The sequence below is a fragment of the Chanodichthys erythropterus genome, chromosome 15, assembly GCF_024489055.1.
Source record: "Chanodichthys erythropterus isolate Z2021 chromosome 15, ASM2448905v1, whole genome shotgun sequence".
NCBI lineage: Eukaryota > Metazoa > Chordata > Actinopteri > Cypriniformes > Xenocyprididae > Chanodichthys > Chanodichthys erythropterus.
The window spans coordinates 3,526,235-3,596,362 of NC_090235.1; the positions used below are offsets into that span (position 1 = coordinate 3,526,235).

General features: G+C 39.5%; 3 protein-coding genes across 27 annotated transcripts in view; 2 read left to right on the top strand and 1 right to left on the bottom strand.

The window, feature by feature from the left end:
• The window catches only part of grb10a (growth factor receptor-bound protein 10a), a 76,854-nt gene extending 75,140 nt beyond the window's left edge, over positions 1-1,714 (bottom strand). For 5 of the 6 annotated variants that reach the window (XM_067411011.1, XM_067411006.1, XM_067411009.1 and 2 more), the window contains exon 1: positions 1,522-1,714. The gene's annotated coding sequence lies outside the window, so the exon portion shown is untranslated. Of the gene's footprint in view, positions 1-454; positions 595-1,521 lie in introns of those variants that run through there. The other variant, XM_067411010.1, reaches the window with a different exon arrangement.
• Positions 1,715-22,453: 20,739 nt separating this feature from the next.
• Positions 22,454-24,806, top strand: LOC137037747 (interferon-inducible GTPase 5-like). 8 transcript variants are annotated; one of them, XM_067411979.1, is made up of 4 exons: positions 22,456-22,935; positions 23,049-23,170; positions 23,315-23,883; positions 24,102-24,806. In XM_067411979.1, exons 3-4 carry the CDS (start codon positions 23,316-23,318, stop codon positions 24,728-24,730), a joined length of 1,197 nt encoding a protein of 398 aa, XP_067268080.1. In that variant the 5' UTR covers positions 22,456-22,935; positions 23,049-23,170; position 23,315; the 3' UTR covers positions 24,731-24,806. The 8 variants fall into 8 exon arrangements, with proteins under 8 accessions (XP_067268086.1, XP_067268087.1, XP_067268080.1 ...); XM_067411980.1 differs by having other exon boundaries at positions 23,108-23,170; XM_067411978.1 differs by having other exon boundaries at positions 23,128-23,170.
• A 5,894-nt stretch (positions 24,807-30,700) lies between these two features.
• Positions 30,701-46,298, top strand: si:dkey-79i2.4 (uncharacterized). 13 transcript variants are annotated; one of them, XM_067412031.1, is made up of 8 exons: positions 30,812-30,825; positions 31,064-31,160; positions 31,914-31,993; positions 36,596-36,696; positions 38,644-41,330; positions 41,485-41,511; positions 41,825-42,392; positions 43,471-46,298. In XM_067412031.1, exons 4-8 carry the CDS (start codon positions 36,597-36,599, stop codon positions 44,094-44,096), a joined length of 4,008 nt encoding a protein of 1,335 aa, XP_067268132.1. In that variant the 5' UTR covers positions 30,812-30,825; positions 31,064-31,160; positions 31,914-31,993; position 36,596; the 3' UTR covers positions 44,097-46,298. The 13 variants fall into 13 exon arrangements, with proteins under 13 accessions (XP_067268127.1, XP_067268131.1, XP_067268129.1 ...); XM_067412036.1 differs by lacking the exons at positions 30,812-30,825; positions 31,914-31,993 and adding exons at positions 37,631-37,764; positions 37,882-37,990 and having other exon boundaries at positions 31,140-31,160; XM_067412038.1 differs by lacking the exons at positions 30,812-30,825; positions 31,914-31,993 and adding exons at positions 37,631-37,740; positions 37,962-37,990 and having other exon boundaries at positions 31,140-31,160.
• Positions 46,299-70,128: the final 23,830 nt, after the last annotated feature.

The window sequence follows — 70,128 nt, forward strand, 5'->3', positions numbered from 1 at the left end:
TACACCTCCTTTGTGTTAGCGTGTGAGAGAGAAAGAGAGAGTTCTCGCACAAGAATATTACGTAACTTTTCTGGACAATTTCTTTGGGCAATGAAAAACTGCTCATTTGCATTTGTGACATGCAAATCAAACATTTGCACAATGCCACAATGTAAGATTAATTATGTTTAAGTTGATAGTCTAATAGCACACTGTAGAACAATATCAAGCATGAGACTCCTCTCATATGAGATTATTAGAACTATAATCTTAAAACCAAATATAAAAGTCTGAAACACGGGTAAAAAAAAACAAAAAATGGTCAAATGTGCCATTTCTGCATCAACATTCAGAATAGGAATCACAGGACTTACCCATGTCAGATTTCAACATGAATCAAATCCGAAATATACAATTCATTCACACAACCAGTCAGTAACTAACATTCTCACACGTGCCCGCCATAACACAGTACCTTTTCTTGCTTCTTTTCGAGCACGACGAAAGTAACAACTGTTCAGTAAGTACTTCAAAACCACTCAAATTATTCATAAGTACTTTTGAATCACTACAAAAACCGGCTCATAAGAGTCATTCGCTCTGAAAACGGTTACAAGGTGGCGCTCTGATTCGCTCAAAAGAACTGGCTCATGGGAGTCATTCCTTCGTGAATATGAGGGATGGGCGACTCCGGATCTGGAGGGCCACTGTCCTGCAGAATTTAACTCAAACACACCTGAACAAGCTAATCAATGTTTTTAGGAATACTTTTCCTGAGTTTTTTTAGGGTTGGAGCTAAACTCTGCAGGACTGTGGCCCTCCAAGTTGTTCATCCCTGGACTACACAAGTCGTGCTGAATGGTTTTGATTCACTAAAAAACAGCCGGCTCACGGAATTCATTTATTTGGCGAACTGGACTACATTGGTCGCACTGTATGTTTTTATTCCACTGAAAATAAAGTTATACGCGGGGACTACTTTAGTGTTTCGCGATGTTTACCCAGTAGCGGTGCTTTGCGGAGTAACGTTAGTAGTGCGTTAAAAACTGTCAATAGTTCAATATGGTATCCGCATCGACGGAAGAATGCACGTCCGATAACTATTAACAAAATTTAGAAATCATATCATGACAATCATTCGGTTTCAATATTTTAAAATAAATCCGGTTCCCAACCCTAAAGAAAATATAACTTCAAAGTAAGACACAGAAGAGAATCTAAGAATACATCGACTCTTTCAGTTGTTTGTAAACACGCCTGCGCTGAGTTTACCGGTATATTGGCAGCAGAACTGACTTTATTCGAGACCGTTTCACTCATTTCACTCATATGTGTGCAAGTTTACTTTAAGTCGACCCTATTGTAAACTATAGGCTAAGCTACTCATTTTTGTCTGGTGTGTTTTAATGCAAATTACATACAAAACACGTTATAAATGGATGTTCCTAAATCATATCCCCCATATCTCTAGAAAAGCATGAGCACGAAACCATATGTTCTCAAAACATCCCCCCATCCATCCAAACAGTCTGGAATACTCACCTCCAAATTGGTAATCTTCACGGGAAAAGAACGGAGAAGTTGAATTAAAAGGGAGGGTGTTTAACTGGATTGTTTTCTGTACACGGTGGAATGACAAACTGTGCACAGGGTTAAACGTTTTCCTTGTGATCCTGCATGTTGTACGAGATTAGAGCCGCGTCCGCACAAGTTGTGCTCAGCTGACTGCATCAAACACACGAGGGTGAGGAACTCTTCCAGCCCCGCCCCCTTTGCACAAGACACACCTCCTATGTTACAACCCGCCCACTTTAACCCATTGTTCCAAATTTCAGGGGTAGTCTTTAAGATGATCTGTAAATGGCTATTTAATCTGTGCTAGGATGAGCACATCTTCTAAATAAGAAGTAACAAGAAACCAATCAGGAAGAATACTACCTTCAAGTACAAGGTAAAAACAGCACATTTTACGGAAGACCTAAAGTCACAAAGAAATCAAAATTGAAAATTCTTAATTTTTATGGAATATTGCTGTATTTACTATATATTTATGATTAAAAAAAAAATAATGTACCATCATAATTTGGAATCAAAATAGCTTTTCCTCCCTCTTGCAAGGGCACCTCTTCTCTGAGTGTGTTTAAAAGCACAAGGGCGGGACAACCTGTCACTCACATGAGATCACAGTAATAGCAAATGACAGGGATCTAATCAGTTTCAGATAGAAAATTAAGTCCCTACATGTTTTCTTGTAGAAAAGTATTTCACTCAACTTAATTAGGAAACTTTTTGACATTGAGATGACTGGGGAGAAAAAGTGTCCCATTTGACCTGAATTCACCTTATACATCACTATTGGGAAGAAAAGACTGAAACTTCCATTTCATGCTGACTTTAAAGGGATAGTTCAGGGGTTACTCTTCCACCGCAAATCGATGTGTACTGTCATCTGGACCCATCACTTTCCTTCAGAAGGCCTTTACCCCTTAAGTGTCACAGGCCCACCGGTGGACAACTTGGTGCTCTTTTTATTTATTGCCTTTTTTTCATATCACATATTTTGGTAATCATCATAAAGTGGTATCATTCGAAAGCTTACAAACTCAAGATTCAGCCTGTGAAAACCGTTTTGAAATTTCCATGGTAACGGATGTTGCATTACCATGGAAACTGTACTTCAATTTCTTTTAGTGAGCTCCTCCCCTAGTGGGTGGTGTCAGGTTTCATATTACAATATGTATTTTAGCTACTTTATAGTCAAAACCTTTTCTAATCTTGACAAAACACATATCATCAGAAAGGCCTGAGTCTCATGGTTCCATATTTGTCAACTGTTTTGTGATAGAATTGATATTTGGACAGAAATGTATCAATTTGTAACAGGAGAATGCACAAAAAAAAATCAATAGAATAATTATTTTTATAATGGATGAATTCATTTTTTGGGGCTTCAAAATATCGCCCCCCATTCACTACCATTATAAAGTGTCACGATCACCGTCTGTTACTGTCAGTTCCCGGACTACACTTCCCACAATCCTACCTGCCAGTCACATGTTCACGCTACACCAATCACCTGTCGCCACATACAGCCATGCACACACTCCTCACTAATCACCACACCCAGCTGCAGTACGTTAACAGGACTATAAAGGACTCACACTCACACCACCAGTTTGCGAAGTCTTGATTACCCAGTGTATCATTTCCGAGCGTTTCCCTGTGTTTATTGTCTGCCTGTTTACTGTTACTGATCCTGCCTGTTTCCTGTTTATCGACCCGTTGCTGCCTGTCCTGACCCTTGCTTTGCATACCGACCTGTGAGTGATATCTGCCTGTCCTGATCTTTGCTTGTTCCTTGACCACGATTCTGCCTGTCCCTTGCTGTTCCTGTTTGCTCCTGTTTGACCCTGCCTGTACGACCACTCTCACTTTAATAAAAGCTGCACATGGATCTCTGCCTCAGTCCCGCTTCGTTACATAAAGCCTGTTTATATATAAATATACTATCTTCTTTCAAATGAACACAATAGTGTATATATATATATATACAAACCCGATTCCCAAAAAGTTGGGACACTGTACAAATTGTGAATAAAAACAGAATGCAGTGATGTGGAAGTTTCAAATTTCAATATTTTATTCAGAATACAACATAGATGACATATCAAATGTTTAAACTGAGAAAGTATAATTTTAAGGGCAAAATAAGTTGATTTTAAATTTCATGGCATCAACACATCTCAAAAAAGTTGGGACAAGGCCAATGTTTACCACTGTGTGGCATCCCCTCTTCTTTTTATAACTGCCTGCAAACATCTGGGGACTGAGGAGACAAGTTGCTGAAGTTTAGGAATAGGAATGTTGTCCCATTCTTGTCTAATACAGGCTTGCTCAACTCTAGTTGCTTCTAGTTGCAAGGTCTTCCCGGAAAGAGACGACGTTTGGATGGGAGCATATGTTGTTCTAGAACTTGGATAAACCTTTCAGCATTGATGGTGCCTTTCCAGATGTGTAAGCTGCCCATGCCACACGCACTCATGCAACCCCAAACCATCAGAGATGCAGGCTTCTGAACTGAGCGCTGATAACAACTTGGGTTGTCCTTGTCCTCTTTAGTCTGGATGACATGGCGTCCCAGTTTTCGTAAAAGGACTTCAAATTTTGATTTGTCTGACCACAGAACAGTTTTCCACTCTGCCACAGTCCATTTTAAATGAGCCTTGGCCCAGAGAAAACGCCTGTGCTTCTGGATCATGTTTAGATATGGCTTCTTTTTTGACCTATAGAGTTTTAGTTGTTATTTGCAACTTTTTTGGAATGTGTAGCTCTCATGAAATCCAAAATGAGCCAATATTTGGCATGACATTTCAAATAGTCTCACTTTCAACATTTGATATGTCATCTATATTCTATTGTGAATAAAATATAAGTTTATGAGATTTGTAAATTATTGCATTCCTTTTTTATTCACAATTTGCACAGTGTCCCAACTTTTTTGGAATCGGGTTTGTATATATATACATGACTATCTTCTTTCAGATGAACACAATAGGATATATATATCCTATTGCGTTCATCTGAAAGAAGATAGTCATGGCCATGCCTTGAGGGTGAGACCAATAATGATTACATTATGTTTATTCTAAGCATGCAATGCATGTCATCTTCTGCCTTTATGCTTGAGCTCTTTAAAATCAGATGGATTCTAATTGGCTGTCAATGTTCTTAATGTTGATCAACAAGGATCATTGCTGCATCCGACATCGCATACTGAGTAGGTACTACAGTAGGCTACAGTTGAATTTGAATTTACTTCACTGCCATTAAAAAAGTACGCTCTATATAGTATGAATATGGGTAGTTTCAGCTTCTGAATAGGAACACTAGCATACTACTCTTACTACTTTTACCATATCTTTCTATGGCAGAAATAGTAAAAGTAGTATGCTAGTATGTAGTTCATAAATATGAGTAGTATTCATACTACACTTTTGGCGTACTGTTTTTCCTATACTATATAATAAGGATACCATATTTTGTTCCTCTGTGTGCTTTCATTTGGCTACAGTTATGGTGTGGACTTCCCTGTAGAATTACAACGATTATTAAAAACTTATAGCTATAGTTATAGTCATTGGTGTGTGCAGGCCTTTACTCATAAATGTTTCAATGGAGTTCAGTTCAGTTAAAAACAAATCAAAAGCATACAACGTGACCAGAATAGTCAGATTCATGCAATAGATGACTCTTTTATGAATAAATGAGTGAAATAATGTTACAACATATTCTATTTGTTTACATTTATTTAGGACAACTTCTTCCCAGCCAATAATCATGTGGGTAAACCACAACACTGTACACAAAACACATGCGTAAGTGATATGGCCTCATATTCTCCTCTCTTTGAACATTGCCATCACCACCACCAGTACCTTCTGTCTATGCATTACAGCACATGAGACCTACCCTACATCTGATGATTTATGAAATTGCTTGGTAATCAGGTTACAGCTTCTAAACATCTGCCATCTTTCTGAATTTACAATACCAAATCCATCTGAGGTGTTCATCTCTTCCAGAAGCTGAAGTGTCACATGTTGGAGACTGGGAAAGCAGTTCCAGGAGTGGTGGACACTGGGTGTTGACAGGATCAGGGCGGGAGGGTTTGCTTGGATTACACATCCATCTCATGAAATGTGGCCTTCGGCCAAACCTGGTGGGACACGCCTCTGAAATTCCTGGAGAAGCGGTTATAAGATGCTCCTATGGGACTGATACTCAACACTGGAATTACACAATTCAGATTGAGACAGCATCTCATCTGCCTTGTGAAGCCTCATATTTAGGCAAGGTATTTAAAGTTGTTTTCTTGGAGTTTTTTCTAAGTTTTTTGGAAGTGACATCAGTCTAACAGTCTTGTAGAGCCTACATTACATAAAATACTTATTACATTAATTTCTAAGGCTTGTAAATGATTATCATGATCAATACTTTGCTGAAAAACCTGTTGTACCTGTTTTTTAGAAAATAAAAGACCTTTTAGTATAATTCTAAAAGCATCCACCTGCAGGTTGTGATACACGTCTTTTTGCTGTGAAATATTTACTTATTTTATACATTAATTGTAAAAATAACATATTGTTAGTAATATTTCAAGATGCACACTTACTGGACTGAAGCAACTTAGGTTTATTTCAATCACATATGATACAACAGGCACATCTCAGTCATCACTGTATTGCATTGCATTATATGCATTATATCCCCCCCCCCCCACACACACACACAATAAAAATTACAGAGCTTTGATATAAAACTAGCATTTAAATATAATCTTGACATTTACTGTATATGCATTTTATGTAAATAGTCTGTAATACTATTATAAAAAAAATTCTGATCAGAATTTCATATTATTTCAGAAATATAAATAACAGCAACCGCACCAAATCCATAAAAACCGCACCAAACCATAAAAATGTGTTTTTTTTTCCCTTCATCGAGCATGGGCTCCATATTCTCACTACATGGGCATCAGTATACACTGATCAGCCACAACATTAAAGGTACAATTTGTGATGTTTTTTTCCACTAGAAGCCTATTCAAAACAAAGGCGTAGTTTGATGACGCCAAGTTTTAGAGCGGAAACTTGGGACATGTGGTCTCCATTTCAACGGACGGTGCAAAAGAATAGGGATTGGAGTCTGGAAGAACTCATGTTCGTGGATGCGATTATTAACGTTACTTTAGTATGAAGCAGAGCAGGACCGAGTGTTGCGGGAGCTGAACGAGGAGCTGGAGCGATTGATCAACACACGCCTCACGAGCAGCGGGACTTTTATTATGACACAGTCGTCGGCGCCGCTTCCGCTTTTACGGTCATGAGTTTACGGGACCTGTTCTTGTCGACAGAACCAGCGGCAGATGGTAAACAGTAATTATGTTCCATAAATAAGTAACACAATCCAACATAAAACGTGCAAGAATTAAATAAGGAACTGCTTGAAGCAAGCTAGTGGTTTGCTGGACGCTAGACTCTACTTCCGCATTTGTCCACGGCACTGTTGTCATGTGGTTTCTACGTCAGTAAAGGCGGTAACAAAGGTAACTGACGTCATTGTCAGGCGACTGCACTGCCCTGTGTCACTGTTTAGAATGGGAATTTTCTCATGATTTACAAGTAGTTGAAAACATTAGAGATATTGTTTGTAATCAGCTGGACAAAATGTATAACACTAGCCTAGTGGTTTTTGGATATTTTACTGCAAAAATTTTACATGTTGTACCTTTAAAACCACCTGTTGTGCAAGTCCCCATGGAGCTACCAAAACATCTCTTATGCGTCGAGGCACGTACTCCACAAGACCTCTGAAGGTGCTGTGGTATCTGGCACCAATACATTAGCAGCAGATCCTTTAAGTCCTGCAAGCTACGAGGTGGGGGCCTCCATGGATTGGATTTGTTGGTCCTGCACATCCCATAGATGCTTAATCGGACTGCGATGTGGGGAATTTAGAGGCCAATGTAATTCTTTGAACTCTTTATCATGTTCCTCAAACCATTCTGATAAATTTTTACTGTGTGGAAGGGTGCATTATCCTACTGAAAGAGACCACTGCCATTGGGGAACATCAGTGCCGTAAAAGGGTGTACGTGGTCTGCATCAATCTTTAGGTAGGTGGTGCGTGTCAAAGGAATGCCAGGACCCAGGGTTTCCCAGCAGAACATTGCACAGAGTATCACCTCCGGCCTGCCTTCTTCCCATAGTGCATCCTGTCTTCCGCAGGAACATGAGACACACCTGATCTAAAAAAAACAAAAAGGTGATTCATCAAACCAGGTAACATTCTTCCACTGCTGGGTGGAATGTGTTACGGTTCAGTCGGTCCAGTTCCGATTGCAGGCACATTCAAAAGGTTGACAGGGAACATTATGGGCACTATGACCCGTCTGCAGCTGCGCAGCCCCATATGATGCACTGTGTGTACTCACACCTTTCTATCATCATGGCCAGCATTAAGTGCTTCTCAGCCTTTTGAGCTAGTAGCTCTTCTGTGTGATTGGACCACCCCTTGACAAGTGCCATTGTAATAATATAATGTTATTTACTTCACCTGTCAGAGGTTTTAATGTTGTGACTGATCAGTGTATATACAAAACATATATGCGATTTTAATTTTAATATTTTTATCCTGGAGGGCCACTGTCCTGCAGATTTAAGCTCCAACTTGCATTAACACACCTGCCTGAAAGTTTCTAGAATGCCCAAAGGCACATGAAGGAAGGCCTGCAACCTTAGCAGAGAGAAGCATAATGCCTGCTAATGCTGCAGTACACAGGGAAGGAGACAAGAGGCCATTTTTTTAATGGATGTAAATGGAGGAGAGGCTTCACTACTCTGAATAAACCACTTTTTTGAGGAAATAGCTTATCATTTAAGGAATCAACAGCTCATCAGCTAATCTTCAACATGTTTGCTCTTAAACATTAGTTTTGATCTATTTTTAGAGTTTACACCGAAAAAAAAAAATTCTGTTTTATAAGAGAAATCACAGACAATAGCATGACAGCCACTTCTCATTAATTTCTATGCTATCTGCAAACAATGATTGATTCAATGTGATTGGTTACACATGATATAAGTTAGCCGTTATGCTTTCTCCAATGGTAGAGCTATAAACCACATATCTCCCAATAATAAGACCATGTCTGCTTCTCAATGTGCATTCCATCCATCCTAAATATTACAAACCCGATTCCAAAAAAGTTTGGACACTGTTCAAATTGTGAATAAAAAAGGAATGCAATAATTTACAAATCTCATAAACTTAACCTCAAATCTCATAAACTAGATAACATATCAAATGTTGAAAGTGAGACATTTTGAAATGTCATGCCAAATATTGGCTCATTTTGGATTTCATGAGAGCTACACATTCCAAAAAAGTTGGGACAGGTAGCAATAAGAGGCCGGAAAAGTTAAATGTACATATAAGGAACAGCTGGAGGACCAATTTGCAACTTATTAGGTCAATTGGCAACATGATTGGGTATAAAAAAATCCTCTCAGAGTGGCAGTGTCTCTCAGAAGTCAAGATGGGCAGAGGATCACCAATTCCCCCAATGCTGCAGCGAAAAATAGTGGAGCAATATCAGAAAGGAGTTTCAGTATTACAGTGCATAATATCATCCAAAGATTCAGAGAATCTAGAACAATCTCTGTGAGTAAGGGTCAAGGCCGGAAAACCATACTGGACACCCATGATCTTCGGGCCCTTATACGGCACTGCATCACATACAGGAATGCTACTGTAATGGAAATCACAACATGGGCTCAGGAATACTTCCAGAAAACATTGTCGGTGAACACAATCCACTGTGCCATCCGTGCGTGTGGCATGGGCAGCTTACACATCTGGAAAGGCACCATCAATGCTGAAAGGTATATCCAAGTTCTAGAACAACATGTGCTCCCATCCAGACGTCGTCTCTTTCAGGGAAGACCTTGCATTTTCCAACATGTCAATGCCAGACCACATACTGCATCAATTACAACATCATGGCTGCGTAGAAGGAGGATCCGGGTACTGAAATGGCCAGCCTGCAGTCCAGATCTTTCACCCATAGAAAACATTTAGTGCATCATAAAGAGGAAGATGCGACAAAGATGACCTAAGACAGTTGAGCAACTAGAAGCCTGTATTAGACAAGAATGGGACAAAGTTCCTATTCCTAAACTTGAGCAACTTGTCTCCTCAGTCCCCTATACGTTTGCAGACTGTTATAAAAAGAGGGGATGCCACAAAGTGGTATACATTGCCTTGTCCCAACTTTTTTGATGTGTTGATGCCATGAAATTTAAAATCAACTTATTTTTTCCCTTAAAATAATACAATATTGAAATTTGAAACTTCCACATCAATTCATTCTGTTTTTATTCACAATTTGTACAGTGTCCCAACTCTTTTGGAATTGGGTTTGTGTGTGACACTAGTAATATTCAATACTATTTAGGGTGGATATGGTAGATATGCACATTGGGATGCAGGGCATCTCTGCATGACAAGCAAGACCTTGATTACCTGCTTCAGGTGTGTTTAATTGGGTTTAGAGCTAAACTCTGCAGGACAGTGGTCTTCCAAGAGCAGGATTGGACACCCCTGGTCTAAAGGTTCAATACAATGTTTCATATAAAAAGAAAAAATGACTTTTCTGACTATCATTTCATATGTCAGACTTTACAGGGTTAAATAAATGGAACACAGAAAAATCAGTCTATGTTAAAAATGGCTTTTAAATGCTATAATCATGGATATATCCATTTTATCCTAGGAAATCAAAGAAAAAATAATTGAATAGTGGTATCGATATAAGAAATAACTGGCCTTGGTATTGGGTTGAAAATAAAATGTGGTTTCACTCATCCCTAACATAAAGAGTCATTGAAGGTTCTCTGAATTGAAATTTCCCACTGAAAATCTCCAATGAAAATAGTTTAACCACATAAACACACTCATTTCCTACATTGGGAAGCCATGTTATGTAAAAATTCCACTGGTTGACAAATGATTGGAGGATACAGATGTTTTGTGGACCCTGTTTCTCTCTTTTTCCCCTACACGGGAATCAGAGAAAATCTTAAGTGAGTGACTTTCAGTATTACCACAGAGGAGAGCCACAGTCTTAACCTCCCCTGTAAACACAAATTACACATTAGCCATGCTTAAGGGGCTGACAAGAGAACATTTCATGTCTACTTCTACTCTTGTTCTAGTTCTTTCTCAAGTACGCTGATGGGTAAGCCACAAAGGGCAGTGCAGTACCAGAGCTATTCAAGTTATATGGGGTGGTCGGTGGCCCACAGGGATATGTGTCAGCATCTACAAAACGTTTATGAAACATACCAAGGGTGTTGCTATGTGTTACTTGCAACAGCTGTTATTAAGGCTGGCCTTCAGCCAAATATTGGTGTGCTGGTGAAGTGTGCTTCTATAGATTTAGTGTTTGACATCTCAGTTTAATTTTTTAAAACAATTATTTCAATGTGCTAACAATACTTTTGGTGTGTTCAAGTCATGTAGGAAAGATCATATTTACTTGGGGCTGCTCGATTATGGCAAAAATCATAACCATGATTATTTTGGTTCAATATTGAAGTCACAATTATTTAACATGATTATTAGTAGGATATATTATTATATTCTTATTTCACGATATGAGTGATTTTAAATATCAGTGAAATTTTACAATTATCCATACTTCAGCAAAAACTAGGTAAACTATAATGTAAGAAAAAGGTCCTCAAAATAATCACAAGACAAGTAAACAGTCAGCAGTACAGTAAGAACAAAGTAACTTATTACAAACCAAAAAGACATATGAATATACATATTAAATAAAGTGTTCTAAGTTTTTCAGAAAAAAATTTACTAACAGTGGTATTCAGAAAAGTGATAGCCTACAACAAAGAAAACTGAATAATCATATGTACAATAACACTGAATATAGCACTGTGCAGTCTTACTGTAAACATCAAATATAGATTAATCCTTATTAAAGGATTACTTAAGTTAATTAGTCAAGATCAGTGAGTGATTTTCCTTTGTCATTTGTTGTTTGATTATCATTAATGACAGACTGCAGCAGGAATATTAGGCACCTGTCACTTTAAGAGCTAATGCACGGACACAATATACTGTTACATGCGTGCTTTCTTTCTCAACTGTGTTTACTTAAGACATAACCCACAGTGTTTATGTGAATACTCTCCAATTTTACAACAGTATTTTCCAACACTCACTTATTTTGGATGTTTAATTTACTGTGATGCTGGACAGAATGTGGCAGTGGCATATAACCATTTTACGTTGATTATCTTGTTTTCGAAATCAATTACAATTAATTACATTTATCGGGTTCAAGCATTTAAGGCCTTTAAGCACATATGCATAAAAAGCAGCTTTATTTAGCAAGCATGTAACCACCTAAATCAAAGAAGGAACTGACCATTTTCATCCAAAACAGGCAATTTACCATTGAAATATGACATACGGTTTTTAAAGCTTTTTAACAGTTATAGCGCCATATATGGTCCAATCTCCATAAAAGTTGGCATGCTTCTTTAGAGTCAAATGCTGCATGTGCTCACTTAGTTTTGTGAAGTTCTGAGTTTTCCTTTAGGATTTATAGGCTTTTGAGTATATTTTGCCATGCCCATTTTCTAAATGACCCTGTTAGAGCGACCCAAAGGGTAAAGTTTTGATAATTATTGATTTAGAGAGTCCAGAGAATTGTCCTGCACTGGTTTTGTTCCGATTGGGTGAAAAACCTAGGACTACTTTGCAAAAGTAGGTTTTGTACATATTTGTGAATAATTAATGAACGATTTGATTGACAGCATTGGTTCTTGAGGCAAAGTTGTTCAGCATGAGGAGATCTATCAAATGATGTGCATATTGTGTGGATCTGTGAAACACCATGTGATTACAGAGGCATAAAACTCGTTAGCAACAACTAGTGGCTGATTTCTTTCAAAATTCTTACAGACCTCTAGAACCATGAGTTGAACATGACCACCGAGTTTCCTTTTGATCGGCGTCCATTAACCTTGTCTAATAGGTGCTTACACTTCATTGGCCGATGGCAGCCATGTTTTTTGAGATACGCCAATGTCCTCATATTTCAAGTTGATCGGACTAACAGTTGCATAGTTACAGCTGTTTTCATGGTTTTTTTTCAAGTTATAACACCACCTAGTGTCTAATCAATGCATTTTTATCATGATCAAAGATTGAGCCCATACACGTGTACCGAGTTTGGTGCAAATATCTCTTTTCGTTCTTGAGTTATAGCCATTTTAGTAAAAGTGGCTCTGCCCTCATCGTACATTTGGCGCCCCTTAGCGACCGTGAACCTTTTTTTGATAATTATTGATATTTAGACTCCAGAGAACATTTCTGCACTTAGTTCCGATCAGGCGAAAAACCTAGGTTGCAAAAGTAGGTTTTTCAAAAAAAGAAAAGAAAATTTAGCCAGGGTGACGAGCGAATCCGAGACATGCATCTTGGATTCCAACGATATGAGACACTTGAGCCTAGGCCTAAAGGTTCAGGAGTTATGAGCCATTTCGTACTTTTGACTGCTGTAGCGCCCCCGTCAGGTCGATCGAGGCCAGCCTTGACGTTGTAGGCTGTATGAGTAATACCAGCCCTCAAAGTTTCAAGTCTCTATGACTTACAGTTTGGTCTGCCTGATCACTTTTAGTGGAGAATGCTGATCCTTGGAAAATGTCTTATATTTACGTTGATTTGATCACACCTGAATGCCACTATAGTCTTAATTACAAGTGAGAAACTCTTTTTTGGTGCGTTCAAGTCCTCCTGCAAGTTTGTATTTAAGAGCTGGCACATCAGATGCATTCAAGTCACATTGCGCCAGCAAGATGGCAATGTACCAATTCTAAAAAAAAAAAAAACTTTACATTTTCAGCAAAATTTTTAACTCGACTTCTACAAAATGTGCACATCAGGTGTGTTTTTGTTTTTTATTATGTTTTTATTCAATGTATAAGGGTGCTGTTAATTTAATCAATATAAAATTACGATTTTATCGTTATATATTGTTCTATATCATAATTTTATACTGTCTTATTTGAATAAGCAACTTAGATTTATTGTAAATGGGGTTTTTTTTGCATCTGCATCTGTTGCATCCACCCTAATTTCTCACTGACACGCCCCCAACTCAGAAACTCTGGGCTTAAAGCTGCAATATGTAATATTTTACGTCCTCTAGAGGTCGCTGGAGGCCTATTCAAAACAAAGGCGTAGCTTGATGATGACAAGTTTGAGCGTGGTTGCAATTATTAACGTTACTGTAGTATGAAGCAGAGCAGGACTAAGTGTTATGGGAGCTGAACGAGGCCGCTGGAGCGATTGCGCAACACAGCTGTAAGCAGCGGAACTTTTATTATGCCACAGTCGCCTGCGCCGCTTCTGTTTTTCCGGTCATGAGTATAAGGTAACACAGCTCTGTTTATCATATCAGATACATTTGAGTGTGTTGAAAATTATGTTATAATGTTACTCTGTGCGTTCGCTCTGCAGCTGCTGTGAGACACTTGTTACACACTGCAGTAAGCTAGATTGATTTTAGATTATCATATTAAATATTGGATGGCTTGTGTTGATAAATGGCATGCAATTCATTTTAAAATGTATTGTATGATGGAGAAAATTCTGTATTACCGTTACTAAACATAAAGCTGCATCTGACTATGTTAGCTACTTCACAAAATAGTGTTTTTCTCTGAGGCATGGTACTCGCAAAAAATCAAGAAAAATAGATTTAAACAATAAGACTAAATGTATTGCGCTATATAACAATATTTAGTTTTCTGTCTATAAATATATCAAAACCGTTGTTCCCTTGCCTATTAAAATGTGTAATGTATTAAAGCGTCTTTGATGTTTCCATGGTTTTTACAAAACAAAACCGGAAACTGAGGGTAACGTGGGTATTTGACAGGCAATACCTCACACGTCCCGGAGCCTTGGTTAAAATTGCAATTTTCTCATGATTTACAAATAGTTGGAAACATTTGGGATGTTTTAAGTACTTGTGAACAAAATATATAACACTGGCCTAGTGGTTTTTGGATATTTTACTGCAAAATTCTTACATATTGCACCTTTAATGAAAGTTCCAATTTACATGACGTTAAATTTTAAATTATGTGGTGTTCCTGTGAATTCAACTAAAAAATATAGTCTTTCCAACATGACTTGCACCATTTCACTGGACATGATGAATGAAGCATCTGTATTCATGGATAATTTGTTGAAATGAATGAAATTATTCATTTTTATTTAGCTACAATAAAATTAGCTATGTTGCATGTACACAATACTATTGTATTGTAAAGTATTGTACAATTATATAACAATTCAGCTTACAGCACCTTCATAAACTGAATAAAAACATTAAACAAAAACACACCTGAAGCAGAGTTTAAAAAATCTTGTTGTATTTTTTGTATAAAAAAGTACATCACCATCTTGCTCTGACCAAAGTGATTTGAACGCACCATTTGATTATCCACCACTAAACTCAAGCATAAAGGTGATTAGCTGTAAAGATTCGGGGGTGCCTACAATCAAAAGGTAATGCAAATATGCACCACTGCCTTTAATCAAGAAAATAATCCTTAAGGGCCTAATATAATCTCTTTGTTCAAGTTTTAATTAGACATTTGTAGTCAGGAGGACTTGGACACAAGTTAGTGAGTAACGCTAACTGTGCTGCATCATAAAATCCCATATCAGTGTGTGCTGACACACAAAGAGGTTTCTATCTGCTTATGGCCACCCAGCTCCAGACTGATCGCTCTCCAAAATTCTTCCCCCTCCACTAAAGTTTATGGGCTTAAAAATGTGCAGCATACGGTGTTTCCTCCAAGATACAAGACTACTTGGAGTCTGTTAGGAGATCAAAGTATTTTTAGCCGTTCAGCTAATCCACAGAACATGATCTTTCTCTCTCTAATAACTTGGAATTCTTCTCATTCCTGTTGGTGTCTGGCAGAGGAAAACACAGGAGGCTTCAAACCCACATTGTTCTTGTGCTCGGGGTGCAAGGCCCGCAGAAATGGAGACCTATACAGCCGAGGCCCATGTTTGACTTGGCTCATGAAAGGGAGACACTGCACCACCCTGCCTGCCATCTGGCTAAACCGGGCCTTTAAGAATAGAGTACTGAGAAACACAAGAACACCATCACTGTTTTTCTGACAGGACTATAAAATAACACAACGCTCTTTCTCTTGCACCTGCAAGTCATTTCACAACACAGCTGAAAAAGATGCCATAAAAAAAGGACTTGTGTAATAATCAGCTCAGGAATTTAATTTTCACCCGAAAGTAAATTCCTCCATGTATTATGGTCTCCAATTTTTTTTTTTTTTTTTTTTTTGGTGACATATTATCCATCTTTGAAGTTTCACAATGAAGATTTATGGCAGGCATTGTTGGAGTTCTGGCTGTTATTTTAAACATCTAATCCAAGCTAAGTAATGTATCATAGGACATAAATAACTTCTCATGAATTATATAAGCATATTTAAGTTTTGGATTATCTCCACAGTATGTTTTTTTCATTATGGAAATTATATTTATATCATTTCATTTTTAAAGTTGTTTCTCTTGTTGTGCCTGATCCTAGAAATGTCATGATGAATATTTTATTTATCTACAAATCATGCATAAATAACTTGTGTAAAATAATAATAATAACAACATTATTATTATTATTGATGCTGAAGCCTATATCAGAGTCTCAGGACAATAATAATAATAACAATTACTATTTTTGGCCTGAGACTCTGAGATCCTCCAGCATCCCTGCAACCCTAGGACAAGTGCTTTGAAAAATGGATGGATTATTATTTTTAATAATATTTTTAAGAAAATTGAAACATTCATTAATTCAACAAAATTATAACACAAGCAAAGTATGCACATTTAGTATTTTATGTCTAACCAATATATGATAATGCTATTTATATTAAATAAATTAAAAAGTTAAAGATGCAATATGTAAGAATTTTGTTCAGCAATATGTTCAGCTTTATGTTTAGTAACAGTAATACAGCATTTTCTCGGTCATACAATACGTTTTAAAATGAATTGCATGCCATTTATCAACACAAGCCATCCAGCATTTATTCTAAAATCAATCAGCATTGTGCAACAAGTGTCTCACAGCAGCCGCCGAGCGAACGCACAGAGTAACATTATAACATTTTCAACACAGTCAAATGTATCTAATATGATAAACAGAGCTGCGTTACCTCATACTCATGACTGGAAAAGAGGAAGCAGCGCCGGCGACTGTGGCATAATAAAAGACTTTTTGCACACTGCAGTAAGCTAGATCAATTTTAGAATACCATATTAATAAATGCTGTGTGGTGTTGATAAATGGCATGCAATTAATTTTAAAATGTATTGTATGTTTAAGAAAATGCTATATTACTTAGCTACTTGACAGAAGTGTTTTTCTCTGAGGCATATGGTACTCTCAGAAAATAAAAGTTAAAAAAAAAAAGTTAGTTTTCCTTGCCAATGTTCTAGTGGGCAGTAATATCAATACCACAATTAGTTTTAACAGTATGTAAACATTGTATATCGACATGAAATATTAATTAAAAATCACGTACGTGCAATCATCTTCATATTTATACCTGTGAATGATTTGACGCGCTACCACTGTGCATGGTGAAGGGAACGTCTGCCAATTCCACCAAGTGGTTAAAACGTATAATTTGTAATCATTAAAATTACTTAAGTTATAACATTTAAAAACAGACATATTCAAATAAAGTCTTACCAACAGGAACTAACAAGCTTTTGAATTTGAACATGTCTTTTTAAATGTTAACCAAAGTCATTGTAATGAATACAAATTATACGTTTTAACCACTTGGTGGAATTGGCAGACGTCCTCTTCATCATGTGCTTTATCGCGTCAAATCATTCACAAGTATAAATATGAAGCTATTGTGCACGTAGTTGATTTTTAATTAATATTTCATGTCGATATACAATGTTTACATAACTAATCATGGTGTTGATATTGTTGTAAGACTGTCGAGTTTATAGAACAGTGGCAAGGAATACTAATATTACCGAGCTCTGAGAGCCCCCTAGTGGTCGGGAGCATTTCCGTTGTGTTGTGGCTCGATTTCGTTGTGTTGTGGCTTTATTTCGTTGTGTTGTGGCTTGTTTCCATTGTGTTGTGTCTTTATTCCGTTGTGTTGTGGCATTATTTCATTGTGTTGTGGCTTTATTTCATTGTGTTGTGGCTTGTTTCCGTTGTGTTGTGGCTTTATTCCGTTGTGTTGTGGATTTATTTCGTTGTGTTGTGGCTTGTTTTCATTGTGTTGTGGCTTTATTCCGTTGTGTTGTGGCTTGTTTCCGTTGTGTTGTGGTTCGATTTCATTGTGTTGTGGCTTTATTCCGTTGTGTTGCGAAATTATGTTTGCTTTTTTAATTTCCTTGTGTTGTGCACTGCTGGGCCACCGTAGTTTTGGGATATTTTACAGCAAAAATCTTACATATTGTGCCTTTAATGCAATGTGCTAAATAGCAACAATTCGTTCATTTAGAACCATCAAAAAAATTAACTGTTTTTAACCCACCAGATGAAGCCCAATATCAAATTGTGCCCAGTAATCGAATGAATTTCTAATTAGGCAGAAAGTTTGTTTATAGATTGTGTTACTTAGATATCTGATTTGTGAATATCTGCGACAGACAGACGTCATATGCTTTTCCAAAAACTCTTCAGCTGGTGAGTTCACACTGGAGGTTTCCCGTCTTTTCCTCACAGCTCACTCAGAGGTTATCGGCAAGTAAATGAGTGTTTCTTTGCTTGAACTCACTCACGTCATTCACATAAGGACAGGATAGAAGGTTATCGCCTGTTATTTCCTTGTTCTCCACCGGCTGTTGCTGTGCCTGTCTGATCCTTTGGCCTGTTGTGCTGACCAACTCACACATCCTGTGTGCCACTTCATTGAGCATACATTAACAACACAAACTTATGTAAGACTTTTTGTATGACTTTCAAGAATTTAATTAATATTAATATGTTATAGACTAAAGCAGGGATTTTTACAACAGACCTTTCAGTATGGACCACAATAGCACCTCTCTATGGTCAAATGCAGACATTTTTTTAAGCTTTATTTAGATTACAATAAATTGATTTTCCAAACACCATCTTGCTCACTCTCATGAGAATGAGAAGAGAACTCTTATTAATGATATTGAAACACTTTGAGTCGAAAGGGTTCTGTTGTATCCTTTCAACCCCCCAAATATCATCTCATTCAGTGATATTTGTGTATTCTATCTTATCTGTTATGTGAATGATCTGTAAATTAAATGAATTAATATACAGTATATGAATGTGTATGTGTGTGTACAGGTTTGGCTATACTTGTGAGGGTAAAATCTAGTATTTTGCACGTTTCTGTGATGGGTAGGTTTAGAGGGTAGGGTTTGGATAAGGCGATAGAAAATATCATTAACCGGATTTAAAATAAATGAAAATCTATGCAATGTGCTTATTAATATAGTGAAACAAATGTGTGTGTGGTTCAGGTATTCCCTACATTGTGGGTTAGTTTACTGTGGGGGATGTGTTTAGGGTTAGGGTTAGAATATATAGTAAGTACAGTAGGCCTAAAGTCATTATGTCTATGGAAAGTCCCCATAAAACATGGAAACCCAACATGTGTTTGTGTTATATCTATTATTATTCACCTGTAAATACATTGTGTATTTGTATTGGTGTGTACATTGCAGCAGCTGCAGCATATGAAACTGATCTTTGTGAGCTGTATAAGATTTCATGTTACGTGTGTCACGCAGCATGGGGAGTTGGTAAATAGTGCTGAGGCAGGACAGAACATTCTAAAGGGCTGGATGTGCCTTGGAACACAGTGTACAAACGTGTGAGTTTGTTTGTGTGTGGTTGTGTGTGAGAGAGCAATAGGCTTTCAAAGTTGTTTTAATGAGATATCTAAACCCAACTACCCCTAACACTCCCTAAATAAAAACTATAGATTTCAAAATAAAACATAACGTCTACACGATGAATCTGGCACACAAACATACAAATCTCAACTGTGGGGAAAATAATGGGCGGACAGAAGGTTCAGTAAACAGAAACTCCAGATAAGGACAATGCTGACGAAGCTACATTGATTCTAATTCCCTCGTTTCTCTTCTCATTGTTTTCATCAGAGCATTACAGGGTTAATTCAGTAACCATTAAGAAAAACATCATCCTTGAGAGGTAAAGAGACAGAAATAAAGATGTGTTTGTCTGTATTAATTAATCAAACATAAATATCTGAAATCACTTTCAGGATACTACTTAGATGTTATGAGCAAAATGAACTGGTTGTCACAGTGTTACCTTCTGGGGTTTCTTGTTAACAGCAGCAAGCTTTTTGGAGTTATGTTAAAGGGTTAGTTCACCCAAAAATGAAAATTCTGTCATTTACTCACCCTTATGTCATTCCAAACATGTAAGACTTTAGTTCACCTTCTGAACACAAATAAAAATCTTTTTAATGAAATCTGAGAGCATACTCCATTGCCAATATATGCAACTACCACTTTCAAGCCCCAGAAAGGTAGTAAAGACATCATTAAAGTAATCTATGTGACTCCAGTACTTTAAACTCAATTTTATGAAGTGACATGAGTGCTTTGCTTGTGCAAAAAAAAACATACATTACCATTTTATTTACAAAATCCAATTACCATTTACCATTACCATTTTATTTATCCAAAGCATGTTCGCGTAACAATGCCAGCTCTCACGTGAACAAAAAATGTATGCATCAAGATGCTCTCGTGAACACTCGCGCATATGAGTTGTGTTGATGCGCAAATCTGAACACAACACGCATGTTGTGATGCTCTCGTGAACACTCGCACGTGTGTTGAGTTCACGCGCCAACCTCCCCCAGTTTCTCTTGAAGCCAATATGGAAGTGACTTAAACTGCAATTCATCGACTGGCCGCTAGGGACAGGCTCCAAAAGAGAGCAGAATCTCATTGAGCCCCATGTTAAACTGTCCAACTTTACAGCTGTTTACAGTCTGGTACAAATTGTGGTTTTGATCTATACAACTAATTTTGCCCTTCATGACAACTCTGAGCGGGGTGATTTTTTTTATAATTCATCCATTTAAATTATATTAAGACTTAAAGGTCTGCATAATTAAGGGCGTGGCCACTTGAGTGACAGGTGGATTGCTGCTGCTGTCTGTCAGCTCAGCTAATTACAGTCGCTGAACTTGGCATGTCTGCCGTGTTTGTGCTTTTTTCGGGATTATTTCATACAATTATCAGCTTGCTGTGCGGTTAATGGTTGAGACAGATGTACGTCTTTGTACATGTTCACACATGCAGAAGATAAACAGAACACACATTGTTGGATCGTCTTGGCATTGGCTAAAAATTTTGTTTGTCAGATTTACTACAATGACAATGACTGGAGAATATGCCTCTCAAGACACCAAAAACTCCGACAGCACTGCTTGGATATTATAACTAAAACTGCCGCACTATTTTGAAAAATTATACTTTGGACGCGGACTCATTTGTTTGTGAGAGTCCAATGTATATGATCGTATACAGTTTTACAACATAAACAGATTGCTCTGTTTATGTTGGTGCTCAGATTGCATAATTTCTTGATGAATGTTGATGGAGAGCAGATTGTTTAGAAGAATGAGATGCAAACAATGGACAATATATAAATTTTTCATGGATTTAATGCTTTTATGGACAAAAGTGCTGCTGGATGTTTTTCAATGGATGCTCATGGACATTTCAATATGACGGATTGGATTCATCTCATGATCGCTATTTAATTACAAAGGAATGAAGTCCCGTTTTGATTTTACGTGTTGTCATTTGCACACCCGACATAAATTACAATATTACTGTTGCATCTATATCGTAAAACAGACACCGTAGAGTAAACCCTAGAACTTTTAAATGATATAACTTGTTATCTTTAGTGTCTAAGATAGATAGATAGCTCCTTAGCCTGAGCTAACTTGGTCATGTCACGCTAGGCGGGTGTGGTTTCAGCAACCAGCCACCTCAGTTCCAACCACGTACCACCCTTAGCCCATTTTCAGTTATCTGGGAGTGCCAACATGGCGACGGCCCACTTTAGGCTTCAAAAATGCTCTTCAGATACCTACGGATGACGTCACGGACACTATGTCCATATTTTTTTTATAGTCTATGGTCGAGAAGCTCTCGTGAATGTGTGTTGCATATCAATATTTTTGCAAATAATAGTGGCAAATTATGTTTTTTGTATGTTTATGGGTTTTTTTTTGCACAAACAAAGCACTCACAGTATAGTTTATTGTAGTCTAGAGACGCCTGGTCCTCTTGTAATAGAAAACCTTAGCTTTATGTAATCTGGTTTCTTTAGTTTCTACGTTATCTTCTGAGGGCAGTGCATAAAGCGAGCAGCAAATATGGCCTATACTGTATGTCATGCGAATAGATCCAGATCTCACAATGATCTTTATCTTCAATAAAACAGTCGCATCTGTTCCACAATTATCTTTCAACAAAGTAGTCACAGGCTATGACCCCATTTATCCTCCCTCACACTAATTTATGAACAGACTCTCCATTTAACAGGAGCTTTTCAGTAAAGGTCATTGTGTCATCTTTGCTGTAAATGCATAGAATACCACCTGAGCCTGCTAATACTCCAATGCTGCGCGCGCACTTTCTCAAACATCTCTGAGGGGGGAAAAGCAAACAAGACATCTGAAGCGTTCTGACGTGACCGTTTATCATTTAAAACCAGTGATGCGACAGAGACCTCTGGTGGAAAGTTTTGGCATTTTCTAGACGCATTATTGACAGTGAAAGGTGAGAAACATTGATATTATATGACAAATCCCCCAAGTTCCACAAGTAATAGCCCACCATAATAAGGATGCAATATGAACAAGCATCGTGAATGTGCAAGTTATGTGTTTTTAGTTTTACGCACTTAAAATCTGTGCAACGTGTTGCGAAAGAGAGAACTGAACACATCTCTGATTGGTTGGCTGTGATTTGTGACAGATTGTGTCGCGATGCGTCGCTCGTGGACGTGGTGTTTATGCGCGGATATGAACCAGTGGAATCTGGCCATATATAGTCCTATAGCTCTGACAAGTATTTACAAGCCTCTGCCTTTCTCAGTGGCAGTGAAAGTTAAACTATTGTGGAAAACTATTGTTGGTTTGCGCAAACAGTGTTCAAGCCTTGCTCTGTGAATTGCACGGAAAATGTTGGTAAGGCGCCATTGCAATGATCGTCAGCTTAAGTTGGCAGCAAAATACAAACATTTATCAAGTATGTATAAATGTATTTATATCAAGTGTCTAGCAATATTGTTATATGAAATACAGATGCTAGAATACAAGTTTCTTTTAGAAATTAATCAAATGTAATATTTAAATTGCCAGATGAATCAGTTAGGCTTTACATTAGTAATTCAGGTGTATTGAATGAATTCTCACAACAGTGAATTCTACATTTGTGAAGGAAACAACAGCACTCCTTGCATCTTGTGCTCTGAAACATAAAGGTGAGATTTAGGAACTGATCCATGTCTGGATTTTCTTTATAGAACAAAATTCAAAATAAATGACTGTTGAGTTTCAGCTAAATTGTTTTATTTAATTTTTTTTTTTTTTATAACACTGTTGACAGATTTTTTTTTTTTTTTTAGGATGGATATGTTTGAAAATTACTGTATAATAACTCAGGAGGACCTGGAAGATCTTAAAGAATCCATATCTACTCAGGATCTCCCATCAGCAATAAACACAATCAAAGAATACCTCAAACAGCAAGATCGTGTAGAACTTAACATTGGTGTGACGGGAGAGTCAGGTTCTGGAAAGTCCACGTTTGTCAATGCTTTCAGGGGTTTAGGGGATGAAGATGAAGGCTCTGCTAAAACTGGCCCAGTAGAAACCACTATGGAGCCTGAAGTTTACCTTCACCCAAAATACAAAAATGTGAACGTGTGGGATCTTCCTGGAATTGGAACACCAAACTTCAAAGCCGATGAGTATCTTGAACTGGTTCAGTTTGAACGCTATGATTTTTTCATCATCATTGCTTCGGAACGGTTCAGAGAATGCCACACTCAACTGGCCAAAGAGATCATGAGAATGGGGAAAAAGTTTTATTTTGTTCGTACTAAGATTGACTCAACCATTACTGCTGAGAAGAGGAAGAAGAACTTTGACCTGAGAAAGACACTGGATACCATTCGAGAGGATTGTGAAAATGGTTAGTTATCCAATTAATGACATGACAATATTTTGGCTAGAAAACAGATCACATTGTCTTTAATATTATGCTGCACACTGAGTAAAAATATTTTGTAAATTTATATAAAATATGCTGTAAATAATACACTATAAATAGCCTATAATGACATAATAATTTGACAAAATACATGATTATGTACGCTGTAATACTGCTTTATGCCTTTTTAATTCTTCTAGGTCTGAAAAAGATCAGTATAAAGGATCCTGTCGTGTTCCTGATCTCTGGTTGGGAGCTCGGCAAGTATGATTTAAATCAGCTGCAGGAGAGGATGGAGAAAGAGCTTCCACAGCATAAGAGACATGTGCTGATGTTGGCTTTGCCGAATATTACACATGAGATTAATGAGAAAAAGAAGAAAGTGTTTGAGGACAACATTGCAAAAGTAGCTTTCCTGTCTGCTTTTGTGGCTACAGTTCCTATTCCCGGTCTTTCATTTGCTGTGGATTTAGCCATTGTTAAAGAACAGACAGAAATGTACTACAGTGCGTTTGGTCTGGATGATACATCCCTACAGAAGCTCTGTGAGAAATCTGGTCAGAGCATAGAAGAAATGAAGAGTCAGATGAAGTCTTCTCTGCGTTTTGGGATAAACCCAGCTTCAATTTTAACTCTACTGGGTGCTGCATCCCTTGCTGTGGCTGAAGATGTAGTTGAGTATGTTGTGAGCCTCATACCCATTATTGGCTCTGTGGTGGCAGGAGGAATGTCCTATATGACAGTCTCAACAATGCTGAAGAGAGCTCTGAATGACATAGCAGAAGATGCCAGAAATGTGCTAATGGCTTCACTGGAGACTGAAGTGTAAATGTAAAATGTGACAGGCTTAATGGTCTATTAAAGAGCATGTATACTATTAGGATGTTTACAAATAAAAAAAGAGAAATCAACTGACATGACATGGTGCAAAATTTCTAAATCTGTTTAATTTTTTAATCACAAAAACAGTTGTTTTAACAGGGGTTTTATATCCACTCGCCTATATAGGCCTACTCAAGGTACACAAATCTACATACATTCTCCACTGCAAAATGGCCCCTTTACACATTTTACTATTCTACCTTCACTTTTTCAAAGGACATTTTTCTCCCTTTCCCCTTTCCACAACCAGGGATGGGCAGTATTTCAGATACATGTATTTAAAATACGTATTTGAAATACAAAATACTATTTTGTATTTTAAAGCCTTTGGAAAAAATCAAATGTAATTTGTATTTAAATACAATTAAGATGAGTATTTTTGTATTTTCAAAATACTCAAAATACTTTGAGACAGTCATCCTCTTTATCAGGGTGTTGTTTTCATGCATCAACTAGTTGTGTTTGAAGCATTAACCTTACTGCATGTTAGGGATGGGTGATATCATATGACAGTATCGTAGATTCGTAGCGATGATATAAATTGTGAATCGATGGAACTTTTTCTAAATCGTTTACATAGATAGGACTTTCCGCTTTCTCTTTAGCTTTGTGCAGTTGAAGCCTTTATTATTCTTTCGCAATTCGTATGGCTGTACGCCATGAACCTGCTTACTGCGCGTGCTCCTCGGTAAACCTACGAGGCTTTTATGCTTGACGTGCTCTCCGTTGTATAATTCTGTGAAACGACAGAGGGCGACTCTGAGTAATTGTTCTCCAAACCACCAAAAAGCAGCGATGAGAGTAAGTAGTTTGCCGAATAATTTGTCAAACACCTCTTATACTATGTCAAACACTTGTCTCGTGAGAAGTTTGTGAATGAATGGATTTCTTCACATGTAAACCGATTAGGTTGTGGGTCATTTTGACGACACATGTGAAAAAGGTTTTTAGTACACTTCTTAAACCCTAACCAAATAATCAAGTTAAAGGGTCATGAAACCCCAAAACACTTTTTTTGAGATGTAAACAGATATGTATAGGCTGCACATCATTGAAAACACTAAAGGTACTCATTAATGTTATTCATAAGTGAAAAATAGTTATTTTTGCATTTTTCAGAGCGATTTCTGTCTTCCCGTTTGAAAAGCAGAGTCGGAGCAACGTCACAAAATCTGACGTCATCGTGTACTTTCGAACATGCTGACGTAGACCGTTTCGAGCGATTCTCGACATGTATTCATGACATAAAGCTCATTCAATCCAATCACTGCGCTGTAGTATGCATACGATATGAGGAAGTGTCACTTTTCTCGCCTCAGTCTCTTGTCATTCAGAGACATATCGTTGGTGTTCGTTTCCTCAGTACTACAACACAATGTGTTTTCCTGAGACGCGACCAGAGCAGAGGTTTGTGTGCATGTGGATTGTTTTGCTGTAATCTACCAGCACAAATGGAAAATATGTTAGTGTGAGATCGCATTACAGCAGAGAATTCAAATGTCACAAAAGTGCGGCTCATTCACCTCTGCCTGCTCTAGCTGCGTTCAAACACGCAAGCCGTAGGCTGTTTACCTCAGCACAGCAGCACGTGTTGTTTGTATTTTGCCCGCGATGCGGTCAGAACTGGAGTTTGAATACGAACACATGAAAAATATGATTGTTTTTATGTTATACACGCGGAGCGTGCATATGAACGGTTTCAGCGCGGAGCTCCACGATGAGTTTAATAACACTAGCCACGTGACACATAGCTCACACAGAATAAAGTATCTGTGTTTAATGTTTTTATTTCACACATTCTCCTGCACCAAACATTAACCAGCACGATGTAGTTATGCACACATATTTCATCAAGTCTTCTTCAAATGAATTATATATGCAAACTGGACACTGATACAGTGGTGTAGCCTATCTGAACGCAACGACACGATTACTCTAAAAGACTGATTCATCTAAAAGACTGATTTTGAGACTGCAGTGCTCGTAAACGTAATCAAAGTAACCTATTATTAGCCCTATTAAATATTCTTTCGCATTTCTCCCTTGGGCTTGGGAGTTTGTTGACATTTTCTCCGTGCTCATATATTAATATTCATTATTCTGTATAATGAGTGTGTTGTATGTCTCTGTTTCATTGGTTGTTCTCTCCCCTCTTCTCCCCCTCTACACTCCCACTTTTTCAGAGCTTTACATGCCCATTTTCACAGACTTTTTGAAACTCAGAGGTGTGAACGACCAGGGTAAAACAGGGGGGTTTCATGACCAGTAAACTTGAAATTGTGACTTGTGACATTAGAACAAAACATATTAATATGATAACATATGTATAACACTAAATTGAACAATACTGTGTTATATATGTTTTTTAATTCATTAATTATTTTATTTCAATTAACGACTGTATTAAACACGACCATTACTTTATTCATTATTTCTGCTATGCAGGCTTATTTTGTAAATGTAATCATTTTAAATTTTACAAACATGGTGCTTCATGAAAATGTAACTGGACACATTTCCAAATTGTGATTGTGTTTACCCATCTATGCAAATGTTTGTTTATGTAGAAACAAAATAATTAGGTTAATCATTGTCTGTCTCCATCAGTTTAGTGTAGTGATTGTGTGCATTTGTGATGACAATGATGAAAGATACACTACACTTTTAGTTTTATTGTTCACCAAAAAAAAAAGTGCCAAATGATTTCCAATTAAAAAAGTTTTTATTTTAGATAAACTTTATATTTTCTAATTTTCTATATAGAAACAAATAAACTTTACATTAAATAAATATAAAAGTTACTATACTGCTTGCGTAAAAAAAAAAAAGCATCAAAATAGTTTGAAATTCAGTTTTTGCTGTGGTATCAAAATTGTTATTGATAATTGTGAAACCATGCCATATATTGTTACTGTGAAGTAAAATTAAGATTTTGGTCATATCACCCATCCCTATTCTTTGCTATATAGCAGAAAAGGTTCCCACAGTTTTACAGTTTTTTTTAGTAGTGTTCACCATAAGTTATAGACTACATTGTAACCTTGTCAGAAGTTAGTATATAAATGGCTGCTATTTTGCACTACATAAGTTTATTTGTAATTACCAGCAAGAAAAAGAAAGAGAGAGAGAATGACAGAGAGAGCAGAAATGAGGTAAATTTCTAAGTAGTTGTACACATCTAAATGCTTTTTGGCATTCAGAATAGGCCCAGATAGATTTCAGCCTAATAGGGATACCTGCACTGAATCTTCAATTTCACATGTATTTTGTGTATTTTCAAAATACAAAATACTGTATTTGTATTTAAATACATTTTCCCACACAGTATTTTGTATTTGTATTTAAATACATTTTTCCACACAGTATTTTGTATTTTAAATACATTTCCATGTATTTACGCCCATCTCTGTCCACAACCATAGAAGACCACTTATTAAACTGAATTCTCATTGGAAATCCTAATGTAGGCTAGATATTAATCATCAAATGTACACCAACTGGCCGAGAGAAACATTGATTTTATATGTCAAATCCCTTAAGTTCCACAAGGAATACCATAACAAGAATGTCGTGTATGGAAGCATCGAACAAATTTTGATAATACAATTCTTAATTTGTTAATGTGAGTGCGAATTTACAGAGACCCTAAAGCAGGGGCGCAACTGCACATTTGCTTAGGGGTATGCAAGATCATGGTTGACTGATTTAAAATGCTAAACAAACATTATTTTTCAACAAACATCATTTTTAAATTTATTTTAAACGTTTTATTCAAAAAGATTTTCAAAGAAGTTTTGGCACAATGGCGCCCCCCTCCGTGCGGCGCCCCTATGCACTGCATATACTGCATACCCCATTGCCCTAAAGGGACATGGTGGTGGAAAAATAATTGAGAAGGGAGGAGATTTGACGTGCTGATGGAAAAAAAGATGGGAGGATTTTTTAAAAGATAGCCTATTATCGTTCCCTTGCTGTGAGCTCAGACAAACACTTCCTCTTTAATGTCCCGCTGGCTGGCAGTGTTTCAGTTAGTTCCATACGGTAATAATGCACACAAATAATGCGCAGGTCTTAGAGTTTAAACTTGATGGACTCAAATATAAAGAAATGCAGTCAGTGCTTATGTCAGTTATTCATTATTAAACAAAATCAACTTCACTGTTATTAGTAAAAATATTAAATAAGTTGTAATGCCATCAAATTCAGTAAGCAATTAACATGCAAAAGCTGTTGTAAGTATGTAAGCTGTGTACCAATATCATTTGTGTAAAGAAGGTTGATAATGCGCAGATGTCAGCAAATTAAATGAACTATTTAGGCCTACGTGCCTTGTCACGGTGGTTAACCGCAGTAAAGATAGTTTGCGGTTTGATATTCAGATTTCTTTTGGCTATAAATACGCAGTGCGCTGTCATAGACATGCAAATAATACCAAATATCGTTCTCCATGATTTGTGAATTAAGGTGACGCTGTCCTTTGGGCTGAAATCAGGGTTTTTTTTTCGTAGCGACTCTTAATTTTATAATGGCTATAGCTCCAAATGTTGGACACTTAGAGCAATGAAACTGGTGTCATCTTCACCAGCTTGATCTGTGAATTTTTTCACAGCAAAGCTCTTGTCCGTAAACCCCTTGGTAAGTCCGCCAGTAAGAATGTGAAATAAAGGCGTTCTTCATGTTTAACGTCTATTACCAATGAACACGCAGACTGCTGGAATAAAATAACGTTGTTTTAGGTCGAGCTCGATTTGTGAAAACTTTCACAATAGCATTTCATCTCGTGGTCGTGTTTCTCTTTTCTCTGCCCCCCATTTTTGTATAATATGATATATATATATATATATATATATATATATATATATATATATATATATATATATATATATATATATATATATATATATTATAAATGACCTTGTACAGATAATGTACATCACTATTCTCATCTTTGAAAACTTTCACAGTTCAGAATAGCGATGTTAGTGACCCAGGGAAGGGTCAGCTGACCCGTACTGAACTGTGAAAGTTTTCACAGGTCAGAATAGTGATGCTAGTGACCCAGGGAAGGGTCAGCTGACCAAAACGCAACTGTGAAAGTTTTCACAGGTCAGAATAGTGATGTTAGTGTCCCTGGGATGGGTCAGCTGACCCGTACTGAACTGTGAAAACTTTCACAGATCAGAATAGTGATGTTAGTGACCCAGGGAAGGGTCAGCTGACCAAAACTCAACTGTGAAAGTTTTCACAGATCAGAATAGCAATGTTAGTGACCCTGGGAAGGGTCAGCTGACCCGTACTGAACTGTGAAAGTTTTCACAGATCAGAAAATGAGAATAGTGATGTACATTATCTGTACAAGGTCATTTATATAATATATATATATATATATATATATATATATATATATATATATATATATATATATATATCATATTATACAAAAATGGGGGGCAGAGCAAAGAGAAACACGACCACGAGATAAAATGCTATTGTGAACGTTTTCACAAATCGAGCTCGACCTAAAACAATGTTATTTTATTCCAGCAGTCTGCGTGTTCATTGGTAATAGACGTTAAACGTGAAGAACGCCTTTATTTCACATTCTTACTGGCGGACTTACCAAGGGGTTTACGGACAAGAGCTTTGCTGTGAAAAAATTCACAGATCAAGCTGGTGAAGATGACACCAGTTTCATTGCTCTAAGTGTCCAACATTTGGAGCTATAACCATTATAAAATTAAGAGTCGCTACGAAAAAAAACCCTGATTTCAGCCCAAAAGACAGCGTCACCTTAATTCACAAATCATGGAGAACGATATTCGGTATTATTTGCATGTCTATGACAGCGCACTGCGTATTTATAGCCAAAAGAAATCTGAAGATCAAACCGCAAACTATCTTTACTGCGATCTATGACCGGCTATATAGCAGTGAAAGTGAAAGTGTTTTTGGGTGGATCTCGCTCTGCTGTTGTTCAGTTTTCTTTCCGTTGGGCTCCGTATACATTTCTTGCTGTGTGGACTGACTGCTGAGAAGAATTTAGTAAGAATTCTATGCAGCCTAATTGTCTCTATTGGAATGTATTTTTACAGTTGACAGCAACCTCGTTTGGCCTGTACACAGAAGTGTGAGCCGACAGAATACAAACGATTGGCATTTTTTCTTTTTTATAATAAGCAAATCTAACACTAAAATACTTAAACGAATCAAGTAGCCTAAGTTTTACATTAGAGTAATTCGAATAATTGAATGTATTTAAACTTCTATTCGTATACAACAGAGGGCAGGAAACTACGGCGCTTCTATTATGGACTATTAATTCTTGCAACATTCTTGTATGCCTCGCCATAGGAAGCTCAAAAGTAAGACTGAGAAAGGTAAGATCTTTCATCATTTAGGCTACTTTTTAGTCGGATTAAATGTAATTCTCCAGGAACGCTATTACATCACAATATGTTAAAATAGGGTAAAAGTACAATATAAAAGTTTGTTAAGATTTAATATCAGCTGTTTCAACAATCAGCTGTTTATTGCCACAGTAACAACTGCCATAAATCCGATGATACTGCCGTTTGTTAAAGGTACAATATGTAAAATTTTTGCAGTAAAATATCCAAAAACCACTAGGCTAGTGTTATATATTTTGTCCAGCTGATTACAAACAATATCTCTAATGTTTTCAACTACTTGTAAATCATGAGAAAATTCCCATTCTAAACAGTGACAGGGGGCAGTGCAGTCGCCTGTCGTCAGTTACCCTTTGTTACCGCCTTTACTGACGTAGAAACCACATGACAACTGCCGTGGACAAATGCGGAAGTAGTGTCTAGCGTCCAGCAAACCACTAGCTTGCTTCAAGCAGTTCCTTATTTACTTCTTGCACGTTTTATGGTGGATTGTGTTACTTATTTATGGAACATAATTACTGTTTACCATCTGCCGCTGGTTCTGTCGACAAGGACAGCTCCATAGACAGTAAAAGAAATGGACACAGCGACCCCATTGGAACTCAATTGAGACAAGAGAAGCCCATTTTTAGCGATTTTTAGCACTTCCGTTTCTGACGCGCAGACTCAAACTAAGCTTGATGACGTCAGCAACCTGTCTGACAGATGTAAATCTTCTACTAGCTGTGCGTGCAAACTGCCATCGATAATCTTGCAGAGACGGCGAGCTTGAGCGGGGAGTTCTTTGGCGTGAGTGAGCAGGAGTAAGTATTCTGATTAATTATTTTGTATAGTATTTTAAAATGTAATGCCAGTACGCCATATTAAGTTAATGCATACTATTGCCTGCGAGCTTCTCCTCCTGTCTGTACGGTAATTTCTATACTGTGCGACAGAGAGTCGAGTGGTTATGACGCAATCATTAGCTTATTTTTACAAAAACTGTTTCTACGGGGCCATAATGTAACATAGAAGTTAATGGAGCCCTTTATACATTGTTGTGTATCTTTAGAAATAAATAATGGACAAATGTAGTCTTTAAACGCCTCAGATGTAGAGTTATTCACTGTCAAAGTGATGCCAAAATGAATGGGAGTCAATGGGGATGCTAACGCAAGTGAAGTTCTGCTACAAGATGGAGGCACCCGGCCGACTTCAACTTCCGGTCGACTTCCTTGGGCACTGGACAGCTCCCATAAACTCATGACCAGAAAAGCGGAAGCGGCGCCGGCGACTGTGTCATAATAAAAGTCCCGTTGCTCGTGAGGCGTGTGTTGATCAATCGCTCCAGCTCCTCGTTCAGCTCCCGCAACATTCGCTCCTGCTCTGCTTCATACTACAGTAACGTTAATAATCGCATCCACGAACATGAGTTCTTCCAGACTCCAATCCCTATTCTTTTGCACCGTCCGTTGAGATGGAGATCACATGTCCCAAGTTTCCGCTTTAAAACTTGGCGTCATCAAACTACGCCTTTGTTTTGAATAGGCTAGCGACCTCTAACGGAAAAAAATCACAAAAGTGGGCAGAAGTGGTGAAAATTTACATGAAGACATCTACAATGCAATATTCAGTTACAGTCATAGCGCCACCTGAGGGCAACAGGAAATGACATATTTTACACTGTGATTAAATTTTAGATTTAATCATATCAACTTATTTTGTCAGTTTAATCTTAAGGCCTTAGTGATGTTAAATTGCAAGGATCTTGAGTTTTCACTGAATGGTGTGTCTGTGGCGGCCTGACAAATTCTGATGTTTTGCCATGGCGGAAGCTGTTGTAACTCAGGCATACAGTGTCTGATCTGCCCCATACTTCACATGTCCTGGCCTGAAGACATCTATATGCCAATATTCATTTAGTCATAGCGCCACCTGCTGACAACAGGAAATGGCATGCTTTGCACAATAATTCACTCCCAGAAACACATTAAAGCTGCAGTTCGCAACTTTTTTTGTGTTAAAAATTTACAAAAATTATATAATGAGAATATACAACATGAATCCATTTTCCAAACCGTGTTTTTGTCTTATCCTGAATCATTATGGTACACTTATAATAAGTGTTTATATTCTGACTATTTCAGACCAGACTGGTAGGACCCGCCGCAGAGTATCACAGCAACCGCGTGATTCGCCACGTGCAGTTCTGTTTATTAACCGCTAGAGGGCCAAAAATTGCGGACAGCAGCTTTAAATATGCCACGAAGTACCAAACATACTAGAAATAGGTCAATCATGCAACACTTGGCTAAGTGATAATGTTTGTGCTAATGTCCTGTGAAACAGGAATTTCTTGTAACTTGGGCAAACAATGTCCGATCTGCTCCAAACTTCACATGACATGGCAATATTCAGTAATAGTCAAAGTGGAAGTGCAGGAATTGTGGCACATCGAAATAACTTTGCCATATTTCAACTGTATTTACTCGCTTTTATGCATGTCACCCACTGTTCACTTTTTTTCTTAAGGCCACCAGGTGGTGGTGGTGGCCCTGGGTGCAAGGGCCCTTTCGTCGCTGCTTGCAGCTTTAATCAGGGAATCAAGCACGTAGTGCTGAAACCCTATTGTAATTGTAAGGATTTTTATTATTAGGGGTTCAAGCACATAGTGCTGAAACCCTATTGTAATTGCTCCGATTTTTAATATTTTTCTTCTGCCGTAAAACTGATCGTGCAGCCCAAACCATAAGTGCTAGAGACTTGAAACTTTATCAGATGATAGTACAAAAATCGAGGAGAGGATGACAGTGTATGACCCTAATCGGCCAATAGGTGGCACTACAGTGACAAAAAGTAGAAAATCGCTAATAACTACTAACTTATATCATTGTAATCCTTGGCTCAAGCCAGACAAAACATATATCTCCAATTTTATTTGCACCTGGAAAAATTTTCCACCATTTTGAATTTTGTCCAAAACCTACTTTTGCGAACGAGTCCTAGGTTTTTCACCCAATTGGAACCAAACCAGTGCAGGAATGTTCTCTGGAGTCTGAATATCAATAATTATCGAAAAAAAGTTGAAATTTTGATTCACGGTCTTTAAGAGGCGCCGAAATATACGATGTGGGCGGAGCCACTTATACTAAAATGGCTATAACTCGAGAACGAAATGGGCTCATTCTTTGGTCACGATAAAAAAATCGAGTCGACTGGACACTACGTGGCGCTATAACTTGAAAAAAAAACATAAAAATGGCTGTAACTATGCAACCATTAGTCCGATTGACTTGAAATTTGGCATGCAGTGTCTTGGTCTAAGGGGGCATGATTGCCTATGAGGACAATGCTGTATCTCAAAAAACATGGCCGCCATCAGCCAATGAAGTTTGAGGTTTTTTGCCCAATCGGAACGAAACCAGTGTAGGACAATTCTATGGACTCTCTAGATTAATAATTATCAAAAAAAAGTTGAACTTTGCCCTTTGGGTCGCTATAACTGGGTAATTTAGAAAATGGGCATGGCTAAATGCCTAAATGCCCAAAAGCCTATAAAACCTAAACAAAAACTCAGAACTTCACGAAAATAGGTGAGCCCATGCAAAATATGACTCTAAAGAAGCATGCCAAGTTTAGTGTAAATCGGACAATAGGTGGTGCTATAATTGTGAAAAAACTTTAAAAAACATAGGCTTTTAATGGTTTTAGATGAAAATATATATAACTTTGGATGTTTCTGACTTATTTTCACGGGAGTCATGTCTTTAGACTCCTGAATCCTTGCCGAGTCCAACGATACCAAATATGGTAGGTTTCGCCTTATGGTTTGTGCTACGTTGCAATTTAACGCTTAAAAAACTTTTGCAAATATCTTCGAAACCGTGAGTCCGATCGAGACGAATCCAGCGTAGGAAACACAGAACCTAAGTTGGTTTACTGTACGTTAACGCCCAAATGTCAAAATTTTGATAGGAAGTGGTAAAAAAATCCAATCAAAGTCTTTCATGGGTCATTTTTTATGCTCTCTTATATATAAGTGTCTATAACTTCAAAACGAAATGAGATATTTTTACCAAATTTGGCACACATATGTATGGGCACACTCTGAGGACACCCAAAAAAAGTGGTGGAGATCGGGCAACAGATGGCGCTATAACTGTCAAAAAACCTTTAAAAACCATCTTTTTCCTTACTGAATTGCCTGTATTGGCTGTGGTCTTTTCCGTCTATGATCTAAATGTTTACATGCTTGCTGAATAAGATGTAATAACTTTGTATGTGCTTAAAGGTCTTAAATGCTTGAACCCCGGTAAATGCTGCTTGCAGCTTTAATTATTATTATTTTTCTTGTGCCGTAAAACGCATCGTGCAGACCAAACCGTTAGGCCTAGAGACTTGAAACTTTGTCAGTTTCTTTGTCAGTTTCTTTCTCAGTTTCACGGGAAACTAAGGACACATTTGGAGGCTACATTTGAAAGAGCCTTCGAATCGACACAGCCTTTGTTGCACCGCTGTAAAGCAATTGGCCTTCGAATGCAGCCTCTAAATTGGGATACAGCTATAATCAGTGGTACTGTATACTAGCATACTGATGCAAACATAATATAAATGTTCCAGTCCTAGTAAAGCCACTCCATCTGTGCCTCTGACTCTTGTTACTATATCGCTCCATTCAGCTTATTTATTTATTTTTTATATTTTACACATTGAATCTGGAGACTAAGTAAAGTTAAATTAACCTTCTATTTCTACAAAAAACAGCAAAGACACAATAACATTGCTACTAAAATTTTCTATAAAGATTATATGGTTTACTGTTTCTTGCTGTAAAGGTGTTCTCAAATAAAAATAAAAATACATTATAGCTGCAATAAACATTTATGGGCTAAGAATGTACACTGCGAAAAGCATGATTCAAATAAACAAATGTATTTATTATTTTTTTTAAATTTCAAATGATTAAAAATGTAATGCACATATTTCAATAATAATGACTGTAGCCTGGAGTCACTGGATTCTGTAAACCATGGAATATAAGGACACCAGGCTTGACTTTATGCTAATTTATTGTATATTTACAAGCATGTTCATCAAACCTAAATTTATCATACTGTAAAAAAATGATATTATCACTAAGTCGTGACAACATGTTTTTCCATTAGTTTAACTCATCAAAATAAGTTAAGCAACTTCAGCTTTTTTAATATGAGTTAAATTAAATTCAAATAATTTTTTAAGTCAGTTTAATACAATTTAATGATGCAATTAAATGCAATGATGCAAATATGGAACTCTATAGACTAAAATAAATATGTTGTTACTTTTGAGTGCTACCATTATACTATTCTTTTACCTTTGAGTTTTGACATGATTTGATAGCTGGTAACTGGTCATTTTCTCTTGTTCTTTTGCTTTGTCTTAAGAATGGATTCAGTAGGAGTGAATGTAATTGAAACTGCTGCTTTGGGGAGACCCTTCCAACTGGGTATGCTGTATGACTGCAGAAAAGATGCATTAATACCAGGTACCAAATCATACACAAACACACACACACACACACACACACACACACACACACACACACACACACACACACACACACACACACACACACACACACACACACCCCACCTAAGCCAGGATTAGGCCTTAGTTCAATTAGGGCATTTAAGTAGCTTTTATAAACATACACTAGAAAGAAACATTACTGGTGTTCATCTTTAGACAAAAGTAAAGTTTCAGTTAAAACACCTCAAACCTGCATTTTAGTCTAGCTTAAGCCTTGTCTGTGTTTTCATGTTTTATGGGGACTTTACATACACAATGATTTTATGATTATTTTTTTTGTTTGTTTTAACCCCTAACCCCAAAGCTACCCCTAAACCTACAAATCACAGAAAACTTTCAGAATTTTTTACATTTTCAAAAAACATAATTTAGTCTGATTTGTAGACTGTTTTCCTCATGGGGAACAAAAATGTACTCCACAAGGATTTCAGATATTGCCATCTTTGTGGGGACATTTTGTTCTGTTCTAAAAACGGAAAACTTATGTGTTTTGGCAAACTTTAGGTTTTAAAGTGCGCGTTTTTAAAAACTTAAAAGAATGTGAATGCGCACATGCGCGCAGGGTTTCTTTCTTTACAAAGTGACATCACCCACTACTGGCCTGGCATGCATAATACAGCGGTTTTAGTTATTTTCGCAGATCCGTGTAAACAGCAGTAGTGAGGCCACGAGAAGGCCTGGAGGGCCTAGGCCCTCTCATCTAAATGTTCAGCTCCCAGATTTCTGACTTCTTAAAATAAAAATTAAGGAATTGTTGATTTTTACTCTAATTGATGAATTGGCCAATGCTGCATGATAAAATGTAACTGCTGTTTTCAAACTTATTGGTTTGATTATGTCACATGTTGTGTACAGCCTACACTGTCATGTTCTTTGCGTTCAATATTAAGATTTGCTGAGAAATCACACAGAAAGATGAGCGCGAAGGAGAAAAAGTGGCATCTACATCTGAGCCTACTTAACCTTTCCAGGAGGAGACAGTGAATGAATCGGCACCTGAGTATTCCCATTTTACTGGAGTGTAGTGAGACTTCCATGACACAAATCTGCACAATGCCAAATGATTTTGTCTACTTAAAATGTATATAATAAAAAATAAAACAAAATAATCATTTACACTCTGTCATTTATGGTCATACAGATAAGAGTAAGACATCATTCAAAACTGTAAAGTGTGTACAATCTCAAAAAAACAAAACATTGTGCTTTTGTATTTTAAAGCAAACAAACAGGATGCTGCTTTCTGCCATGTAAGTTCTGTCATTTCTGCCTTTCTGTGAACTTATGAGTCACGTTTTGATTGGTTCACTGTGTTCATTAGGTTCAGGTGTATCTTGTTATTCATTAGTCTTTGTATTTTCAGTATAGCCCTCATGTTCCCATTGCCTCTTGTCTAGCTTTGATTGTTCATGGTTAAGTCAAGTTCATGGTTATAATTACTTTTATGGTTATGTTATGTTTATTGCAAAGTTTAGTTTAAGTCATCGTTTTGTTTGGTTGTTGTGGTTTGTCAAATAAACTGTTTATTAATCTTGCCTTCAGTGGACTCCATGGTTAAGTTGGCTTAGATAAGATGAGGTCATTCCCAGAAGCAGTTTTATTAAGGAAACTGTGGCAAAATCTGACACAATTTTTCAAAAAGAAAAAAAGAAACAGAAAAAGGAAACTCCAATAAAAACAAATCTTAGACAAAATGGAGACACTAAGGTTCACCAGCATGTGTCTTAACAGCTAAAATGCTTCTGTATTGTGTTTTAGGCATATAATTACTGGAAAGATGTAGAGAAATGCACTTTTGGAAACCATGTCTTTAATATTTTAAGATTTAAACATACATTGTGTATGTAATTGTTGAAAGTAAAAAAAAAAAGTGTTTTTTGTTTTGTTTTTGTTTTTATTACAGGAATCACTCTTTGGGATGAAGAGCAGCTGCAGCAGAGCATACGCACTCGTCCCCAAATCAATACAAGTTTCAAAGTCACAGCTTCAGACTCCATTGAAGACAAATCTAACATACTAAACATTGACAGCTGTCTCAAATTGAGTCTTTTAGGTGGACTACTTCATGTTAGTGGAGCTGCTAAGTACCTTAATGACACCAAGAAGTCCTTCAAACAGCAAAGACTGACCTTGCATTATCATTCAACCTCTAAGTTTGAAAAACTGTCCATGAACCACTTGGCTTCCGGAAATATAACTCACCATGAGGTCTTTGAGAATGATACAGCAACACATGTAGTGACTGCAGTGCTGTATGGGGCAGATGCCTGCTTTGTGTTTGATAGAGAAGTTTCATCAGATGAGAATGAAAAGACAGTAGCAGGAGAAGTGCAAGTTGCCTTGGATAAACTAAAAGGCATTTCAGTAGGTGCAAATATCAACCTGAACATGAATGACAATCAGAAAACTGCAGTTGAAAAATTCAGTTGTACATTTTATGGTGACTTCCAGTTACTATCTAATCCAGCCTCTTTTGAAGATGCTTTGAAAATTTATGCTGAACTTCCAAAATTGTTGGGAGAGAACAAAGAACTGGTCGTTCCATTAAGAGTGTGGCTTTTTCCCTTGGACAAACTACACACTAGAACGGCAAAACTTCAAAGAAACATCCGCATAGATCTAATGAAAAACTTCATTGAAAAATCAGTCATTGAGAGTTTAAGCGCAATTGAGATGAAATGCAGTGACCTTCTAAAAGACACACCTGCTTTGACTTTTGCTGTGTTTAATGACAAAATACAAAACATGAAGCAAAATTGCTGCAACTACAAGTTGAGTCTCATGGAGAAACTTGGGATTGTTTTGCCAAAAATCCGTGGGGACATGGAAAAGGATACAGCTCTTACTGATCTTCTGCACGAGCATGAGGAGTCTCCATTCAGAGGAAGTAATCTAGAACAATGGCTGAAAGAGAAAGAAAATGAATCAGATGTGTTTAAAACTTTGCTCAGACAACTAAATGATTTTGGAGCAAAGGTAGAAATCAACATAGATACAAGTTTGATGGATCTGGAAGTTGAAAATGTGGTCTGCTACACTTTTACATCCTTTGAGAGGTCAGATGTGCTCCTTTCTAAACAAATGGATTACCTGAGTCCTTCATCAAGGAGAAGCATCAATGAGAGCCCCACTGAATCCAAGCAAAATAAATGTCTGACTCCTGAAATCAAAAATACAATGAGGAACAACTTGAAGTTGTTTAAAAGCTTGATCAATTCAAAAGACCGAAAACCAGCCAAGTTTATCATTTCATCAAAAGAAATGGCGAATAATCCAGGTTCCTGCATTCTCCTGTATGAAAATGGATCTGATGAAGCTGTTTGCTTCACTCCTCCATCAAAACCAGACAGTCCCATTGTTGAACAGGCCAGAGATGGCAGTGTGGTTTTAAAGGTACCTTCACAATGTCCAGCTACAGTGGAGCTCAGGTTGCTGTACAAAATAAAAGAAGGGACAGACTGGAACTCTCGGCCTGTGTTACCGAGTCATGATACAGTTACTCTGACTGATCTCAGTCCAGACACCGAGTATGAGATTAAATGTGCTGCAGTGGGGAAATTGAACTACATTGTAGACAGTGATGTCGTCAAACTGAGATTTATAGACAAGAATCTCATCAGGGCCACAGAGTCTATCATTGAACATCTGATTTTGACTGAAAACAAGTGCAGTGAACTTTTGGGAGACCCCAGGGTTAAGACATTTAGTGCATTTCAAAAGAAAATTGATGATATGAGGCGATACTGTCAAACATACAAACAATGTTTAAATGGCAAAATTAAATCTTTGATTGTATCTGTTCAAGCCTGTGAAAAGAAGATGTGTGCTCTAATAGATCTTCTACAAGCTCACGAGGAGTCTCCATTTAAAGAAAGTGGTCTCGTTGAGTGGATTACAATCAAAGAACAAGAAATGAAAACAATTGATGAGTTTCTTCAATGTTTACTAGAGTCAGGAGCAGAAATGGACAACAGATTCGATACATTTTTGTCAGATGATAAGGCGGAAAATCTGTTGTGCTACACATTCAGTTCCCTTGAGCAGCCAGATGGGTTACTTACTGAACAAGAACATTACCTGAAACCTCAAACGATACGAAGAAATCTAAAGAAGACCCCTCATTCAGCATCTCAGACATGGCTCACTGGAGACATCAGATTGAAAATGAGAACACATTTGAAAATGTTTAAAGAGTTGATGGCATCTAATAGCAATCAGTCCACTAAATTTATAGTTTCTTCAAAAGATCACAAACACCATCCTGGTTCCTGCATTCTCCTGTATGAAAAGGGATCTGATGAAGCTGTTTGCTTTACTCCTCCATCAAAACCAGACAGTCCCATTGTTGAACAGGCCAGAGATGGCAGTGTGGTTTTAAAGGTACTTCCACAATGTCCTGCTACAGTGGAGCTCAGGTTGCTGTACAAAATGAAAGAAGAGACAGAATGGAAATCTCAGCCTGTACTGCAGAGCCAAGATACAGTTACCTTGACTGATCTCAGTCCAGACACTGAGTATGAGATTAAATGCGCAGCAGTGGGGAAACTGAACTACAACGTGTACAGTGATGCCATCAGAGTTATCAGAGAGGTATGATAAACAATCATAAAATATCAGATCACAATAAATTCATGCCACTTTGTAACCGCAGATTAATTTGTAATACAATATGTAACTGGTAATATGAAACTCAACTAATTATTGTTAATTTGGAGCATGTTATTAATTATTATATATATTTCAGAGAACTACAAGGAACAAAGGAGAGCAGGTAAGATATCTGATTTAACATTACAAAGACATTTAATGCTGCTTTAGATGATTTATGATTGATATTACAAAATATATTGTAAATTACTACGTTTTAAACGTTGAAAATGCATAATTTAGGCTACATGAGCTGCCATTTTGTTACAGAATTAGCTATAGGAATCTGGCTGAGTGATGCAAATTTAAACATTTTAATAAAAAGATATTTGAATATTGTTTGTCTGCTTCATAGAACTTCATCTGCCCCTATATGCCTAAATTTGTAAAAGTTTTCAATGTTTTTTATAACACAGTTGACATGATTCTTTTTTTAGCAAACTGAATTTGAAGATTACTGTAGAATAACTCAGAAGGACCTGGAAGATCTCAAAGAATCCATATCTACTCAGGATCTCCCATCAGCAATAAACACAATTGAAGAATACCTCAAAAAGCAAGATCTTGTAGAACTTAACATTGGTGTGACGGGAGAGTCAGGTTCTGGAAAGTCCACGTTTGTCAATGCATTCAGGGGTTTAGGGGATGAAGACGAAGGCTCTGCTAAAACTGGCCCAGTAGAAACCACTATGGAGCCTGAAGTTTACTTCCACCCTAAATACAAAAATGTTAAAGTGTGGGATCTTCCTGGAATTGGAACACCAAACTTCAAAGCCGATGAGTATCTTGAACTGGTTCAGTTTGAACACTATGATTTTTTCATCATCATTGCTTCAGAACAGTTCAGAGAATGCCACACTCAGCTGGCCAAAGAGATCATGAGAATGGGGAAAAAGTTTTATTTTGTTCGTACTAAGATTGACTCAACCATTACTGCTGAGAAGAGGAAGAAGAACTTTGACCAGAAAAAGACACTGGATACCATCCGAGAGGATTGTGAAAATGGTTAGTTCATTTAGTTAATGACATGAAAATATTTTGGCAGAGAGCGCACATTCTACACTCTAAAAAATGCTGGGTTAAAAACAACCCAAGTTGGGTTGAAAATGGACAAACCCAGCGATTGGGTTGTTTTAACCCAACTGTTGGGTTAAATGTTTGCCCAACCTGCTGGGTAGTTTTATTTAACCCAACTATTGTTTGACTATATGACTATATGGCTGACTTAAAATGAATCTAAAATGAAATTAAAATGTTAATTTATTAAACATATTAATAAATGTTAATTTTCAAGATATATTGGGTTAATTTTAAGTAAGCAATACTGTAATTTTTAAACAATAGTTGAGTTAAGTAAAACTACCCAGCAGGTTGGGCAAACATTTAACCCAACTGCTGGGTTAAAACAACCCAATCGCTGGGTTTGTCAATTTTCAACCCAACTTGGGTTGTTTTTAACCCAGCATTTTTTATAGTGTAATATTGTCTTTATTTTTTTATATAATTTTTATTTTTTTTATTGATTTGACAGGGACAGTGCTCATAAATCAACAGAAGCAGGAACTGTAAATGTGCCAGAGTTAGCAAAAATAGCCATTTTTCTTATGTTGTCCCTGGCCAGTTCTTTAAAAGATAAGATAAAACATGTCACATCAAATTACTAAAAGACCAATACTCAAACCAGTAAAAGTGTTCAAACCTTTGATTATTAACAAGCCATGACTTTAACCAATAAAAAATGAACAGTAAGTATTAAAGTGCATCTAAACCACTGGCAATAAGTTCCATTCTTTAGATGTTGTTATAGAAAAATCTTAAAGCAGTTCTACAAAAAAGAATTCTGCAATCTTCTCTTATGATACCTCTAGTAACTTTAGTACAGTACTATGTTATAATAAAGATGAACATATTTAATTAATTAATAACTGCTGTACTGAATAAATATCCAAAAAATAGTCATTATACTGTTAATGATTCAGGAATATAATATAGCCTGTTAGCCAAATGATAATTTATTAAGATACATTCATAATTATATAATACACAACAGTCATCTATTTATGCCATTCTTGTTTCTGTCTAGGTCTGAAAAAGATCGGTATAGAGGATGCTGTCGTGTTCTTGATCTCTAGCTTTGAGCTCAGCAAGTATGATTTAAATCAGCTTCAGGAGAGGATGGAGAAAGAGCTTCCACAGCATAAGAGACGGGTGCTGCTGTTGCCTTTGATGAATATTACACTGGAGATTAATGAGAAAAAGAAGAAAGCTTTAGAGGCAAATATTGGAAAAGTAGCCTTTCTGTCGGCTTGTGTGGCTACAGTTCCTCTTCCTGGTCTTTCATTTGCTGTGGATTTAGCCATTGTCAAAAAAGAGGCTGAAACATATTACAGTACCTTTGGTCTGGATGATCCATCCCTACAGAAGCTCTGTGAGAGATATGGGAAGACCATTGAGGAACTGAAGAGTCTGATGAAGTCTCCGCTGCGTTTTGGGATAAACTCAGCTTCACTATTAGCCTTACTGGGTGCTGCATCCCTTGCTGTGGATGAAAATGCAGTTGAGTATGTTGTGAGCCTCATACCCATTATTGGCTCTTTGATGGCAGGAGGAATGTCCTATATGACAGTCTCAACAATGCTGAAGAGAGTTCTGAATGACATAGCAGAAGATGCCAGAAATGTGCTGATTGCTTTACTGGAGACTATGTAGACTTAAAATGTGACAGTTATATTCAACAACATTTATAATTAATAGACATTTTCAGTGATTTTCTCAGTGATGCTTAAGAGAGCTCTGAATAACATAGCAAAAGATGCCAGAAGTGTGCTAATGGCTTCAATGGCTCGAATGTTTGTCCATTTGTGTGCGCTGACACCCTGTGTTGAAATAATTGCATGTGTTTAACAGCCGCTGCTTTCTCATTTTGGCTTGAGTAAAACTTCATGATCCGTTAAGTTTGGAATAATCTTTACACGGTAATCATCATCACTTCTCCTGTCTCTGAAAATGCCTAGATTTCTAAATGTTCTTGCTGACAATCATTTTAGGTGGCATTTAGTCAACAGCACATTGAAAATACTACCGGAAATAAATGAGTTGTACAATTTCAAAATGGAAGTGCATCACAAAGCTCAGTGCAAGTAGTCAATTACCTGAATATGTAAGTTTAAGATAACTTATAACTCTTCTACAAGTATCATAAAATCTTATTGATTCAAATTATAGCAATATTGATAATTTATCACGTAAAGCAGACTAGCACGCTAATCGCGACACACCCATGCTTAGACACGCTAAACTGATGACACTAATAAAGTAAAATGGTAACACTTTACATTAAGGTTCCTTTGTAAAGGGTTTATAAAAGTATTTGTTAATGAGTAAGCCATTTACAAATACATCATAAATCATTAATAAGCAGTTATAACTGCCAATACCTTTAATGCAATACCTGCCAAATAGTGAGCCGTTTTTAACTTACATGTTATAAATGCTTAATAAATGTATTTCTTAACACTTATTTAACTCAAAACCAGATTCCTGGTTTATTTCATTATGCAGCAAAATTTGACTATCATAATTAGACTGAAGGGTGTTGTATTTGTGGTTTTCTTATTAATGTCTCATGACTGCCACTTTTCTTACTATGTTGCTTACCAGAAGTGTTTGTCTTACCCATGATACACTTCAAAAGGTCATGATGCCTATCCACAGCAGTGTATAAAAACTGATTTCTTGTTTTTTAAGATGAAATAACTTGATGAGATATTAATAGTGAAAAATTTAATTCCAGTATTAGTTACCTGTGAACCTTAATATAAAGTGAACACATGTGAATCATGTATTTATTAATTATTAATGTACACACAGAAGATAGTATTTTTTTTTCTGAGGAAACATTTTTGATGCATGTATCAATAAACACAACTTTACCTTGAAACAAAAAAAGTTTAATTTTACAGTACAAAATTGAGCATGACACCTACAAGCCAAACATATTTGATATAAAAAACATATTCGTGGCTGAATAGAGGCACCTAAATATGTATTATTTTATTTAAGTTGTGTAAATCATTAAATCTATGACCGAATGCACCATTACAGAACATTAGCATAATATGCAATCAATAATTATTTTTGATGTAGCCCTCTCACCAATAAATATGGCTCAAATGTAAAAAAATTATGCCTAGGGGAACTTCCAAATTTACAATGACCCGGTGAGAGGCACATTTCTAAATTTACTTAATTTCCATTAATAAAAAAAACCCCAGATCTTCAGAAACCACTATTAGGGTCAGTTTAGCGTTTTTTTTAGATAGAAAGTGGAAGTAACTACAGACTAAAGTTTCAGTTACTGTGGTCCAACATTCCCAAATCTATAACGATGACCATATATTTTTCCTTTCTTCATAGGAAAACATGTAAACCGAACAATAAACATGCATTTATTAAACTGGAACTCTTTTGATTTGTTTTTTTTTTTTTTTTTCTTCTTTCTTTCTCTTCAAATGAAATTCAATCAATGAAATTACAATTAACCCAAGTCCAGAAAATCACATTAATCCACAATAAACCCAAAGTAATGAATTCTACCCAGCTGGGATTTTAGTTTATTCGTTGGCAGGTGCTACGTTGGAGCTCTTTGTAATTAGACACTACACTGAGTACTCATAAACACAAGAAGCTTTTTTGTTCCAACTGTACCCATGTCGGGTACAGTTGAAAGAGTACCCTAGTACAGTTGAGACACCCATCCGGAATGCTGTAAAGCTGCCTAACCAATACACTGCAAATGAAAAATGCCTTAAAAATGAGAATTCAACAGTTTTTATTTCCATTTAGTATTTTATTTGATTATTTTGTTTAGTTAAAAGTAGTCCATTTGTAAAACATTGTACAGTAATGGCAAACAGCAATACAATATTTCATTTCAGTTCATAATTTTAATATTAACAGTTGAAAAGTTGAGTAACAGTAAAAAACATTGAACAATTGCAAACAGCAATAATAAAACAGATGAAATCTATTAATTTGTGATCTTACATTGTGCAACTAAACTGCATGTGCTGCAATAGGATTCTATAGTGATACACTGTGTCTCAACTGTACCCCGCTGACCACCTCGAACATATCTCTAGATTTTACGATGACCTTGTATGACACAAAGTCATGCAATATGTCAGTTTTTAGAGCACAGAATAAGGTTTACGAAAATGTAAGTTAACTTTAACAGTCATGTAAGGATGAGAAGCTATTCAATGTGGAAGCGACGCGGTAAATTTACCTTAGAAAAAAAACTTTCGCCGATATCTTCAGACTGGAGAAGCGCATGTACTTCAAATTTCCCACGATCGAAGAGGGTGCTAATACGCATGTGCTAAGCAAATTTCACAGATCAGACTTGTTGTGTACGCAAGTTATTTAAAGGTGCCATCAAACTGAATATTGAATTGACCTCGGCATAGTTGAATAACAAGAGTCCAGTACATGGAAATAACATACAGTGAGTCTCAAACTTATTCTTATATAAATCTCATTTGTTTAAAAGACCTCCGAAGAACAGACGAATCTCAACATAACACTGACTGTTATGTAACAGTCGGGGTGTACACCCCCAATATTTGCATAATGCCAGCCCATGTTCCCAACATTATGAAAGGCATTAGACAAGGACAGCCAGTATTAACGTCTGGATGTGCACAGCCGAATCATAGGTAAGCAGGCAAGGACAATAGCGAAAAATGGCAGATGGAGCTATAATAACTGACATGATCCATGTAGCGATTTGTACAGTTATTAATCAATTTATGGGTGGAATATGAATATAATAATTCATAAAGCTTTATGAATTATTATGCACATATCGACCCAAGGGGGAATTAACCATATATGGTGAATTAATTACAACTAATTGTAATCAACTATATATATGATTAGTTCTGGTTTAATAATTATTTAGAGAAACTGTTCGTTTGTCCGGCAAACTATAGCTCCTCAGAATGTTATAAAAAGGAAGGTCTGTTCTCTGGCCACGAGAAAGACTTCCTATTCTAGCATCCAAACGTAAAGCAAGGATATAGGATTGAAACGTTAAAGTGACCTGGCTTTTGTTGAAATTAGCAAAAAGAACAATCGAGCATGAATTATGTGTTTAATATATGCAAACTACGACTACAGAGGTTATACGTCTAAATACAGAATACAGAAAAATATACAAATATATACAAAAAGGGAACGTAGAGACAGGAAAGGAAGGAAAGAGAGAAGGTAAATAGCGAAACCTAACAGTCCTGGAAAGCCAGCATAGAAATCAGTTTCATTATCTAAGATTCAGAAATGGTACTTGCATCAGTTTGCTTGCGGGGTTTCAGGTCAGTGCTGCTGCAGTTCATTGGCTTCTTCCGTTTCCACGGGAGGGTTTGAACTGATGACGTGGTTTCGCCGGAGAGGTGGTGGTCCCGTGATGCACGCGATGGAAGCGCGTCGCCGCGACGTCCGGGAGAGACGTGCGTGAGTGATTCAGGGCCGTCGGGAGAACACACAGGAGAATCCTTGTGTTCCTTTTTATGACAGATAGGCCGACACACCTCCTTGAGGTGGAATGGCCAATGACATTGATGCAAATTTGGCGGGCAAGCTCTTTCTTTGTTTGGTCTCCTAGCTGATATACAGTCAATAATGTATGTTTGTGGGTTTTTGTATGTGTCTGTGTGTGTGTGTTGGGTGTTGGAATGTGGATCTGGCCCGTAGTCCACATGAGGGGCCCCTTTGAGAGCAAGGAAATTGGGCCTCCTGTTTTACCTCGGAGGGTAACAAAGGTGTCAAGTGGGCTCATCTTTTGCAGACCGGTCGGAGCCGAGATGAGATTTTACAACCCAGTCCAGCATGCTAAAAGCGTTCTGAACATTCCAAAGTTTATTGATTATCCTGATACTTGTGCATATGCTACATCCATGATAACATGATATTTTTAGTGATATTTGTAAATTGTCTTTCTAAATGTTTCGTTAGCATGTTGCTAATGTTAAATGTGGTTAAAGTTACCATCGTTTCTTACTGTATTCATGGAGACAAGAGCCGTCGCTATTTTCATTTTTAAACACTTGCAGTCTGTATAATTCATAAACACAACTTCATTCTTTATAAATCTCTCCAACAGTGTAGTATTAGCCGTTAGCCACGAAGCATAGCTCATGAATCAAATGTAAACATCCAAATAAATACTGTACTTACATGATCTGATGCTGCATGACGAACACTTTGTAAAGATCCATTTTGAGGGTTATATTAGCTGTGTGAACTTTGTTTATGCTGTTCAAGGCAAGCACGAGCTGCGTGGGCGGAGAGCACAAGATTTAAAGGGGCTGCGCAGCCTGAATCAGCGCGTTTTTAATAAAAAAAAATCTATGGGGTATTTTGAGCTGAAACTTCACAGACACATTCAGGGGACACCTTAGACTTATATTACATCTTGTAAAAAAAAACGTTTGATGGCACCTTTAAGGTGTTTCAACTGTACCCCTGAACCAACTGATGACGTGTTTTTGTATGCAAAACCCAGAAGCGAGTTAGCATTTTAGGACTTCCGGTTCCATCACCCTAAAGTCTATAGGTTTTTTGAATGGGTTTTTGCTAAATCACCTGAAATAAGGTCTGTGGTTAACAAAGCCTCTAAATATTTTCACGTTTTGATCTATGACATAAAACACACAAGTAATAACCCTTTTGTGATTTTTTTATACCTTTATTGTGTCTTAAAAATGGCGGTTGCTAACAAGTTGCTAAAAGGGACTACTTCCTTTGGCAGGGACTTTAGATGTCATCATGACAAACAAGACATTTGGACAGCATTTCTCATGAAAAGTGGATAAGTATTCATACACAGTGTAGATCATAATTAGCGATCATGTTTTTTAAATAAAGTTGTTTTTTAAATAGATTAAAACGTGAAAATATTCTTGCAGTTATATAGTTCCTGCCCGGGATTATTTGCCATCAGAGTGCCAGAGTGGTTATTTGTTTTTAATTAATTAAATTTGTTTAAATTAATTATTTGTTTTTAATTAATTTCAAACTGACACAGCAATTACTCATATAATATAAACACTTTAATAACACAGTCTGCGATTTCACCTCAGTTAGCTTACCCATCAAATCAGTAAACACAAATTTTCACTTCAAAGGTTCACTTTAGGTTCACTTCATATGCGTGTGGCGTGTGACAGGAGTTGGCGCTAGTGAGCATCCAATAAAGCCTTGCCACTTTCATGAGAAGAAGACACGCAGTTAGTACCAGTACTGTTCCAACATGCTCTGAAGTGAAATTTTCTGTATAATGTTACTGATTTAATAGCTAAACTGTGGTGACATTGCAGACTATGTTTTTCAAGTGTTTATATTACATGAACAAAATTATAAGTGCTACACTGTTGTTTTTGCCATTTTTCATGAGCTGAACTCAAAGATCTAAGACTTTTTTATGTACACAAAAGGCCTGTTTCTCTCAAATATTGTTCACAAATCTGTCTAAATCTGTGATAGTGAGCACTTCTCCTTTGCTGAGATAATCCATCCACCTCACATGTGTGGCATTTCAAGATGCTGATTAGACAGCATTATTATTGCACAGGTGTGCCTTAAGGCCCCGATATACTTCAAACAAAGTTCTTTTTCGTTCTTCGTTTAGGGGTAAAACGAAGTTCAAAATGCATGACCAGCTATATACTGTAAACAAACATCTGACGCCGCCCACACTGCTGAGAGCAGCGTTTAGATGAATATATAAATATGTGCTGTGTACTTTCTTATCAGTAACAAAATAAACACAACAAAAATGAGAAAACAGCAAGCATTTATAGAAAGCATAAGAAAAGCGTGTGATCATAACAACATGGGTATGTTAGCACGAGCTCTGCAAATTAGCACTCCAGTCACGTCACATCTTCATATAGCATTTTATTCAATAGATTGCTTAAAATCAAGCAGCTTTACAGTATCAAACATGAAAAAACAGTGTTAGTGCCTAATTTTTTTACAATCACAACTTCATTTTGTACTATAAAGCGGCTATCCAGTGTGTTCATGTTTTCACCCGCAGAGATCTTACCTCGACGAACTCAAACACACGAAATGAGTCAAAGATGCGTCCCACGCGAGTGAAGGCGGAGCCTCGGCACACGCCTCCTATTACGTTATCATCACTGACCAATGGTAGTATGAAAGTGTTTTGCAGCTGGAGCGAACTTTTCCTGAAAGTTCTCTTTGGCAAGCCATTTCGAACTTCCAAAAAGAACACAAAACGAACTTCGTTTTGGCCTGGTTTTGTTTGAAATGACGTCACATCAGTTCGTTCTTTGATTTCGTTTGAAGTATATCGGGGCCTTTTGTCTGGCCACAATAAAATGCCACTCTAAAATTTGCAGTTTTATTACACAGCATAATGCCACAGTTTTGAGGGAGTGAAAAAAAATCTTCTGTGTGTGCGTTAATAAATACATGATTCACGTGTGTTCACTTTACATTAAGGTTCACTTTCACAGGTTATTAATGTTTATAACTTATGAATAAATGGTTCACAGGTTTCAACTTCACCTTTGCCTGTACCTGTTTATGATTCTGCCTGTCCTGTTTTATACCTGTCTGCTCCTGATTTACCCTGCCTGTACGACCACGCCATTGTCTAATAAAGCACGCAAATGGATCCCTGCCTGAATGACGATTCATTACAGAAGGCTTCGCCAACACAAGATCCAGCTGCTTTCTCTCACCTGTGTGCATCCATGTCAGCTCAAGCCAGTCAACTCGCTGCCCATCAGCATCAGCTCAACCGTCTCACTTTGCTCACGGAGGAACTGGTGAAAGCGCTCCAGGGGCTTCAAACATCAGCGCCACCAACGCCACCCACGCTGGCGGCCACCGCCATTACCCACGCGGTGGAGACGCCGTCATCGAACCATCCGCGCTGATCTCTGCCTGAAAAGTTCGATGGAGATCCCTCAAAATGTAAGGGCTTTATGCTGCAATGCTCCCTATACATCAATCAGCAACCAGCTCTGTTCACCACCGAGGCTGATAAGATCGCTTTTGTATGTTCATTGTTTATTGGCAAAGCACTTGAATGGATTACTGCTGTGTGGCGTGATGACGGAACTGCTTTTCCCTGGCGCTGGCGATCGGCTGATGGAGTTGAGACAGGGATGCAAGACCTCAGCTGAATATGCTTTGGCATTCCATACTCTGGCAGCGCAAACCAACTGGGTGAGTGACACATTAAAGACATGTTTTCGGAGAGGATTAACTCATTATTTGCTGGCTGAACTTGCATGTAAAGATGAAGGCAGAAATCTAGACCAGTTTATCGAACTCTCCATTCAAATTGACAATCTCCTCCGCTCTCGCAAAGCTGCCACTCCCTCTGCGACTCGTTTAACTCACCCCATTGAGTCTGACCATTCAGAAGCCATGCAAATTAACTCCTATCACCTGTCTGAATCGGAAAGAAGCCGCAGGATGACCCATCGCCTGTGCTTATACTGTGGTAATCCAGGACACGTACGGAATAATTGCCCAGTCTGATCTCATCCTGAAAACCCTTGCTCGGTGAGTGATGACAATCCTCTTTACCAATCTGACACGTGTGTCTCTGTACCTATTACTTTGCAAGCTAACCATCTCAAATGCAGCACCCAAGCTTTGCTGGATTCAGGAGCAGTGGGGAACTTTATGTCACAACAGTTTGTCCTGCAAAATCATATCCCCATAATCTCATGCTCTTCTTCTCTCACAGTGGAAGCAATAGACGGTCGCCCGCTGGGCTCTGGGAATGTGACAGCCATCACCAAACCACTCACCATGCAAATTGGACTGTTTCACACCGAACGTATTCAGTTCCACATCTTACCCGCATCTACATCATCTGTAATCCTAGGGCTTCCCTGGCTGCGAAACCACAACCCTCAGATCTGTTGGAGAGAAGGTCAGATAACTCAGTGGAATGAACAATGCCAGTCTAAATGCCTGTGTCACTCTCACACGTTAATGCCTGTGTCACGTCTCACACGTGGAGCAACTTCGCACAGCCAAGTATTTCACCGAACTACACCTTCGCAGTGCCTACAATCTGATACGCATCCAGGAGGGGGATGAATGGAAGACAGCATTCGCTAAAGCAAACAGCCACTATGAATATCTTGTTATGCCTTCGGCCTAGTCAATAGTCTGTCCATTTTCCAAGCCTTCATTAACGATGTATTCCAAGACCTGCTCAACAGGTTCGTAATCGTCTACATTGATGATATCCTGATCTATTCAAACACTATGGAGGAGCACGTCTATCAGATCAGAGAAGTACTAAAACGTCTCATTCAGTACCAACTCTACGCAAAGGCATAAAAATGCGAATTCCATTAGACTTCCGTATCCTTCCTGGGTTACATAATCAGCTCCGAAGGGGTAGCCATGGACGGGAAGAAAGTTTCAACCATTCTGAACTGGCCACAACCAAAGACACTCAAAGAGTTGCAACGCTTTCTGGGGTTCTCAAACTTCTATCGCTGGTTCATTCGAAGCTTCAGCTCAATCGCCTGCCCCCTCACAAGTATGGTAAAGAAGGGTAACACGAATCTCACATGGTCTGTTTCTGCCACCCAGGCTTTCCAAGAACTTAAAGAACGGTTTACGACGGCGCCCATCATCCTGATCCATCCAGACCTTTCATAGTGGAATTCGACGCATCCAGCACTGGCATTAGGGCTGTTCTCTCCCAAAGACAAGGTAACCCACCTAAACTATATCCTTGTGCGTTCTATTCCAGAAAACTCAAGCAGCAGAACACAACTATGACGTTGGAGACAGAAAACTGTTGGCAATGAAGGCCGCATTTGCAGAATGGCGGCATTGGTTGGAGAGAGCCACACATCCGTTCATAGTATTTACTGATCACAAGAACCTCGAATACCTCCGAACCGCTAAGAGATTGAACCCTCGGCAAGCTCGGTGGTCCCTCTTCTTCTCCCGCTTACGCTTCACTGTCACATACAGACCAGGGTCGAAGAATGTCAAGGCAGATGCCCTCTCTCGACAGTATGAAGGTGAGCTCATACATCAAAACCCAGAAACTGTCTTACCTGAATCTCTCATTGTTGCCCCCATACAGTGGGATATTATGACTGAGCTCGAGGAAGCCAACGCCCTGATAAACATACCTTCTACCTTGGACTAATTACCCGCCAGCTGCAGCCCATCTACTGGACTATAAAGGACTCACTGTCACGCCACTCAAACGCGAAGTCTTGTATTGCCGTGGTGTACAATTCTGAGCATTCTCTATCCATTTGACTGATTCCTGTTGTTGATCCTGCTGTTTACCGTTTACGAACCTTTGCTGCCCGTCTCTGACCTGTGCATTGTCTCTTGTTCTGTGAGTGTTATCTGCCAGCCCTGGCCTTTGCCTGTACCTGTTTACGATTCTGCCTGTCCCGTGTTATACCTGTCTGCTCCTGATTTACCCTGCCTGTACGACCATGCCATTGTCTAATAAAGCACGCAAATGGATCCCTGCCTGAATGACGATTCATTACAGATTCGATACAATGATTCATTTTTGCTCAGATGCTTCATGAAGCAGTGTTTTGAAATCGGCCATCACTAAATAAGTCGTTATTTTGTTTTGTTTTTGGTGCTCCAAAAATATTCTTGTCACTTTATAATATTAATATTGAACCACTGCACTCACATGAACTGATTGAAATATGTTTTTAGTACCTTTATGGATCTTGAAAGAGGAAGTGTCATTACTCCCTATGCAGGCCTCACTGAGGCATCGGTTTTTAACTAAAATATCTTAATTTGTGTTCCGAAGATTAACGAAGGTCTTATAGGTGTGGAACAGCATGAGGGTAAGTAATAAATGACAGAATTTTCATTTTTGGGTGAACTAACCCTTTAAGGTGCACTTTCACAGGTTATTAATGTTTATAACTGATGAATAAATGGTTCACATGTGTTCACTTTACATTAATGTTCACTTTCATAGGTTATTGTTTATAAATCATTAATAAATGATTCACATGTGTTCACTTTACTTTAAGGTGCACTTTCACAGGTTATTAATGTTTATAACTCATGAATAAATGGTTCACATGTGTTCTTTACAATAAGCTGTACTTTCACAGGTTATTAATGTTTATAACTCATGAATAAATGGTTCACATGTGTTCTTTACAATAAGCTGCACTTTCAGAGGTTATTAATGTTTATAAGTTATGAATAAATGGTTCACATGTGTTCTTTACAATAAGCTGCACTTTCAGAGGTTATTAATGTTTATAACTCATTAAAAAATGGTTCACATGGCTTCCGGTGACGTCATGGTTGGAGCAACAAGTTAGAGACGAGGCTCCGTCAGAAAAAAGTTAGAAAATAGTGACAACTACAGATATATTAAGCTTTCATGGTGGAAAATAGTCAGTGAGCAAGATGACTACCACATCGAAAACGAGAGGACAAGGAAAATCAGGTCATTCGAAAGAAACAGACAATAAACCACTGAGTACAAACAGCGTTAGCTCAGATGCTAGTAGCCGCGAGGAACAGATAACATGTGAGGGCGAAATGTCTTTGATACAAGAAATGAGAAAACTTCGAGAAGAAAACAGTCAGGGACATAAACAAACAACAAAGACCCTTGAACGCTTGGAAAAGACCGTGACAGATATCAAGGAACAGCTCGGTGATCACCAACGGAGGATTGACGAGCTGGAGGGGAGAGTGAGCGATGTGGAAGATGCGGGGGCAGGGCAGCACCGTGTGATTCGGTACCTGTTTCAGCGCGAAAAACAACTTACAGCTGTTTGTGATGATCTACAAAATAGGCTGAGAAGAAATAACCTACGAATATTTCAAATACCAGAAGAAAGTGAACAGGGAGACGTGGTGGCGTTTGTGAAAGCCCTGCTTCCCAAAGTACTGACGTTACCACCTAATCTGGACATCAAAATCGAAAGAGCACACCGCTCACTCCAGTCCAGACCGACAGATCCAGCGGCTCCACCTAGATCAATCATCGTGAGATTCCTTGATGCTGCGGTGAAAGATATTGTTTTGCAGCAAGCGTGGAGTCAAGGAAAGGTGACGTTTCAAGACAAGAGAATTTTCTTTGATCAAGATTATTCTCCTGAGCTACAAAAAAAACGTGCGAAGGTTCACGCAGTTGTTAAACAGCTAAAGCAGAGAGGCGTTCAGGCAAAGTGCCTGTACCCAGCACGACTGAGAGTCAAGATGGACTCAGGTGAAAAAACTTTTTCCTCGTTGACAAACGCCGCGAGCACTTTGAGAGAGATGGGCATAGAAGTGCAGTGTAGGGAGAAAGAACGCATCGAAGAGAAACTAACTGGAGGATGGAGTATCAATGCGAAGAGGAAGAGAACCAACATGCTGACGATTGCTGATCTGAAGACTATGATTCAGGAGGAAGATGAAGATGAGTAGCCGGAGGTATAGAACACTTAAAAACTATTTAAGTCTGACCTGGTTAAGGGCGGCTAAAGACATACGTCACATTGTGTTGGGAATATATGAACAATGTACAGACTGAAAGCAATAACAGCAGAGAACAAAATTATGTTGTCACAAAAAGATTTTAAAAAAGGAAAAAAAAAAAAAAGAGAGAGAGAGAGAGGAAAAAAGATCTGACGGACTCTTGATGCTCACATGAGTGGTTTACACTCCCCAAGACCTTTTTTACATGCTAGTGTAATTCTGGTCATTATTGCACATTTTGTGCTTTTCACCGCAGAGGGTTTAGGTCACCACTCTCTGTCCCAGTACCACCGGGGGTTAGACAGGGTTCTAGGTTATTCTCCATGTCTAACTGGAAATGTGGAAGTTTTGTTCAATGTTCACAATGTTGATGTTTTGTTCTATCTGAGACAGGTTGTAAATCCTTTTTCTTTTTTTTTTTTTTTTTTTTTTTTTTTTTTTAAATTTTGCATACTTGAAGTTAATATATTTTATTTATTTTTGTTTAACAGTTGCTTTTGAGAGATTTAGATGGTGCTACATGACTCAGTAAAAACATAAGGATGGCACTACTTAATTTAATTACATACAACATAAAAGGAATAAATAATCCAATTAAAAGGAAAAAGGTATTAGGACAGTTGAAGAAAATGCAGTGCTCTATAGTCTTACTTCAGGAAACTCATCTCACAGAAATAGAACACCAAAAATTAAAAAGAGAATGGGTGGATCAGGTCTACAGTAGCTCCTATGGGAAATGTAAAAAGAGAGGGGTAGCTATATTATTTAGTAGGTCGGTATACTTCCATTGCGAAAAAGTTTTCCAGGATATAGAGGGTCGGTACATTATGGTTATAGGGAGGATTGCTGGTTCTAAATTAACTCTTTTGAATGCCTATGCACCAAATGAAGATTGCCCAGGATTTTTCAAAAAGCTGGCACATTTGGTAGCAGATCACGGGGAAGGTTTTCTTTTAATGGGGGGAGACTTAAATTGTGTACTGAATAATAGAATAGATAAACTACCATCCTCCATAAAGCCTCAAAATAGAATGTTGAAAAGTCTAATGAATATGATGAAGGAATTAGGTTTGATAGATGTCTGGCGTCATCTTCATCCGAAAGAGAGAGATTTTACCTTTATGTCACAAGTACATGAGAGCTACTCACGGTTGGATCATTTTTTAGTGTCCAGAAAAGACACATACCGTATTAAAAAGTGTGTTATTGAGCCAATAACCATTTCAGATCATAGCCCAGTATTAATGACACTTGATTTAGGATTGGAGCCATGTATGAAGTATTGGAGAATTAATGTTTCTTTGTTGACAGATGCTAACATAAGAGAGGAGATAGGGTCAGCGATAAAGGAATATTTTGCTTTAAACGACAATGGAATGGTCTCACCTCCAGTTTTATGGGACGCTGGAAAAGCCACAATAAGGGGGAAAATAATATCTATAGGATCAAAGTTAAAGAAGGAGAGGCTAAAAAAACAAGTGGAATTAGAAACTGAAATCAAGAGATTAGAAAACGAACATAAACAAAGTGGAAAACAAAAAGTACTTAATAAACTCAAAGAGAGTAGAGCCAAGTTAGACGACATTCTGACGTATAAAGCAGAAGGTGCCCTTAGGTTTATTGATAGAAAGTACTACGAATGGGGAAATAAGGCTAGTAGGTTATTATCATTTCAATTAAAGAAAGCACAAGCTAGTCGAATAATTCCGAAAATTAAACAATTTCACTCTAATGACGTCGAAACGAGTCCAAAAGCAGTAGCAAATACTTTTGCTAAATATTATGAACAATTATATAAGGGTCAGCATCAAGAACTGAAAGAAGAAAAAATACATGACTTTTTCAAAAATCTTAAATTAGACAAGTTGACGGCAGATGAAGCCTCAGCATTAGTAGAGCCAATTAAAGAAGAGGAGGTGAAAGACACAATTATTAAATTAAAAAATAATAAAACGCCAGGAATAGACGGGTTGGCAGGAGAATATTATAAAGCGTTTATGGACGACCTAACCCCAATATTATGCAAGTTATACAATTATGCGTTAAATTCAGGGAACCCTCCAAAGTCATGGTCAGAGGCTATCATCACAGTCATACATAAGGAAGGAAAAGATCCATTGCAGTGTTCTAGTTATCGTCCGATTAGCCTCCTATGCGTGGACTATAAAATATTAACATCTATTTTAGCTACTAGAATACAAAAATATATTAGGAAATTAATAAAACCAGATCAAACAGGGTTCATTTCAGGTCGCCAGGGGACAAATAATATAAGGAGAGCATTAAATCTGCAGTCACTTATGGCAAAAGGTACTCAAACGTCAATGCTTCTCAGCTTAGATGCTGAGAAAGCATTTGATCGAGTAGATTGGCAATTCCTAGAACAGACACTAATTGAGATGGGTTTTGGGGAAAAATTTATTTTTTGGTTTAGGCTACTGTATAAAAATCCCAAATCTAAAATTAGAGTTAATGGACATTGTTCTGACTTTTTTGATATTGAGAGAGGTGTAAGACAGGGCGATTCTCTCTCGCCCCTTCTCTTTGCTCTCAGTATCGAGCCTCTAGCAGAGGCAATACGACAGGATATCCAGATTGAGGGGGTTGTGGATGGTGGGGGGGGAGTTCATAAAATTTCCCTTTTCGCTGACGATATTTTGCTCTTTATAAAGCATCCCCTTTCCTCAGTGCCCCGACTATTGAACTGCCTAAAAGACTACGGCGACATTTCTGGTTACAAAATTAATCAAAATAAATCAGAGGCAATGATGATATCAGGAATATGGCCTAAACAACTAAACGAGATGGTGTCATTCCACTGGTCCAAACAAGGATTTAGGTACCTAGGCATCATCATCACACCTGATACTACAAGGCTCTATGAGGCTAATTATAATAAATTATTTAATCAAATAAAAAGGGATTTAGTTCGTTGGGAAGTTCTTCCTCTATCTTTGTTTGGCAGAGTCGAGGTCATAAGGATGAATATGCTTCCACGTCTTTTATTTTTATTCCAATCGTTACCCATAAGAGTTCCAGTTTCCGCGTTTAATATGTTAAATAAATTGATTTCTCAATTCATATGGCAACACAAAAGACCCAGAATTAAACTCAAAATACTTTATTTGGCCAAAAATAAAGGAGGTTTGGCTTTACCAAATATAAAATACTATTATTGGGCAGCTCAACTAGCAGCAATTGTGACCTGGATCAGTGGAGAGGAAGAAACAAAATGGATTCAAATAGAGCAAGGGGAAGTTAAGGGTGCACAATTGTCTGCCCTACCTTTCTTAGATGTAAAACATGTAAAGAAAATGAAGATTGAAAATGTTTGGATAAAAAATACCATAAAGGTATGGACAGAAGTGAAGAAAACGTTTAAGGATGCTGGAACAATTTCTCGAGCTATGCCCATAGGGGACAATATAGTTCCCTTTCAGTCAGTCACGTTCGACGTACGTCAGTAGTGACCGACGAATTGGGATATCGCTTAGAGAGCCCTATCATCTTCGTGTAAACTAAAACAAGCCAATGGAATTGGCGTGCGATATTTGCATAATGCGCACCGCCCCCGACAGGTGTATATAAATAGGAAGCAGATGCAATCGCACTCTGTCTTTCGCTTCGGAGCCATTCACTGGTGTCCTGTTTTAGAAGACTCCTTTCTTCGTTTGTTTTATTCTAAAACATTGCCTCAGAAGAGGATTTACAGCGAGCTTTCAGTGCTGGTGAAAGGGCACGTTCAGCGAGGTCGCGAGTCTCCGAGGAGCTGAGCTATAAGCTCGAAAACTGTTTTCACAGCAACACAAAGAGTGTGTGCGTGTGTAGCGATTTGGGCCGGTTCCTCGGTGTGTCAGGGAGTGGTGTACCTGACACATCGCGTCGCTCCCTGGGTGCTTCAGCACGAGTGAGTTGACTTCCCTTCTAAAAGAGCTTTACAGACGAACCCTGACAGTATGTCATTTCGTCTGTGCGTTAATGGGTGCGGTCGTTCCCTGGTCCCTGCTGATGGGCACAATCGTTGCATCTCGTGTTTGGGCATTCTGCACGCTGAAGCAGCTTTTGTGGATGGTTCATGTTCCCATTGCGGGAACATGACTATCGCGATGCTGAGGTCGAGACTCTCCTTCCTGAAGTCTCAGGAAGCGGGGGTCCCCTCTCCTATGCCGCGTACGACCGTTTTTTTCCGGCCCCGGGAACCGGAATGACGGTACGGCGCTGTATAGGAAGGGTGATCGGAGGATTACGGTCAGGGCTTCCCCGCCGAGCGGAAACGCTCCTCGGGCCCCTGCCGCCTCATCAGCACCGCAACCCATCGTGCCACCGTTGGTTTCCGCTGGGCCCTCTACGGACTGTCCAGCCGTTACCTTTGGTGTGCTGGCGGCGGATCGGATGTCGATCGCTGCATCGGAAGGTGAGCCTGAGTCCTCGGGGGAGGATTCGGACGCGCTGCCGCCCGGGACGGTAGCGTTGCCCGAGTCGGATCCCGAGCTCACGGCTGTGCTCTCCCGGGCCGCCTTGTGCGTCGGGCTTGAGTGGAACCCTCCACCCTGTCCCGGCCCATCTCGGTTGGACGATTGGTACTTGGCGGGGGGTCGCGCTGGTCAAATCCAGCATCCCGCCCCAATGCCTTTCTTCCCGGAAGTACACGATGAGGTGACCAGGTCTTGGCAAGCTCCGCTTGGGGCTCGTACAGGGCCTGGTCACTCGTCCGACTTCACCTCCCTGGACGGCGGGCTAGCCAGGGGGTACGCGAAGATCCCGCCAGTCGAGCGGTCTGTTGCGACGCAGTTGTGTCCAACGGCCGCTGGCTGGCGCGGTGAGCCGCGTCTCCCGTCCCAGGCCTGTGAATTCTCAGCCGGTCTGACTGAGAAAGCTTACAGTGCCTGTGGGCAGGCTGCCTCTGCCCTGCACGCGATGGCCCTTTTGCAGGTCTATCAGGCAAAAGCGCTGTCGCAGATGCCCCAGGAAGGTCCTGACCAACAGCTGCTTGGGGAGCTGCGCGCTGCCACTGACCTTGCCCTCCAGGCAACGAAGGTGACAGCGCGTTCTGTTGGCCAGGCGATGTCTACTCTGGTAGCCCAGCAACGCCACCTCTGGCTGACCTTGGCAGACATGAGGGAGACCGACAAACATCGGTTCCTGGATTCCCCCGTGTCTCCGGTCGGCCTTTTCGGCGACGCGGCGGAGAACTGTGCCCAACAGTCCTCCGCTGCACAGAAGCAGGCTGAGGCTATCAGACATGTCATGCCACGGCGGTCCGCTGCTGCCTCCACCCAGCCGCCCGTGGCTCAGCCTCAGCCCGCTCGTCGCCGAGGGCGCCCGCCTGCGTCTTCCTCCGCCCCTGCTAAGTTGGCAAAGCAGCAGCCTACAACAGCCAAACAGCAGGGTGCCGGGCGCGGACGTGGTGCCCAGCCCGTCTCTGCCAGCCAGGTGGCAAGCGGTCGGGGAAAACTCGGCCCTGAGACGGGCGACCTGGAGCGGAAGGTTCCTGCCCTTTGGGAGAGTATTCCATCTGCTCTCCCACCCCCGGAGGAGGGCGGGGGGGATTTTGTGGCGGCTGTCCATCTACCGCCGCTGGCTCTCCGGAGTCCAGCGGTACCCACTTTGCCACAAAAAGAGCAGTTTCCTCAAACTCCAGGTCACAACAAGGGGTGTCTGCCAGTGTGCCAGGCTCCGCCTCGCTGCTGTCAGCTCCCTCCCCATTCGCCAGCAGGTGGCAGTGTGTTGGTGCAGACCGCGTCCCGTGCGCCGTCTCCCATGCACACTGCTGCCCGCAGAGTCCGACCCCACTCCGGGCCGCCCTGCCGTCCGAGTCGGGTCCCTCTCTGCCTTGCTGCCCCACCCCCGGTGCGTCTGTGGTGCCTTTGGTCCCGCTGGCTCAGTGTCTGGAAGCGTGGATAGCGCTCCCCAGCCTGTCCAGTTGGCTCATTCGTACTATCAGACTCGGCTATGCGATTCAGTTCGCCCGGCGTCCCCCGGTCTTCAGGGCTGTCCACTTCACTCAGGTGTCGTTGGACAGTGCTCCTGTTCTCCGGGTGGAGATTGCTGTCCTCCTGGCGAAGGGTACAATCAAGCCGGTCCCTCCAGCCGATATGAAGTCGGGGTTTTACAGCCCCTACTTCATTGTACCGTAAAAGGGCGGTGGGCTACGGCCAATCCTGGACCGTCCCCAGGATTGGTTTGCAGCAATAGACCTGAAGGACGCTACTTTCATGTCTCGATTCTGCCTCGACACAGACCCTTCCTAGGTCGGTCTGCGTTCGAGGGTCGGGCATGTCAGTACAAAGTCCTACCCGACATGGTTGTAGCTCCCAACCGGTTGGGTCTTCAGGTCAACTGGGACAAGAGCAAACTCGCCCCCGGGTAGAGGATCTCTCGGGGACAGCGGCTCCACTGAAAGATTTTCAGAGGCTCCTGGGGCATATGGCATCTGCAGCCGCGGTAACGCCGCTCGGATTGCTTCATATGAGACCGCTTCAACACTGGCTCCGCGGCCGGGTCCCGAGATGGGCGTGGCAGTGCGGCACGCTCCGTGTCCCCGTGACACAGAGCTGCCGTCGCACCCTTGTCCGGTGGTTGGACCCTTCGTTCCTGTGGGCCGGAGTACCCCTCGAACGAGTGTCCAGGCACGCTGTGGTCTCCACAGATGTCTCTGCCACGGGATGGGGGGCCACGTACAACGGGCATGCAGTGACAGGTCTTTGGACGGGGCCTCAGCTGCATTGGCATACCAATTGCCTCGAGTTGCTAGCGGTTCGTCTTGCGCTGGCCCGCTTCAAGGAGCTGTTGTCAGGCAAGCACGTTCTAGTCCGCTCACTAAGCACTGCGGCCGTTGCGTGTTGCAACTCGCCCGCCATCTCTTGTTGTGGAGTCAGAAGGATCTGAGGTCCCTTCGGGCCACTCGTGTCTCAGGTGTGCTCAACCGTGCAGCCGACGTGCTGTCACGGCAGCATCTACTTGCGGGCGAGTGGCGGCTCCACCCCCAGGCGGTCCAGCTGATTTGGCAGCGTTTCGGCGAGGCCCAGGTAGTCCTGCTTGCCTCCCCGGAAACTGCCCTCCGCCAGTGGTTTTATTCCCTGACCGGCGGCACGCTCGGCACGGATGCCCTGGCACACAGCTGGCCCCCGGGTCTGCGCAAACATGCGTTTCCCCCAGTGAGCCTTCTCGCACAACTCATGTGCAAGGTCAGGGAGGACGGGGAGCAGGTTCTGTTAGTGGCTCCGTACTGGCCCACTCGGACCTGATTCTTAGACCTCATTCTCCTCGTGACAGCACCTCCCTGGCCGATTCCTCTGAGGAAGGACCCCCTGACTCAGAGACGGGGCACCCTGTGGCACCCGCGTCCCGATCTGTGGAACCTCCAACTAAAACGTGTGGTCCCTGGACGGGATGCGGAGGTTCTGAGTGATCTCCCGCAAGCGGTCGTAGACACCATCACTTCCGCTAGAGCTCCTTCCACTAGGAATCTCTACGCGCTGAAGTGGAACCTGTTCGTCGAATGGTGCGCCTCGCCGAGAGGACCCCGATCATGTTCGGTCGGATACATGCTTTCCTTTCTGCAAGATGGGTTGGAGCGAAGGCTGTCTCCCTCCACCCTCAAGGTGTATGTTGCCGCCATTGCCGCACATCACCATGCAGTTGAGGGTAAGTCCCTGGGGAAACACGATCTGATCGTCAGATTCCTGAGGGGGGCCAGGAGACTGAATCCTCCTCGCCCTTCCTCCGTACCCTCTTGGGATTGACCCTGGTTCTCACAGCTCTCCGGGGTCATCCCTTCGAACCTTTGCAATCAGTCGACCTGAAACTAATGTCTCTTAAGACGGTTCTTCTGGTTGCATTGGCTTCCCTGAAGAGGGTAGGGGATCTGCATGCATTTTCGGTCGACGAAACGTGCCTAGAATTCGGGCCCGGTGCTTCTCACGTCATCCTGAGACCCCGGCCTGGATACGTGCCCAAGGTTCCTACCACTCCCTTCAGAGATCAGGTAGTGAACCTGCAAGCGCTGCCCTCGGAGGAGGCAGACCCAGCCCTAGCTTTGCTCTGTCCCGTCCGCGCTCTGCGCGTTTACGTGGACAGAACGCGAAGCTTCAGGACCTCAGATCAGCTCTTCATCTGTTACGGAGGCCAGCAGAAGGGAAAGGCTGTCTCCAAGCAGAGGATGGCCCACTGGATAGTGGATGCCATCGCCTTGGCGTACGAATCCCAGGGCGTGCCTTGCCCGCTCGGGTTGAGAGCCCACTCCACCAGAGGGGTGGCCTCTTCCTGGGCGCTGGCTCATGGCGCCTCGCTGACAGATATCTGTAGAGCTGCGGGCTGGGCGACACCAAACACGTTCGCTAGGTTTTATAGCCTACGTGTAGAGCCGGTATCCTCACGTGTACTCGCATCCACTAGTCGGTAGACGGGTTGTACCCACTCTAAGTGTCGGCTTGCAATGCCATTCCCGCCACTGGCCGGATACGTGCATACTTTCACTCCAGTCGTGTTCCCCGCTTGGCGAACCCTGTCGAGTTCCTCCGCCTCCCCCTTCGGCTCGGACATTGCGGAGTGTCTGATGCCAGGCCTACATCCGTCGCTGACGCTGACTGTTGGCTGGGGCCCATATGTCGTGACCCCTCTACGTGAGCGGTCCCATATGTGTATTTTCCACGGTTAAAAACTCCCTATGGGCCGAGTCCGTGTCTTTCCCTTAGCAGAGCCAGCTCTGCTGTCACCTGTCAGATGAGTCTCCCCCTAACCAGGTGGAGCCATCCCAGGGACTCCATATGCGTACTGCCCCCCCGGGCCAGTCCATGTGTGTATTCCCACGTAAACTCCTCCCCCATTGGGTAGGTAGTGGTTTCCGCAGCGTCCCTTACGGGTTCGCTTCCCCAGTGTGTCTAGTTTACTTAGTGGGTAGTGGTTAGACAGCAGTAGACTCTCTCGGTGTAAGCTCGCCCCCTTCACCGCCAGCCGGTGCTATGGGCGGCTGAGCTTGTGCTGGGCACTGGAAGGGGTTTCGTAACTGTGGCGCTTAGTTGGGATCCCAATTCGCCGGTCACTACTGACGGACGTCGAACGTGACCGACTGAAAGGGCAACGACTCGGTTACGTATGTAACCCTCGTTCCCTGAAGGAGGGAACGGAGACGTACGTCCCGTCGCCACAGTTTCTGTACCCTCGCTGTAGTGCGGACACCAGTTGTCTCCTCAGCGAAAAACAGAGTGCGATTGCATCTGCTTCCTATTTATATACACCTGTCGGGGGCGGTGCGCATTATGCAAATATCGCACGCCAATTCCATTGGCTTGTTTTAGTTTACACGAAGATGATAGGGCTCTCTAGTCGGTCACTACTGACGTACGTCTCCGTTCCCTCCTTCAGGGAACGAGGGTTACATACGTAACCGAGACGATTTTCCACCTTCAGTGAGTGACCATGGTTTTAAGAGATGGGCAGTTAAAGGTCTTCTGATTTTTAACCAGCTCTTCGAAGAAACGCATTTAAAGTCATTTGCACAACTTCAGGAACAATTTGACCTTTCATCAAGAGATTTTTATAGATATTTACAAATTAGGCACTACATTACAAACCATAAGGAAAAAGAAAGGCTTGTTAAAATCCCAAATGGCATAGAACAATATTTTATCACAATTATAGAAAAACATCTCCCTGTCGGTAAACATGCTTCTCATCTTTATAAAAGACTGTTAACAAACATGATTGAAAATACTTATAATATTAAGGAAAAGTGGGAACTAGAGGCTAACACAATAATAGAGGACGAGTTATGGGACAAACTCTGTTATAGATGCTATAAGGGGATTAACAGTCAACAGTGGAAGGAATTCGACTGGAAAATCAAAGTACGTTTCTTTCATACCCCTCTGGTTATTTCTAATTTTGTAAAGAATCCTTCTGCAGCTTTATGCTGGAGACAATGTGGCAAAACAGGGGACCACACACATATCTTTTGGGATTGTCCAGGAATCCTTACATATTGGGAAAATGTGAAAGAAGAGATGGAGAAGATTGTAAAAAGAGAAATTTCGCCAAATGTACAATTTTTCTTATTGGAGGTTATACCAGCTGATGTTTTCAATGCTGACCAAAGATATATTTTACGAGTATTATTACTAATTGCCAAAAAAAACATAACTGCTAATTGGAAGTCTGTGAATCCACCAACTGTAACTGAATGGAAACAGAGAGTAAAAAAGGTTTATATGATGGAAAAAATGACCGCATCATTACAACTGAAAACAGACCTTTTTAATCAGAGATGGCACATGGTTAAAGAGTATTTGAATGTATAAATTAAAATAAAGTTGTTGTCTTTTTTTTTTTTTTTTTTTTTGCATTCTGTTTTTTCCCCCTTATTCTGTATACTCATTGTGTTTGGATCTCTTGTCTCAGATAATGTTCTTTTTGTTTTGTTGTGAGAAAAACATAAATAAAAAGTTCAAAAAAAAAAAAAAAAAAAAAATGGTTCACATGTGTTCACTTTACATTAAGCTGCACTTTTAAAGGTTATTAATGTTTATAACTCATGAATAAATGGTTCACAGGTTTCCATTTTACATTAAGGTGCACTTTCACAGGTTATTAATGTTTATAATTCAATTAATGGTTCACATGTGTTCACTTTACATTAAGGTTTACTTTCACAGGTTATTAATGTTTATAACTCATGAAAAAAATGGTTCACATATGTTCACTTTACATTAAGGTTCACTTTCGGGTGATGAATTGGTCCTCCAATTTGAGCAAAGGAAGAATTTACATTTTGTTAAGATAGCTCTGATAACAGCAAAGAAATGTATATGTATGCATTGGAAATCAGAAGAACCACCCAGTCATGCTGTATGCCTTAGTCAACTTTCGTTCTATGTGCCTGTGGAAAAAATAATGTATAATCTGAAGAAAAAAAAAATCATCGATGTTTGAAAAGATTTGGGTCAAATTTATTGATTATTTGAATAAATTGGATGTTACATTGATTGAAAATGCTGATGTGATAGTGTAGCCCTTCTTTACTTTAACATTTTTGAATGTATTTATATTTTTATTTTATTATTATTATAAGCTTTATCTTACACATCAGCTCAAGGCCTTGTAATGATGTCCATGCAAGTGTTCTGTCTCTTAAAGAGTGGGACAGGGGTGAGAGGGTGTTTAGAAAAAATAGTTTACTTGTATACTGATGTAACGGATGGGACTAGGAGGTCAAGACAGGCAGCAAACGTTCATCAAACAAGGAAACAGCCCACAGTCAAAACACAGGCAAGGCTAAACACGGAAGACAAGGTAGACAAGGAACACGGAGACAAAGGTAGAATACAAGGCAAAATCAATACTCAGCCATGTGTGTGTATATGTGTGAGTGCAGCTTATAAAGGGTCACTGATGGGAAAAGGGTCACTTCCAGACACTTCTAAACAGTCCCGGAGGGAGGTGGAGCGGAGGCGGACCAGGGGGCGGGATGGAGGGCCAGGTTCATGGAGAGGAAGGCGGCCTGTAAACTGAAGCAGAGCAGTCGACCAGGGCGATGAAGATAGACGACCAGGGCAAAGAAGACTGGACAGACGGCCAGGTAAACAGACTTGAAGACCCCCACGGCGGAGCAGACGACCACCAAAGCAGTTCAGACAGGCTTGAAGAACCCCACGGCAGAGCAGATAGCCAACACTGCAGCTCAGATTGGCTTGAGGACCCCAACAGCGGAGCAGACGACCACCACTGCAGCTCAGACGGGCTTGAAGACCCCAATGGCAGAGTAGATGACCACCACTGCAGCTCAGACGGGCTTGAAGACCCACACGGCAGAGCAAATGACCACCCAGGTGAAAAAAAAGTACTTTTCTATAATTTACTATAAGTGCTCTATTTTTGTGCACTAATTTCGCACTTAATATACTAAAAAGTCTTCTTTAGTACTTCTTTAGATAATCTTAAGAACATCTAAGTGTACTCAACTGTGCTATTTTGAGACAGCATGAAATATGAACTTAAATGTGCTTTTAATATACTATCTCTGTATTTAAAAAAATATTTAGACACTACTTATAGTACATTTGAACCCATAGTGTACTACAAGTGGCAGCTAAATATATTTTGAAGACCCCCATGGTGGAGCAGACAACCACAACAGCAGAACAGGAGAAACTGAAACATGAAGCACAGAGAGGTTAACATTGGCCACTAGGGCCATGACAGTACAGGCAGGGAGCTCAGAAAAGCCCTCCAGGACTCTGACTGGAACGTCCTCTCTGGTCATGTTGCGGAGTGCAGACAGTTCAGGAACAACCTCTGCTGTTGCCTCGAGACAAACGGACAGTTCAGGTATGACCTCTGCGGTCATGTCGAGGCAGACAGGAAACCCAGAGACCACCTCCATAGTCATCTCAGGGCAGACAGGAAACTCAGGGATGACCTCCATGGTCGTGTCAAGGCAGAGAGGAAACTCAGGAACAACCACAAGGCTGGATTCTAGGACTGAGAAAGACACTGGACTGGACTCATGGACAGAGGTGGACTCAGGAATGAACTCATAGATTGAAGCAAGCTCAGGAGCAGATTCATGAACTGGTGCGGGCTCTGGAGCGGACTCATGGACTGGAGCGGGCTCTAGAACTGGAGCTGATGTGTGTGCAGCCCACTGAGGGCTGACTGGAGTGCAGAGCCTGGCGTGTCTGTGACACTTATAAGTAATTATAAAAATAATATAAATGTGACTACTAATGTGAAACTGTTCTTATAATGTGGTATAGGTCTTAATAAGTCTTTATAAATATGTTTATAAAATAGTAATACTTGCTTATAAATAAGAATAAATGGAGTTATAATTCATTATAAGCATGGTTCATAGAAAGTGTTACCAAAGATTTTCTTATTATTTAACTATTTCAAGCTTTATGTTGCAATAACAAGTTAGTATTTTTATAATATAACGAACACATATAAATTTAAACATAACAGTACTTTTGAAGAATACACAAAATGTATAAGTTAAACAAATGTTTAAAACAGTTTAAAGTGCAAAAGAACACAACTATAAATGCTGCGCTCCAAACAGCTCAGAATTTGAATTTTCATATCGTTCTTGGAAATAACGCCTGGAACGCGACTCAAAGTCAGACATTCGACCTGTGAACTCGGGGTAGCCTACATCAATCAATGCAGCGAGACGCGCCATTTGGCGTCACTTCCAAGAAGCCCTGCTTCCAATGAGCATAAATGTAAAAACAAACTTTAACATTAGACATTAAGTTTAAGTAATAATAATCAAAACATTTTCAGATATCTTTCTGGAATACTTTAGTCCAGATTAAAATGTTTAAGTGAAAACAAATGTTTGAAAATAAATTTAAAAAATAAAAGTCTTTGGTGTTGTTTGATAAACATCATAGTGAACACAAAAATCTGAATGGCTGTTTGAAAATATCTAAAAAAAAACTGTCATTTAGCATCTCTCTTTTTTTATGCTCTTCCCTCACTAACTTCTCTCCGTCTCGTTCACTCGGATGTAGGCTACACCATTGCTTACATTGTGCAAGTGCCCACTACTAGCAGAACACGTGAAATTAAAAGTGGTTTGCCCTAAGCCCTTGATCAATTGGAATCTGCAATGGAGCTGATTTATTTTTTACAATCTTTTCCCCTTATGAATTTTTTGTTCATTCTATAGGCCTGTATGTATGCTTGGGCTGTTGGAGAAAATATAAAAAATTACATAAACAAAAATGATAGCAATACAATAAACTATAACAGTCTGTCATGATCCTGGCCTTTTTTCCTCTTTCTCTGTCTCCCTCTTGTGGTCACACACTCACACGCACACACTTCCACTTCTCCGCTCATTATCTCTTTCAGCTGGTTCCCCTTTCATTCCCTTCTCCTCACCTGTCCCTTTTTCCCTCTTGATTGTCTCTGCTTCTTATTCCCTCTTCCTTGCCCTGTCTTGTTGTCGGATTATTCAATGACCTATCGTGAAGATACGTTTGTTCACCGGTCCTGTCCTGTCCTGTCTAATCCGAGAAGAGTGAAGTCATTATTTTGCTGTGTGTGTTATACTGCCATTGGACTGTGTATTATCCAGCTGTGCCTGTTTGCAGAGTACCTGTTCTACGCTCACCCTTGGCTGTTCACCCTGACTGCTGTCTTCACTATTTCTGACTGGCTGAATGAATCTCGGGGTCCCTGCCTCTGTCCTCGTGGA

Bases quoted from the DNA above. Each gene is read 5' to 3' on its own strand.
- LOC137037747 (XM_067411985.1), top strand. From the start codon at position 23,316: ATGGATATGTTTGAAAATTACTGTATAATAACTCAGGAGGACCTGGAA. The intron at 23,884-24,101 runs GTTAGTTATCCA...TAATTCTTCTAG, and splicing joins TCGAGAGGATTGTGAAAATG to GTCTGAAAAAGATCAGTATA.
- si:dkey-79i2.4 (XM_067412026.1), top strand. From the start codon at position 31,121: ATGCCTCGCCATAGGAAGCTCAAAAGTAAGACTGAGAAAG. The intron at 31,161-36,609 runs GTAAGATCTTTC...TGGATTCAGTAG, and splicing joins CAAAAGTAAGACTGAGAAAG to GAGTGAATGTAATTGAAACT. The intron at 41,331-41,484 runs GTATGATAAACA...TATATATTTCAG, and splicing joins CCATCAGAGTTATCAGAGAG to AGAACTACAAGGAACAAAGG.